Source organism: Populus alba, chromosome 1 (genome assembly GCF_005239225.2).
Source record: "Populus alba chromosome 1, ASM523922v2, whole genome shotgun sequence".
In the NCBI taxonomy this organism is placed as follows: domain Eukaryota; kingdom Viridiplantae; phylum Streptophyta; class Magnoliopsida; order Malpighiales; family Salicaceae; genus Populus; species Populus alba.
This window is the reverse complement of record NC_133284.1, coordinates 45,522,161-45,594,249: the sequence shown is the minus strand read 5'-3', so window position 1 is coordinate 45,594,249 and position 72,089 is coordinate 45,522,161. Positions and strand designations below refer to the sequence as shown.

General features: G+C 33.9%; 5 protein-coding genes and 1 non-coding gene across 7 annotated transcripts; 3 read left to right on the top strand and 3 right to left on the bottom strand.

Annotated features, from left to right (window-relative positions):
• The first annotated feature begins 8,742 nt into the window (after positions 1-8,742).
• LOC140955262 (uncharacterized) lies at positions 8,743-24,579 on the top strand. The gene is made up of 11 exons (XM_073407455.1): positions 8,743-8,820; positions 9,267-9,479; positions 9,582-9,601; positions 9,962-10,001; positions 10,114-10,170; positions 10,450-10,600; positions 10,642-12,071; positions 14,973-15,366; positions 21,890-23,446; positions 23,534-24,159; positions 24,262-24,579. The coding sequence occupies exons 1-11, from the start codon at positions 8,743-8,745 to the stop codon at positions 24,577-24,579; spliced, it is 4,884 nt and encodes a 1,627-aa protein (XP_073263556.1).
• Positions 24,580-31,146: 6,567 nt separating this feature from the next.
• On the bottom strand, positions 31,147-32,746 carry LOC118038211 (expansin-A12). Its single transcript, XM_035044532.2, has 3 exons — positions 32,596-32,746; positions 31,772-32,081; positions 31,147-31,672 (listed from the first exon to the last, which is right to left on the bottom strand). Exons 1-3 carry the CDS (start codon positions 32,735-32,737, stop codon positions 31,360-31,362), a joined length of 765 nt encoding a protein of 254 aa, XP_034900423.1. The 5' UTR covers positions 32,738-32,746; the 3' UTR covers positions 31,147-31,359.
• A 3,560-nt stretch (positions 32,747-36,306) lies between these two features.
• LOC118038168 (E3 ubiquitin-protein ligase RMA3) lies at positions 36,307-40,070 on the bottom strand. Of its 2 annotated transcripts, none has more exons than XM_035044482.2 (2): positions 40,046-40,070; positions 36,307-37,229 (listed from the first exon to the last, which is right to left on the bottom strand). In XM_035044482.2, exon 2 carries the CDS (start codon positions 37,225-37,227, stop codon positions 36,454-36,456), a length of 774 nt encoding a protein of 257 aa, XP_034900373.1. In that variant the 5' UTR covers positions 37,228-37,229; positions 40,046-40,070; the 3' UTR covers positions 36,307-36,453. The 2 variants fall into 2 exon arrangements, with proteins under 2 accessions (XP_034900373.1, XP_034900372.1); XM_035044481.2 differs by lacking the exon at positions 40,046-40,070 and adding an exon at positions 38,460-38,625.
• Positions 40,071-43,268: 3,198 nt separating this feature from the next.
• Positions 43,269-44,341, bottom strand: LOC118038169 (uncharacterized). The gene is made up of 2 exons (XM_035044483.2): positions 43,978-44,341; positions 43,269-43,777 (listed from the first exon to the last, which is right to left on the bottom strand). Exons 1-2 carry the CDS (start codon positions 44,234-44,236, stop codon positions 43,464-43,466), a joined length of 573 nt encoding a protein of 190 aa, XP_034900374.1. The 5' UTR covers positions 44,237-44,341; the 3' UTR covers positions 43,269-43,463.
• A 5,854-nt stretch (positions 44,342-50,195) lies between these two features.
• LOC118038176 (uncharacterized) lies at positions 50,196-51,095 on the top strand. The gene is made up of 2 exons (XR_012169365.1): positions 50,196-50,582; positions 50,775-51,095. It is a non-coding gene; the product is annotated as an uncharacterized protein (transcript).
• A 10,143-nt stretch (positions 51,096-61,238) lies between these two features.
• LOC118038180 (laccase-17) lies at positions 61,239-63,933 on the top strand. The gene is made up of 6 exons (XM_035044497.2): positions 61,239-61,498; positions 61,612-61,763; positions 61,867-62,111; positions 62,242-62,370; positions 62,459-63,430; positions 63,560-63,933. Exons 1-6 carry the CDS (start codon positions 61,382-61,384, stop codon positions 63,688-63,690), a joined length of 1,746 nt encoding a protein of 581 aa, XP_034900388.1. The 5' UTR covers positions 61,239-61,381; the 3' UTR covers positions 63,691-63,933.
• The last annotated feature ends 8,156 nt before the right edge of the window (positions 63,934-72,089 follow it).

The window sequence follows — 72,089 nt, the reverse complement described above, 5'->3', positions numbered from 1 at the left end:
CTGTGCTCTTCATCGTTTGCTTTTGATGCTGATCGTCCCTTCATCGTTGAAACTTGATTATAACATTCTGGGCTGCAGGTACAATCCATTGCGTATTTGACCATACCCAACGGAATGAAATGCGGCGGAGGCATACCAATTCTGCTAATCGTGCCACCACTTGCTGGAATAGTGGGCCACCTTGCCTCTTCCAATCCCATAACTAGGAGAAATCGAGTACCCGCAGCTCCCCGCTGCCTTGTCCTGCTCCAATCCCTCCACTATTTTCAAAACCAGAGGCAATCCTATGCTACCCCCAAAATCAAAACCAGGCCATCTTATGCTACCCATTAATGTTAGCCAACACCAAAACCAGGCATCCTGGCATGAAGCCCGTCCTCCGCCAGTTCCAGACGCAGACCCATCTGAACCTACTCCAATACCCCAGCGGATCCACAGTCCCGGGGTCTTTCATATCCATTCCGACCAGCTCCATACCCTAACCAACACCTACCCCACTTGATCCGCCACCACTGCCAAACCCCCCAAAAATCTTTTCCGATCCCAGTCCCGGTCCCAGGATCATCAGTACTACCATGGCGTTCGCCTTCATGCATTTGGTCATCAAATTGTCCAAAAGAATCTGTGAGCGAAACTGAAGCTTGAGCATAGCAAGACCAAGAGACCCACGTAGGCACATTTTAGTGCTGCCATTTTTGTTTTGTATCGATCTGCAAGACAGCAAATCAAGACATGGCTTTATATACTGTAAGCTTAAGAGGAGAATTAAATTGGTATTTATGGTGTAATAATAAAAGCGCAAAATGTCTGTATTGGTTTGTTCTTGCAACCCGCAGCCACGATGCTTGTGTGAGAATTTACGTGTTGTAGCTGGAACACCAAACCTGTAACCCAACAGGCATAACTGGAGATTACGGCTAAATTTTGAATTCAATGTCATCGAATCCTGCGGCTTAAAAAACGGCTTCTCGCAGTAACAGTGCAGTGGTTATTATGAACTCAAATTGGGACATAAACAGCAACTCGGATTCGATGTGCCCACCAATTTATCAGTTGTAAAGAACCACTGATCATATATTAAAAAACTGCAAGTTCAACTCATGCATAAGTAAAATTGAAATTTAATTAAAAAAAATTGAAAGAGACAAGAAAATCCAGAGGATTCGTTGGTTATTATCCAATTATTTAGGGATAATTGGTCTTTTGACCTTTCAATAGCATTATATATTACCCGTTAAAATTTGTCCGAGGGTTTTAACAGGATATATATATATATATTAAAAAACATTGTTAAGACTTCAAGGAGGATTATTTTTGTAAGGCATAATAATTAAATTTTATAATTTTATTTAATTTACTTTCAACTTTTCACTTTACCTCCCTTTTAAGGCATTAAAATCAATAACTCCATCATGTCATAGATTTAATAAGCTAATTAGAATAAATTTAGTTTTTTTATTTTATCTGATAATATTTTTTAATATTCTTTAACCATTTTTTTATTTATATTATTTAAATAAACCAAACTTATTAAATACAATCAATTTAATAATCCAACTTTTAGATTATTTTTTTAACGCTTGATTTAAAAAAAAAAATTTTAAATCGAGCACGGCCTTGAGGCAACCCCTGACTATTTGCTACTATATGATCTGATCTTTTCCATCCTCCGGCCAGCATTTTGATTAGACATCAAAGTCTTAGTCCTTCAGAAAAGAACCCTTTCCTTACCAAAACGTCAGAAAGGGTGGTGGTAATCATTTTCTTGAGCTGGAAACCTTTTTCCCGGAAGATCTAGTAAGATGCTTCAAGCAACACTGCCGGGACAATATTCGACTCTTTGGCTGTATATGCAAAACAGAAAACATATCGCCTAAAAATGGGTCATCCATCAACGGCAAAGCATTTCCATATTGATTGACACAACCAAAAAGATTTTAACCAGAGCATTAGCAAAATTAAAAGGCTACTCCTTTATATTCCTTGGTGTGAACTGTTAAATCCTGATCTATGAAACACTAACATCCATCTGAAGTAAATGAATTATTACCAGAGACGAACCCTCAAGCTCCAAATGCAAAACAAAACAAGAGGAAATCTTCAACCTTTTACATTAACAGGGGGCTCAACTTAGCACAGTGAAAAAGCTCTTCAAAAGAAAATACAGCAGAGTTTATTGGCATTTAGTCACATGTTTAAACATTGTCACCGGCGCCTGATTCCGCATCAATATTCTTTAAACCTTCAGCCATCATTCGTTCCCTGTTTTGTAATTGTCTCTCAACAACCATATACAGGCCTAGATAAGAGATAACCAGAAACTATCAAAAGGAGGGTAACCTAGAGGAAAAACAAAGCTCGTGATGCAACAATTCCAATAAAACAAACGGTTGCCAGTCTTACAATATTTTTGGCAATAAATCAGGAGTTGAGTAAAGAAAACATACTGACTAACACTTCCAATAGCACACGCCCAAAGAACCCTCGAGGACCATTTATCACCAATAAACTCCTCGGCCTCCCATCTTTCGCTGCAAAAAGCCACTAAAGTACTGCTGAGTACATTCCATTATACACTACAAATTAATGCCAAAGTTGATTTCTTGGATGGCTACTTTTCTTTTCATTATTTCTCTCATAAGCACCATAATAAATGCAGTAATGGGGAACTGAGAAGGAAGATCTCGTAAGAAAAGTAACAGATAGAAAATAATGAGCAGAGAAACCTATGAGCAGCTAATCAACTAACAGGAAAAAGGGGAGTGCAAGAGAGCTTTAAAATGGCCAACGAAAGAAAACCATTTGCTCGCAGAAAGAAATCCCGAAGTGGATATCTAATATTCATAAGAAAAAAGATTTCCAGAAAAAATGTACTTCCACCTTGAAAGCAATTTGCTAACATTACCATGATCAACAAATAGCACCCTAAAAAAGATCAAAGAATTAATCAACTAAAACAAAAATCCCGTTTTCCCTAACTTCCCAAATTCAACCTCCTATAACAAAAGAAGCATGATTCTGGAGAAATGTGTGGGCATTTTAAACATTGAAGATGTAAACGAGCTCGAAATTCCCATTCGCTCATGATACAACCAGTGGATTATATTCAGCAAAAGCAAATAAATGTTGCTAGTCCTTGGTCATTTACCTACTCTACACTTTCCCTCAACAAAAATAAATAAATAAATTTACAGTAAAGAACAAGAAGCCTATATGAGACTTGGGGCATGCAAGCCAACACTTTCTAATCTACAGTTAAAGGGTTTAGAATCATACAATTTCTTGATCTAAATGGAAGAATACACCACGATGAGATAAACACACTAATTCATCATTCTAAACCCGTATAGCTCGTGAAAAAAAATAAAATCAATAGCATCTTGGCTAGATTTTATTTGATCCAGATTCCTAAAGTAAATTTAAGGAATTGAAATAGAACTGATCAAGAATTAAGTAACTAAACTCGGGCTAAACAACAAATAGATATCATTATGATACACACCCAAAAGGAAAGGATTAAGAGAAGATGCGATCAAAACACAAGCAAATTGCAAAAGACCCATCTGGATATTTCACCATTTCTTGATTTAGAATTAAGAATAACATAAAGTATAGAGAGTACAGTACCTTGGTTTGTGAGTTGAAGCAGATTCTTCAAAGCAGAAGACTGTAAACGGGAGTGTGGTTTTAGCTAGATCCAGGGATTTTAATTTTTATTGTGAGGTTGGGGATTGGTATTCGCAGAGCTTCATTATCTATCCGCACACCAATTTCGAGTCAATGGACTTATCTGTCCTTATGGCAATCTAACAATTACAACCCCACAACAATTGAGACTCTTTGTAGGATAGGGAAAGCCAAAGGAACTACTGGCAGTGCCACTACCGTAGTGTTGAAGAGAGACTGTAAGTAATTAATAATTAAATTGAAAAATGTTAATTTGTGCTCCACCAAAGCACAGACTGGAAGTTAATCTAGTGTTAAAGGGACAAATTTGTCCATCAGCATATAATAGCTGTGCGAATAGACATCGCGGTGTGCGAATAGCTCTTTCCAGCAAGGTCTCCGCGTTTCGTTAAGTGTGGAGACCTGTTCATGGTCCGGGCCGAGCCTAGGTCAGACCCGGTTGATTTTAATACAGCTCAGGCCTGTCCTTGAAAATATAATAAAAAAATAAAAAAAATCACCCTGACCATTGTATAATTAGGTTATTTTTTTTTTAATTTGCCTTGAAAATTATAATTTATATTTTAAAGTTTATAATATTTTTACATCTCACTTAAGAAAAATCAATAAAAAAATCAAATTATTTAGGGAATCATATTAAATATTACAATTTTATCTACTTTGTTATAATTAAAAAAAAAACTTTCATAATTGAAATTTTAGCAAAACATTGTGTGCATATAATATTAAATCCAAAATTCAGGAAATAACAATTGTTATTATGTAATTAAAAGGCGGTAATAATTCATGTGGACATGAGATTGGTCTGAAAGAATTTTGAAAAATAAAATGTTATTAATAGCTGATATCACTTAATTATATAAGATGAATGATATGAAAGATAAAAACATAACTTAACAAAAACTCGAATAACTATATTATAGTTTTATCAAGTTCTCAGGATTTTTTAAACTCGAAAATTATAAGCGATAGAATAATAGACGATAATTAAGTAGACTTGTAATTTTCTTTGTAATAATAGACTTACAATTTCAATTCTATAAACCAAAAATATCAAAAAGATATTTTATTATCCAGGAGTTTCAATTCGTGGATGTAATCAAAGTATGAATTATTCAATGAATATAATTATTCTTTTCTTAAATTATTGAGTTTACTTTATATTCAAGTTATTTTAAGTACTTAGTTATTTTTTCAATTAAACTACTATTTGTATAAAATGAATTTAATTATATTGATATTCATGTAACTCTTTAATACAAATTTAAAATTACATGAATAAATCTAAAATTATAACACAAGTTAAATGAAGAGAGAAAATCATTGTGGATCAATAGATCTTTTATTGTGGATTGTAATAGTAATTTCACTTTCAATTTCTTATCTTTTTACAAGCGGAAAAACATTTCTTTGGCTTTCCTTTTCTTCTCATTCATTGCTTATTCTCACTCCTTTTCTTTTAATTTTTTACAACTCAAATCATGAATAGAATGAAAGTGAATTGGACAAGAGGAAACTGTAGAGAGAGGATGAAGATGGTACTTCTTGTGTTTAGTCCTTCTCCTTCTTCTTAACCAAATTGGTAGAAGAAATGGAAGGGAAGAGGGCAACAAATTGACAAAGAAGAGGACAAAGTCACGACGAAGAGAAAAAAACAACAAAGAGAGTGAGGAATTTTATGGTATGATTAATGGTGAGAAAATTATATGGTTTGATTTTTTCTGTTCTTGAGAGTTTGATTTGATTAATTATTCTTCCATTAACAAAATGGATGTATTTAAAGGGAACATTCTTGATCTTACCATCAAACCCATAAAATTTTAAGGATAAGTAGTGGACTTTATGGGTTCTAACATCAAAGGTGGGATCTTTTTCAAACATCTAACATGTTTTTGTTGTTTTTCAATAATGTTAGGAGGACTAGAGATGAGTAACAGAAAGTTTAGACAATAAATTAATTGGCAGAATAGGGGATCTTTGCATATGTTGAATCAACATTTTATTGGAGGACAATAAGTATATCCTTGCATTTAATCAAAGTTTTTTAAAGTTGTAAGAGTGCGGACATGTATCTAACAATTGATATCAACATAACAAAGTTTAGCTTAAATTTTGGATTTATTTATTAAAATTCATTAGTGTTTGGCAGAGATATTTGTTGCCCTTTTCTTTCTTAACAATACATCATAAGTTCATAAGGAATTATTAATTAGATATCCTGAGACAATTCAACACATTTGTATGAGTATTTTGGCCCTCAACAAATAAGCTACTTGGGTTTAGCAACTACGCCATCCCAAGCGTCTTGGGTCTGGCAACAACGTCATGCCTAAGCGCCACGAGTCTGACACTAAGCTAGACCCAAGTGCCATGGGTTCAACATCTTGGATCTGGCAAGCATGCAAAACCCATGTTATGTGAACTTAACAAGATTTACAATGGACAAGCTTTGATTTTTATTTCGATTCCATTTTCGCTGTCTTGGTTGTGTATTAACTCCTTTACATCTTAAAACCTTTCTATCTATGTTACTGCTTATGGTTTGTGTTAATTTCTCTTTACATTATTAGCTATTAAAGTTTATGTTATCTTATATATTTAATACAAACATTAACCAAGTTTAGAGCAATGATAGAAAAAAATGTTGCGGCGGAGCACGGGCAATAATAATAGTGATAGTACTAATAACAACAATAACAATAACAATAATAATTATGGTTTATATTATTATTATTAGTTATAGTGGTTGTGATAATAATTATAACAATAATATAAACAACAACAATAATAGCAACGATAATAATGATAGTGATAGTGATAGTGATAGTGATCATGATAATAATATTAATTTCAATTATGATATTACTTATTGATGATAGTAGTAATGGTGGTAGCTGTAATAATAGTGACAATATTAATAATGATAATAATAATGATAAGAATAGCAATTGTTATAATAATAATGGTGATAATTCATCATTCGATGTTACAATCATCCTTAGATATTGGATTTGGGAATTCAATTTTATAATTATTTTTATTTTGCCTTTTATGAGGTTATCGTGATCTAAAAAACATTTCGGTATTGGGTTAGTGTTTGATTTTGTAATCATCTATTTATGTTATCATGTACTTAAAGAAAAAATAGATTAAAAAAAAATATAATCCTAGTTGAGTCCATAACCCAATTCACAGGTTTAACATACTAGCCTGGCTTTCCCGATTCATGCAGGGCAACTAGCTCAAAATGGATTGACCCTCACTTTTAGAAAGGAATTTTTAGTTCATTATTTGCCTCAACACTACTTTGTTTTTATCATTATCTAGAAACTTATTTGCTGGCATTCATTAGCTCATTATGGATAAATCATTACCTTACTTTTGTGATATTTTGCAAGACTAATGTTGAATTTTCAAAGAATAATTGGTATCAATATAGTAGAGTTTAACTTAAATTTTGCATTTATTGCTTTGTTTTTACCATGATCTAGAAACTTATTTGCTGGTGTTCATTAGCTCATTATGGATAAATCATTACCTTACTTTTGTGATATTTTGCAAGACTAATGTTGAATTTTCAAAGAATAATTGGCATCAACATAGTAGAGTTTAACTTAAATTCTGCATCTATTTATTGCAATTTTATTGTGTTTGACAGAGGTATTTATTGTTTTTTTCTTCACAATACATTAGAAGTTCACAATAAATTATTAGTTAATTGTCCTGAGATCATTCAACACATTTGCATAAGTATTTTGATCCTTAACAAAACCATTACCTTTGACCGGCTCACGAAAATTATGCAAATCTCAAGCGCGAGACCCAAGCTACTTGGATCTGACAACCACACTAGACCCAAACTCTTCTATTTAGTTAAATTCAGAGTTTAATTAGTTGTCTCAACAGAGACATGCACACAAAAGAAGTCACATTAAATAGCTATCATAAGCAGTGTTAGATATAAGCAAGTGAATCTCTTCAAGATAAACATCTTTTTTAAGTCACGGAGAAGGTGTCTCGATCATATAGAAGGGATTGCCCTGGATTAACGCATTAGCTTTAAATAGCATGATTATATATGTTTGTAGGAAGAGTAAGTAAATGGGTGGTTAAAAAACTTGTGAGGATGCAACTAGAAAAGAACCATAATTAAATAAAATGAGGATGCAACTTTCTTGTATTTTTTTTTTAAACTCGTTAAATATTTTTTTAGGCCAAGTTGATATGAGTAATCTTGATCAATCCACTCAATTTGTGACTCAGGATTTTCCCGAGATCGATCCTTGAGTCAGGTTTAAAAACCAAGATTGAAAAAATAAAGATCAAATTTGACATTAAAATAAAATAAAATAAAATAATGATGGATGAATTTGAAGAAAAAAAATTTAATTAAGAAAATAAATGAAACCAAAATAAATTATAATGAAAAGAATAAGGATCAAATTAAAAAAAAAAAAAAATCAAGTATGAAATTGAAAAGAAAATCAATTAGAAGAAGGGTGAAAAGCAAAATAAATATCAATTAAAAGAAAAAGGACCAAATATAATATAAAAATAAAATAAAATGATAAATGATAAAATTAAAAAACAAATCATAAAAAGAATTTAAAGCAAATATAGAACAATAAAACTATGAGACCACAATTGCAATAATACAAAAGGTTAGGACATTTTTGAACTTTGGGTGGGTGGAGGAGAGAGAAAAGAGGGTGGAGAAGAAAAAATTAGGTCAACATGAGTTGGTCAGGACAAAGCAATGCCTCACGACACTTTGCTTGAGACGATGGTTGTGTATTTTTTGATACCGAAGGAGGTATCATACACCGTCCAAATGGCATAAACAACCTCTCCACACTAGTGCGTTCTTATCAAGCATGTGTGTTTGGTGTGGTTGTAATTACTTTTTATTTAAAAAAGTATGCCAATAATATATTTTTTATTTTTAAAAAAATTATTTTTGAGATCAACACATCAAAATGATTTGAAAACATCAAACACATATTAATTTAAAGAAAAAAACAAATTTAATTTTTTCAAAAATATTTTTCAAACGCAATGACAAACGTTCGAATGTATATATTGCACAAGACATTCTCACTGCCAGAGGCAACTGTTGGTCATGGTCATCCACCTGTTTTAACCAAATATTTTGATGATTAAGCAGAATCGGTGGTTAGGTTTTTCATAATGATCTCTGATGTTAGGATTCTAGTTTTGTCTGATTTTCCTATATATGGAAGGTATGATTCCCATCCCCATTTACTTTTATGCTTATATTTTCAATGGTTATATTCCTAATTGTGATTTGGATGATCACTTACTCGCATATTCCCTCCTCAGACTTTAAAAGATGCACATGAACTGCACTTGTCTTGTCTTGCAAAATTTCCTACCTTTTGGTATCTAACTCGTTTGGAGGTTGAAGCTAGTGTAGTTAAGTGGTTGATTTTGCTTCTTATACTCAGATAATGTGCTAGCTTGGAGGTTTTAATCCTTAATAAGGTTAGTTCCAATTATATAAATACTCTTAATTAACCCATGCATGCATTTGTGTGTTTCTAACTTTAATATTCATTCAGGATAATCAGGATACCCCTCAATATTGGCGAGGTCCTCATGGAAATGCGGTCCTGTCCCATTGCTTGTCGTCATGCCTTGAGGTGATTGAGTTTAAAAATCTTGAAGGGCAGTTAGCAGAGATAAAAATTGTGGAATATTGCTTAAGGAATGCTCGGGTCTTGAAGAAGATGACTATCAGATACGAGATGGAGACTGATAATTCAAAAGAAGATGTAATCCAGAGACTGTTAAATTGTCCAAAGGGCTCTACATATTCTTAACAAATTGAGTTTTTGCTTTGAATTGTTCGTTCCCAGCACCCATTTCTGAAACAGATGTGCTCTACAACTGCAAGGTAGAGAGAATGCAAACCTTTCGTATTGACATATTGTTCATGGCAGAGTTCTTCTACTGGTTTTGAAGTTGTATTCTGTAAGTATCCACTTCAACTTAATTCCTTCTGATCTCTTCCAAGCATCACCAGCTAATTGCATTGATTTGTAAGCTTTTTGCTGATATTATGGTTGTTTTTCTCTTCAATTTGTTGAATGCGATGCGACACTAATAATGCCCCATGCAATTTCCCTTTTTATTTCTATCTTCAATTCTTTGGATGCCCTACTAATTCTTCTGATCATGCGTGTATCTTGGCTGTCCATGTTGATGATGTTAAAGGCCTGGTTCAATCTCATCATTTTTATTTGTTCTTATACAGATTGTTAGCTGTGCAAATGTTCAGGCCTGGGAAGAATCACGTATTTCTCGTCCATAGGCTCTTTGAATTCTTGTAACTTTGCAGTTGTGGAGGCAGTGATAATTAGTTTCAACATTGTTACGTGCTTCACTCAATGCATGCAACACATGCAGGGCAGAGGTGCAGTGAACGTGGGCATTGGACGTGGGCAGAAATTAATTGCATTTTCAGTTACTTTCATTCAATAATACTGAGGAATTGTTTCAGTTATGAAACGGTTCTTATTCTACAGCAGCAGATTCATTCTGCAGCAATTAATTGTGCAGTTTCATTCTGCAGCAATTAATTGTATTAAGTTGCTTTATTTCCGTTAGTTGTAATGGCTATTTATATAGCCGGTTGAATTCAATAAAGGATTATCAATTGTCCAGTATTCTACTCCTTGTCTTCCTCTTCTCTCTGTTTCGTGACAGATTCTAAATTAAACATACCATTTGGTATCAGAGCAGGTTCAATCCATGGACACCCGTGGAAAAACTAATGTTGAATTCCGCAATGAGGTCAATGAGACTTTGGGAAGGCACGAGGCCAGCTTTGATCAACTCAATGCAGCTTTACAAACTATTCTCACTGAATTACAGGCCATTCGTACCACCCAACGTACGCAAGCCATTCCTCCTGACATCAACCCATTTGCACAGGAATCTTCTTCCCATCGACCACCGGCCCCCATTCTGTTGCTAGTTTTGATCACCCACATCCATCACAACTCAAGCTGAATTTTCCAAAGTTCAACGGAGAAGATCCAATTGGTTGGCTTTATAGAGCTGAACAATACTTTGAGTTTCAGAACATTAGAGCTGCACAACGCGTACAGTTAGCTGCATTCCACCTGGAAGGCATTGCGCTACAATGGTTTCGTTGGCTAACAAAGTTTCGTGGGCCACTCACTTGGGATGAACTTACACAGGCCATTTCAATGAGATTCGGTCCAACCGAATATGAAGATCCCTCTGAAGCTTTGACCCGATTGAAACAAACCTCAACTGTTGCTGTTTACCAGGAAGCCTTTGAAAGGCTCTCCCATAGAGTTGATGGCATGCCCGAAACATTCCTAGTTGGTTGTTTTATTGCAGGATTAAGGGATGAAATTCGATTAGATGTCAAGATTAAACAACCCAAAACCTTGGCAGACACAATTGGAGTGGCACGACTGGTGAAAGAGCGCAACCAACTGCAACGCAAGCCTTTTTCAAATAATCATTTATCGCCAGTCACGACAATTCAGAGGGGGCACTACAATCCTTCTCCTGGGATTCTAGGCTCATCTCCTAATCAACGAGCAAATATTGAATCCTCACCTTCAACAACTCCATTCCGAAGAATTACAAATCAGGAAGCTAGGGAACGACGAGGGAAGGGACTTTGCTATTACTGTGATGAGAAATACTCTATCGGCCATCGTTGTGAACGGCCACAGTTGTTCATGATAGAAGACTCTCCTTGCGATGAGACCTCTGAGGAAGACCAACTGGAGGCAGAACTTACAGAGGTGACACCAGAAATTTCCTTCCATGCTATTGCTGGTGCTGAGCATCCCCAAACGATTCGGGTCTCGGGAAAACTACAGAACAAAAGCTTGATAGTGTTGATAGATGGGGGCAGCACTCATAATTTCATTGACCAAGCCATTGCAACTCGGTTTGGCCTGCCGATCGTCAAAGATAGGAAACTTCAGGTGGTGGTTGCTAATCGGGAACGTGTGGAATGCGCAGGCCGTTGCCAAGGAGTCAGGTTATCCATCCAGGGAATAATCATCACGGCTGATTATTATGTTCTACCTGTGGCAGCCTGTCAGGTGGTTTTAGGGGTGCAATGGTTGGAGACCCTTGGACCAGTGGAGACCGACTACAAACAGCTCACCATGACCTTCATAATCGGCGGAGTCAGGCATACTTTGCAGGGTCTTAGACGGAAGACTGAAGCATCTAGCATTGGGATTCTGCACAGTAAGGAGTGTTCTGGTCTACAGAGGATGGGGTTCTTCTTCCAAATTCAACCCCTTAAGAACACTCTTTCATCAAATACGTATCCTTCAGCGATCCAGTGTCTCTTGGAGGAGTTTGCAGAGGTCTTCGCCCCTGTCGCACCCGACATCGCGGCGGCCCTAAAAAATTATTCTCTTGAATTAATTATATATGGAAAAAGAACAGATTTCTGGCATCCGGTTCTTTTAGGAAAAAAATGTCTTGTTTGAGGAGTCGCCACCTAGTATTATGGTCACTAGGAACCCTAACTGGTCAACATAGATTCTATGACTCGGGATTGGTTACGTAAAAGGGAAGATATTATCACCCCTTAAACGTTCTGCCTAAGGCAGACTGTATTGTTGGTTTTGTCTTAAATTGCTAAATATTTATTAATTTATGTTGTGATGATTTGTTTATAATATTCCTGACTCTGGCGCCAGTGAAAATTTGAGCTCGAATAATTCCAACTCTGGCGTTGGTAAAAATTCGTAGCTACGACAAAAATTAGATCAATATAATTTTTTATTCCCTACCCTAGCGCCAATGAATAAATAAATAAAAATAAATTTATTTTTTACACATGCACACATTTTTTATTTTTTAGCTAAACAAAATAAAAATACAACGAATAAAAATAGTATAAATTTAAACTGATATTTTTATTCCTGACTCTGGCGTCAGTAAATAAACCAATAAATTTACATTATTTTTATTTATGCATACACATTTTTTATTATTTTTTATTTTTTCTACTTTTACTTTTTTTTACTTTTTCTGTTTTTTTTTTATTTTTTTATTTCCGGGCTGGGCCCAGCTCAGCCCACATGGGCTGGGCTAGACCCAGCCCAGCCCGGCCTGCCACTGGCCCAAGCCAGTGGCCTGGCCGAGCAAAAGCAACACGTGTGCGACAAGCCACGCGTGTTGCTGCGCTGTGCAAGTGAATTAAAATTCACTTGCACAGTAAGCTGCTGATAAATTGAAACCAAACGAAAGGCAGAGGAAACGGCTTACCTGGTTGGCCGGAGGCGACGAAGACGATGACAGAGCTCCTTTTGTGTGATTGAACCACGCTTGGCAGGGCACCCTTTCCACCTTGCCTTGCGCTCTTCTCTCTGGGTTTTGCGTTTCCTTTGCTTCTGGTTATCTAGCCTGTTATCCCGGTTCTTTGAGATGAAGGAATGAAGACGATGGCGATGCTAGGGGTTCTTCTTTTTTTATTTGCAGGAGGCGATCAAGAAGACGGTGATTTTAATGTTGGTATTCTGAGTTTGTTGCTTGCTTTTATCTCTGTATACGATTTTCTTTGTCTCTGTTTTCTACCGATCGTGGTCTTTTCCTTTTGTTTTTCCTCCTTTTCGGTTCTGTGATTCACTCCCCCTTTTCTGGGTTTATTCTCCGTTCAATCCCCCTCCCCCTCACGAGGTCTCCTTCGCTCAATTTTTATAGAGCCAGCAGCAGCCTTGGTGGTGGAAACGGCTGCCCTCCTAAATGCTCCGTAACCGGCGCCTTCAATGAAGAAACGTCAGCGCCAACGGACGAAACGCCTCTGCCTTTAATTGCAGAGCCGTTGCAGAGACGGTGAACAGTTGCAGAGTAAAAGAGAAAACGATGTCGTTTTGCTGGTTGTGAATTTGGTCCTTGCGATTCTTCTAATTTTGCAATCAAACCCCTGATTAAAATGTAATTGGATCCTTACATTTCTGCGCCATTTTCAAGTTGGTCCTTGGATTTTAATTTTCTCAATTTGGACCCCAATTAAACCTCAAACTTTGATATTTCTTCAATTAAGTCCCTGATTGGATTAATTAAATTAAATCCAAAGTCCAATTAAGTCTCAAAACTTATCAATTCTCCAATTAAACCCTTAATTGGATGAATTAAATCAATTCCAAGCTTAATTAAGTCTCCAAACTTATCAATTCTCCAATTAAACCCTTAATTGGATTAAATAAATTAATTTCAAGCTTAATTAAATTAATTTCAAAGTTTAATTTAAACCCCAAAACTTCCATTCATATTGCCCTTAACCCAAAATTTAATTCATTCTTCATTTATTTCATTTTACTTGTTTTTTCATCATCATTATTATTTTTTCATCAAAATTTTTTTATCCATTTCAATAAAATAAAAATAATAATAATAATAAAAATAAAATGGTCAAAAAATTGGGTTATGACAGTTGCCCCCTCTTTATAATATTTACTATGCAAAGATATTAGAAAATTTCATTTTCTTTTATCTTTGTGTAGTAAATTTATAAAGAAAAGTAGATAGAGAAAGAACCATTTTATTTTTTCTTTTCTTTTTTTTTTCTTGAAAACTTAAAAAACAGTAGATTGACACACGACCTTTAGAGAGAGATGTAGAAAACAGGAAACAAGTCATTTGGAAGACGACCCACTTTTTTTTTTGTATTTTGTTTTTTTTGTTTTTTTTTGGTTTTTTTTAGAAGTGGCCTCATTATGATGGGTGACCTACCCAAGTAAAAAAACAAAAAGGAAAATCAGGGCTCGAAGGCGCACTCAAAAGAATGTGAGGGCTCAAAGGCACTCGAAAAGAAAAACGAATGCTCAAAGGCACTCAAAGAGGAAAGGGAGGGCTGAAAGGCGCTCCCAGAAGAAAGAGAGTGCTCAAAGGCGCTCCAAAAGGAAAGCGAGTGCTCAAAGGCACTTCGAGAAGAAAATGAGTGCTCAAAGGCACTAGTGCTCAGAGGCACTTGAAGGCGAAAGCGAGTGCTCAGAGGCACTAGTGCTCAGAGGCACTTGAAGGGAAAAACGAGTGCTCAGAGGCACTTGAAGGGAAAAGCGAGTGCTCAAAGGCACTGGTGCTCAGAGGCACTTGAAGGCGAAAGCGAGTGCTCAGAGGCACTAGTGCTCAAAGGCACTTGAAGGGAAAAGCGAGTGCTCAGAGGCACTGGTGCTCAGAGGCACTTGAAGGCGAAAGCGAGTGCTCAGAGGCACTAGTGCTCAAAGGCACTTGAAGGAAAAAACGAGTGCTTAAAGGCACTTGAAGGGAAAAGCGAGTGCTCAGAGGCACTTGAAGAGGAAGGCGAGTGCTCAGTGGCACTCGAAGAGGAAAGCGAAGGCTCGGAGGCCTTCGAGGAGGAAGGCGAGTGCTCAAAGGCACTCGAAGAGAAGAGAAAAGCGCTCAAAGGCGCTCTAAGAGGAGGGCGAGGGCTCAGAGGCGCTCGAAGAGGAAAGCTAGTGCTCAAAGGCACTCAAAGAGGAAAGCGAGGGCTCAGAGGCGCTCGAGAAGGAAGACGAGTGCTTAAAGGCACTCGAAAGGAAGGCAAGTGCTCAAAGGCACTCGAGGAGGATGGTGAGTGCTCAAAGGCATTCGAAGGGGGAAGTGAGGGCTCAAAGGCGCTCAAGAGAGGTGGAAAGCGAGTGCTCAGAGGCACTTAAAGGGAAAAGCGAGTGCTCAGAGGCACTGGTGCTCAAAGGCACTTGAAGGGCAAAGCGAGTGCTCAGAGGCACTGGTGCTCAAAGGCACTTGAAAGGGTAAGCGAGTGCTCAGAGGCACTGGTGCTCAAAGGCACTTGAAGGGAAAAGCGAGTGCTCAGAGGCACTGGTGCTCAAAGGCACTTGAGGAAGCGAGTGCTCAGAGGCACTGGTGCTCAAAGGCACTTAAAGGGGAAAAGCGAGTGCTCAAAAGCACTGGTGCTCAAAGGCACTTAAAGGGGAAGCGAGTGCTCAAAGGCGCTCGAAGAGGCAAACGAGTGCTCAAAGGCACTCCAAGAAGAAAACGAGTGCTCAAAGGCACTCTAAAAGGCAAGGGAGTGCTCAAAGGCGCTCGAAGAGGAAAGCGAGTGCTCAAAGGCACTTGAAGAGGCAGAAAAGCAAGTGATTTTTCAGATGACCTATTTCTCATGGGCGGCCTTCCCATGTTGAAAAATTCTCAAAAATGAAATATTTCCAACAGCAATTTCGATCTTTGGCCATTTCAAGTTGGCCTTCCACTTGATGGATTCCGTTGGAATTTTCTCATATGAAATTTGTAAAAACTCTTTGTCCAATGTCTTAAATTTTAGATGATATGCATGCATCTTTACCTGTTTTGAAATATAGGCCCCCATTTCTTCTTAGTCTTCTCGTTGCTTGACTGATGAGGACTTGTTAACTCTGATTTGGATCCTCTTTGTTGCTTAGCTTCTAGCCTACTCGAGTTGGCCCATGTAAGTCTATTTCCAGATTTGTTCACACAACTCAACCTTTGTGGTGCTCATCACGACCCATTTATTTGCTGAAGATTTCTGACTCGTCAAATAATTTGAGAGGACTTATTCATTGCCCCTCGTTTCATTGATAAAAACAATTGGTGTCACTTGTTGAAAGGATCAAATTGTCTTTCGTAAACCAAAATGCCCCCTTGTCTTATTGTAGGAAATATTCCTCTCTTTTTCTAGAAGAGAAAATACAATGCTGCCCCCTTGTACTGGTCATTGCCCCCAAGTATGCTTTGTCAGCGACTTAGACAAATAATGGTTTTAAAAGACCATTCTCTCATTTCTCTTTTTTGTTCATTTTGGTGAAGGAATGTGGGTCTAGAATGAATCTTGAAATCTTGATCTTGCATTTTGAAAACAAAAATTATTTCGATGTGAATCTAAAACAATTTGCTTTTGAAATCTTACAACTCCTTGGTTATTTTCTTTCTTGGAAAAGAGGTTATTTGCTCTTGTGTTTGGCAATGAGATCTTCAGTGAAAATACGTCATGAGATGATCTTTTGTTTCAAAGTGAAGGGCTCGAGAAAAAGCTCGAGGTTTATGAGAAAAATTTGTCTCTTTTTGAATCATTAATTTTTATCAGCATGAATAATAATGAGTAGTTTATTCTTGATGTCATGAATCTTATGAAAAAGTATTCTTTTCATTTGGAGAGCATTGTTTATTGTTCTCGGTTGCTTGCTTGCTTGCTTGATTAGAAAGGACTTTTACAGGGACGTAACGTAAGCTGTGGTTTTTGGCTATGAAAGAAAAGGATTCATAAGGCTCAAAGAGTGTTTCAGGGTTTCAAAGACTAAGGATCACTATCAACAGTTTGACTCTTGACGTCATTTCTATTTTCTTTTGCCGCACTTCTTTGATTTGCTGCTTCTTCTCTTTTTCTTTGCTTTGCTAGGACATACTCACTTTATCTTGGATGTCACTTTTTCTAGTGATTTGGGCATGCCCCCTAGCATTTGAGTTTCTTGAGCTTTTATGCCTTTTTTTGGCTTTCTCACAGCTTTTCCTCTTTTCTCATTAAAATTTCATCTTGCCCCCCAGTGTGGGGTGTGATCCTAGTCGGGATTTTTTTTCATGAAAGAAAAAATTATTCAGGCTCAAAAAGGGATCGCAAGGGATATACTTATTTCAGAACGTGAAAGGAATAACAAAGATGGCCTTTCCTCATTTCAAGCGCAAGCAGTTAAGATCAATAAACTTTGACCTCATCCAGTATGATGGTTTGGTCTTTGCAAAGATGCATTTCATGAGTCATGAGCAACGAGTTCACTACATACCATTATTCATACATTTAAAAACACATGATTCAAGAGTCATGGGGTAAGGGTGTTTATTCATTTTTTTTTTTTTGGTTTATAATTTAATCACCTCATTGATAGAGTTGCTTGATTCAATTGTCATTCTACAAGTAGAATGTTAAAAATATCATTTTTGAATGAACATCAAATTATTTTTGAAATCAAAATGCCAGATCAATTTTTCAAAACTCCAATAGGGAAATGGATTTTGGTACGAGAGATGAATTGCGTCTATGAGATCACGCGAGGCTTCAAAGGTGTATTCGTGAGTTCATATAACAAAACTCTCTTAAGAAGATAAAAAATGATTGGTCGCAAACACGATTGAATGAGAAACTCATTATTTCATTGAAGCTTAGGAAAAGAAGTTCAACAACAAAGATCTTATGCCAACATGAATACTGGCATGATAACACATAAAGGGGCTAAACATTTAGTGATCATTGATTGGAATTTCTGGAATCTTTCAATCATTCATTCTCTTCGACAAGGGCATCTTTTCAACACTTAGTTGCAGTCGCATGTAGACCATTCTCGACCTATTATCACCATAGCTTTATCTTCAAAATAGTTGATTTCTGGGAGTCGGTGTGAAGCAATCAGCTATAGGAACAATAAGTGCCTTGGCAAGCACCTTCAGTGAAATCGTTTTTCTTAGTCGGGTTAGCAATCTTACCTAACCCAATGGCTTGTTCAATCCTCTCAGCTATAACAACTAGGTCAGTGAAATGTTGTGCAGAGCTTCTAACCAAGTATTCAAAGTACGGAGCTTTAAATGTATTGGAAAATAAACTGATCATCTCTTTTTCCAACATGGGAGGATTAACTTGTGCAGCTACCTCGCTCCATCTCCGGGCATATTCTCTTATGGATTCCTTGTTGTTCTTCTCCATAGCTTGCAAGCTTAACCGATCAGGACCCACGTCTATATTGAACTTATATTGCCTCATGAAGGCATCAACTAAGTCCTTCCATTTTTAACCTTGGTATTGTCCAATCGCATATACCAAGTAAGGGCAGCGTCACTCAAGCTGTCTTGAAAAAAATGAATCAGCAGTTTCTCATCATCAACCACCTCAGCCATTTTGTTGCAGTATGCTTTGAGATGAGTCATAGGGCATTGAGTTCCCGTATATTTGACAAATTCTGGCACTCTAAACTTTTTGGGAATGACAACGTTGGGCATCAAACACATATTGATAGCTTTCACCAGGTCGCACAAATGGTTTCCCTCAACTGCCCTTATCCTCTTCTCTAGGGTAGTCCATTTTTCCCAATCCTCTTCTTTCACCATCTTGCCCTTTTGAGATTCTTTCTCGGTGGAATCAGTGGTAGATGAAATTCTTGAAGGGTATGCTGGCTGGAAATGCATAGCTTGTTGAAATTCAGATGACATCCTACTTGCCCCCAGATTATGTGGATCAAAATGAGTTACATGCATATCTTCAGGCTGAGCTATAAGTGTTCCTTTTCTGGATTTATCTCTCAAGGCTTGCTCGAGTAGACTAGTAAGCCTTGCGACTTCTTCTTTAAGATTATCCACCTCTTTTTGATGTTGGGCTTCCAACTGGGCTCTTTCTTCGTTTTCCATTTGTCTTTTTTCTCGAACGAGTGTTATAAATGAGTTTCAATGGGGGACCTATATTTCAACCTGCTAAATGTAAAATCATGCAATTATGCAAAAATGCTAAAGCAAAAATAAAAATAAAAATAAAATGCGTATGAAATGCAAACTTTCCCTTCACGGGGTGACAACCTAATAGAAAGATCCTAAGTATTGAGTGCATCAAAGGGTTGGTCATTATCTAGTTTTAAAGGGTCTCTCGCATGCTTAGTGATCGTCCATGAAAGGTCGATATGAGGCTTACAAGTAGTGTGAAGATAGAGGCCCTGAGGAATATCAGTTTGGCATATCAACCACTTCCAAGTAAACAATCAAGCGAGAGTTGGATGGTTTCACGAGTCTTACCCAGGCTAAAACCATTGGGGTACCGTTACTTTCCCACTTATCCTAGGTTGTAAAGTGTGTGCTTCCAAAGTGGTGCATGGCAACATAAACAAGGATGCAAGCTAAAGCAATAAATGCAGGAAAAATAAACAAATAAACACAACAAAAAAAAATAAATTAAAAAAAATAGCAATAATAAGACAAAAGACAAAGCTTAATCCTAGTCCCCAGTGGAGTCGCCATTCTGTCGCACCCGACATCGCGGCGGCCCTAAAAAATTATTCTCTTGAATTAATTATATATGGAAAAAGAACAGATTTCTGGCATCCGGTTCTTTTAGGAAAAAAATGTCTTGTTTGAGGAGTCGCCACCTAGTATTATGGTCACTAGGAACCCTAACTGGTCAACAGAGATTCTATGACTCGGGATTGGTTACGTAAAAGGGAAGATATTATCACCCCTTAAACGTTCTGCCTAAGGCAGACTGCATTGTTGGTTTTGTCTTAAATTGCTAAATATTTATTAATTTATGTTGTGATGATTTGTTTATAATATTCCTGACTCTGGCGCCAGTGAAAATTTGAGCTCGAATAATTCCAACTCTGGCGTTGGTAAAAATTCGTAGCTACGACAAAAATTAGATCAATATAATTTTTTATTCCCTACCCTAGCGCCAATGAATAAATAAATAAAAATAAATTTATTTTTTACACATGCACACATTTTTATTTTTTTAGCTAAACAAAATAAAAATACAACGAATAAAAATAGTATAAATTTAAACTGATATTTTTATTCCTGACTCTGGCGTCAGTGAATAAACCAATAAATTTACATTATTTTTATTTATGCATACACATTTTTTATTATTTTTTATTTTTTCTACTTTTACTTTTTTTTACTTTTTCTGTTTTTTTTTTTATTTTTTTATTTCCGGGCTGGGCCCAGCTCAGCCCACATGGGCTGGGCTAGACCCAGCCCAGCCCGGCCCGCAACTGGCCCAAGCCAGTGGCCTGGCCGAGCAAAAGCAACACGCGTGCGACAAGCCACGCGTGTTGCTGCGCTGTGCAAGTGAATTAAAATTCACTTGCACAGTAAGCTGCTGATAAATTGAAACCAAACGAAAGGCAGAGGAAACGGCTTACCTGGTTGGCCGGAGGCGACGAAGACGATGACAGAGCTCCTTTTGTGTGATTGAACCACGCTTGGCAGGGCACCCTTTCCACCTTGCCTTGCGCTCTTCTCTCTAGGTTTTGCGTTTCCTTTGCTTCTGGTTATCTAGCCTGTTATCCCGGTTCTTTGAGATGAAGGAATGAAGACGATGGCGATGCTAGGGGTTCTTCTTTTTTTATTTGCAGGAGGCGATCAAGAAGACGGTGATTTTAATGTTGGTATTCTGAGTTTGTTGCTTGCTTTTATCTCTGTATACGATTTTCTTTGTCTCTGTTTTCTACCGATCGTGGTCTTTTCCTTTTGTTTTTCCTCCTTTTCGGTTCTGTGATTCACTCCCCCTTTTCTGGGTTTATTCTCCATTCAATCCCCCTCCCCCTCACGAGGTCTCCTTCGCTCAGTTTTTATAGAGCCAGCGGCAGCCTTGGTGGTGGAAACGGCTGCCCTCCTAAATGCTCCGTAACCGGCGCCTTCAATGAAGAAACATCAGCGCCAACGGACGAAACGCCTCTGCCTTTAATTGCAGAGCCGTTGCAGAGACGGTGAACAGTTGCAGAGTAAAAGAGAAAACGATGCCGTTTTGCTGGTTGTGAATTTGGTCCTTGCGATTCTTCTAATTTTGCAATCAAACCCCTGATTAAAATGTAATTGGATCCTTACATTTCTGCGCCATTTTCAAGTTGGTCCTTGGATTTTAATTTTCTCAATTTGGACCCCAATTAAACCTCAAACTTTGATATTTCTTCAATTAAGTCCCTGATTGGATTAATTAAATTAAATCCAAAGTCCAATTAAGTCTCAAAACTTATCAATTCTCCAATTAAACCCTTAATTGGATTAATTAAATCAATTCCAAGCTTAATTAAGTCTCAAAACTTATTAATTCTCCAATTAAATCCTTGATTGGATGAATTAAATCAATTCCAAGCTTAATTAAGTCTCCAAACTTATCAATTCTCCAATTAAACCCTTAATTGGATTAAATAAATTAATTTCAAGCTTAATTAAATTAATTTCAAAGTTTAATTTAAACCCCAAAACTTCCATTCATATTGCCCTTAACCCAAAATTTAATTCATTCTTCATTTATTTCATTTTACTTGTTTTTTCATCATCATTATTATTTTTTCATCAAAAAATTTTATCCATTTCAATAAATAAAATAATAATAATAATAAAAATAAAATGGTCAAAAATTGGGTTATGACAGCCCCTAACCCCAGTCTTCCTCCTCAACGCCAACATGACCATATGATTCCCCTCCAGCCTAACACAGGTCCAGTAAGTGTGCACCCTTACAGATATCCATACTATCAGAAGACAGAGATTGAACGCATGGTGAAGAAGCTTTTAGAATCGGGACTCATACGACCAAGCAATAGCCCTTTTTCCTCACCAGTTTTGTTGGTAAAAAAACCTGATGGCACTTGGCGATTTTGCATTGACTACCGGGCTCTTAACAAGATCACCATAAAAGATAAGTATCCTATACCAGTTATTGATGAATTACTAGATGAGCTCCATGGAGCTAAGTTCTTTTCGAAATTGGATTTACGGTCGGGCTATCACCAAATTCGTGTGAAGGAGGATGATATTCCGAAGACAGCATTTCGAACTCACGAGGGACACTATGAGTTCATTGTCATGCCTTTCGGGCTAACTAATGCCCCAGCAACTTTCCAAAGCCTCATGAACGACCTTTTTCGACCCTACCTTCGGCAATTTATCTTGGTATTCTTCGATGACATCCTAGTTTATTCCAAGTCATGGGAAGATCACCTAACTCACTTGCAACTTGTCCTTAAGATTTTAGCTACTAATCAGTTGTTTGCCAAAGAATCCAAATGTCATTTTGGAGTTCAACAGGTTAAGTATTTGGGGCATTCTATCAACAAAGATGGCGTATCTGTGGACCCCGATAAAATACAAGCAGTGGTGGCTTGGCCCACACCCACTACAGCCAAGGAAGTTCGAGGATTCCTAGGCTTAGCCGGATATTACAGGAAATTCATTCGTCACTTTGGCAGCATGGCCGCTCCTATGACCAAACTCTTGACTAAAGAAAAGTTCCAGTGGACTAACGAAACGGAGGCAGCATTCAATCAACTCAAGCAGGCCCTCACGACTCCACCCACCTTATGCCTTCCAGATTTTTCTCAGCCCTTTGTAGTTGAATGTGATGCCAGTGGGTTGGGAATAGGTGCCATCCTTACTCAAAACAGCCACCCCGTGGCTTATTTTAGTGCAGCCCTTAAAGGAACATCCCTTACTCTTTCCACATATGAAAAGGAGATGTTAGCCGTTGTCAAAGCAATCCGGAAGTGGCGACATTACCTACTTGGGCAATCATTTATTGTGCGTACGGACCATAAAAGCCTCAAGTACTTGTTGGAGCAGCGCATTACCACTCCTGCCCAGACACGGTGGCTTCCTAAGCTTTTGGGATACGATTACACTATTGAGTATAAGAAGGGGGTTGAGAATCAGGCTGCAGATTCCTTATCACGTATAGGAGAGGTGCACTTCCTCTCTATTTCAGTTCCCCACGCAAATTGGTGGCCCCAACTACAAATAGAGGTGAAACAGGATCCCTTTTATGCTTCGTATACAAGAAAGAATACCTCTCAACCGATGACTCTACGTGATGGGGTTTGGTTCCACAATGATAGAGTTTTTCTAAGTCCCACCTCCTCCCTGATTCCGTTGATTCTAGCTGACAGTCACTCATCTCCTGTGGGGGGACATTTCGGGTTCCATAAAACCCTTTCTCGGATCAACCACAGCTTCTTCTGGCCAAGACTACGACAGACAGTGAAGGAATACCTGCAAAAGTGTGCGGTCTGCCAACAATGAAAATCAGATTGCATGAAACCTGCAGGGTTGCTTCAGCCCTTGCCTATTCCCACGCAAATCTGGACAGATATTTCAATGGATTTCATTGAAGGCCTTCCCAATTCAAACGGTCATTCTGTCATTATGGTAGTGGTAGACCGTCTCTCCAAGTATGCTCACTTTACTCCCCTGAAACATCCCTTTACAGCGGCTTTAGTTGCTAAGACATTTGTGGCAAATGTGGTTCGTTTACATGGTATTCCCACCTCTATTGTGAGTGACAGGGATAAGGTCTTCGTTAGTTCCTTCTGGCAGACCCTCTTTCAGCTACAAGGGACACAATTATGTATGAGTTCCAGCTATCATCCCCAGACCGATGGACAGACCAAGGTCGTTAATCGCGTCCTGGAGCAATACCTTCGCTGCTTTGTTGGCCTACAACCAAAGTCCTGGATGGACTGGATACCTTGGGCAGAGTTTAGCTACAATACATCTACTCATTCGTCAACCAAGATCACTCCCTTTGAGGCTGTTTATGGAATACCACCGCCACAACCACTCACCTATGTTCCAGGGACTGCCAAGGTTCAAGTTGTTGAGGAATACCTCCAAGACCGAGACTCCCTCTTACGTGATCTTCGTAGAAATCTTCGTATTGCTCAAGAGAGAATGACGATCCATGCTAATCAGCGGAGGCGAGAGGTCTCATTTGAGGTCGGTGATTATGTATACTTGAAGTTACAACCTTATCGTTAGACTACAGTTGCATTCAGAAGTTCCTTAAAGCTCTCCCCTCGGTTCTATGGACCATTCCAGATACTAAGCAAGGTCGGTCTCTTGGCATACCGGTTGGACCTCCCCAAAGGCTGCCAAATTCATAATGTTTTCCATGTCAGTTTGTTACTGAAACATTTGGGATCAATCACGCCTCTATCATCCCAACTTCCTTCGCTTGCAGACGATTCTTCAATTCTTCCCCAACCTGATTCCATATTGGCCAGACGTGAAATTCAGAAAGGAAAATATCGTCCTAAGGCTGAAGTGTTAGTAAAATGGATGGGTGCATCAGATGAGGATGCTACTTGGGAAAATGAGTGGCGGTTTTTTAAGTCTTACCCCCAATTTCGTCCTTGAGGACAAGGACAGTTTGAGTGGGCAGGATTGTTACGTGCTTCACTCAATGCATGCAACACATGCAGGGCAGAGGTGCAGTGAACGTGGGCATTGGACGTGGGCAGAAATTAATTGCATTTTCAGTTACTTTCATTCAATAATACTGAGGAATTGTTTCAGTTATGAAACGGTTCTTATTCTACAGCAGCAGATTCATTCTGCAGCAATTAATTGTGCAGTTTCATTCTGCAGCAATTAATTGTATTAAGTTGCTTTATTTCCGTTAGTTGTAATGGCTATTTATATAGCCGGTTGAATTCAATAAAGGATTATCAATTGTCCAGTATTCTACTCCTTGTCTTCCTCTTCTCTCTGTTTCGTGACAGATTCTAAATTAAACATACCACATGTGTTCCAAATTATGCATCCTTAGTGAGTATAAGTGACTCCAAATTGTTTTTGCTGAGAGTCAATTACCTCCACCATCCTCCGTTTTAAACACTGTTATATTTTGCAATTTTTTTTTTTTTTAGAAATTATGGTTTCCATCCTCAAATTAGCAGAGTTAACCTCTTTATTTAAAATTCTAAAAAATCCAAAAACACTCCTATTTTAAAGAAGGATAGAAAGTATTATACTCTCATTTCATCTATTAACTCCCCTCTTTTGAAAGAAAACCTTATATTTCGAAAGTCGCACAACAAACTTCCAATATTTTTCCAAAGAAAAGCTTATTTGTTTTTGAGAATTCATGTCATTTATCAACTATAAAACAAAAATAAAATTAAAAAAAAAAAAAGAGTTAAAGGATATCCTTACTTGCAAATAAAAGCAGCACATTTTGCTTAAACAAGATTATAAGTACAATACTAACTTGTTTAGATATGCTTTTAAATAAGATTCATACACGAGAAAATAAACATAAATATATCTTAATAAAACTAAACCTAAACTCTAAATTGAAAGGAAAATTAAAGTTTAAAAACAAAAGAGAAGCTGGAAATATTAGGTGAGGAAGTGTATGAAAATTATGAAATAATTGTGCATAAAACTTTTTCTAGAACCCCTTTTTAACAAAATTTTAGAATTAAAACTGATAAACCAGAATTAAACCTATTGGTTTTTGTTTAGAAAGCTTAAAAAAAGCTATCTAGTCATCAAGAGTCAATTTTGAAAAAAAAAAAAACGAACAAACTTAATTCATGTGCTATACAAGATATTGAATTGAAAAAAAAATAAATCTTGTTGGACCAAATCTAAGTCCAAAATTAAGCTTGCAAAAAAAAGAAAAATTTATAGCTCAAAAAAATTGAAGAAACCTTGTATAAGATTTAATTCATAGGTTGGACAAGATAATTCTTGTTTGACAAGGCCCCAACTTAAATTTAAGTTAGTAATGAATAATTTTTAGTAGGTCAAAAAATATTTTATAGTAAATCCAAGCTCATGCCTGAGCACGAGTCGAGCTCCACACGAATGAGTTTAAGCTAAGAGTCTATTTTACTTGGATCTCTCTCTCTTTTGGAGAATGTCTGGATGCAGAACATTATTCAATATAAACGGTGCATATTCCTCCCCGTGATTAAATCAACGTGTGATCATTTCTACTGTACCCCGCATGACGGGGAGAAGGAAGAGCAATTTGCTGAGCATACAGAATAATTTATAGTCCTTGTAAACAGAAGTTGACATGGAATTATACCTGCTCTGGTTGTCTACAATGCAGATTGCATTCTTCAGCCTTCACCACAAGGCCTGTAAAGAAGCTGCAACTATCTGTTTAAAGTCTTTTTCCTGAACGATCTATTCTTTATTTAGACTGATTAGTGTAATTCTCGAGGCAACGCCCTTCTTCTAATTGGTTTCTTGTAAAACATTATTAGACATTACACTAATCGGCACCGTGGTTGATGGTGGTCGTCGACATAATGATATTTCAGTTTCTGATATATCGTTAAGCTGATTTGCAGTAAAACTGTACCGCTGGAAGACTTGAACTCAAAGACCTCGCTTCTCTTACTTTGCAAGAATACAAATATTGTCAAAGACATTGAAATACAACAACAAAACAATTGCGCAACACTAGCTTGTAATGAAAATGCTTCTTTTGCAAACGTTAATCCGTGCTTAACTTTAGGATCTTTCGTTCTAATCCCAACAGGAAGCAGCTTGATTAACAATTTACGTAACAAACACATTGGTAACTCCCCCCCTTCAAATTGGCCAGACAAACACCATTCCCGTTCTTCTGCTGAAGACAGCGTTGCCTGCAAGATGAAAGATTGCATCCGTCAGGGTCCATCACTGCGGCGCACCTTCCATTGTTATCTCTCATCACTTCCATCATCTCCGCTGTTTTTACCAAGAAAATCGAGAAGCAAGAGAACTCTATAATATCCATGTAAGCCATAAAAACTGGTATTTCATGCAAACAAACTATTATTCTATTGCGTGCATGGTTGCTAACTCAATTGGTAAAACACATTATTCTAATACACACACACACACACACACACACCATGGGAGAGAAACAAGATAAAGTCATAAAACTGAATGTCATGTGCTTTTTCCAATATCTTCGAAGACGATCAAAAGGCACCTCTAGATATCCTTAAATACATTGGAAAACGCACAAGGAGTTGTATGGGAAACTTTAAATTAACAAGAGAGCATTATTAATACGTACCTGAGGAGGTCAAGAGAAGCAAAGCTAAGATAAAGCAACCCAAGTAAAAAGGCTTCATGGCTCAGTCCTCAGAGCTTATTATCAGCACCACAGCTCACAACTTACTAGCAGCTCGTGTTATATATGCGTTGAGAAAGTGAGAAAGACGAACACCCAATTGCTCCATGGTGCATATAGCAAGTGGGATCGATTTTGTAGTCACATGATCTTCTAAATAAAGAAAATTAATTAATTATCTGGGTTTAATTTTTGTCCACCGTCTCTTCCTTCCCAGACTGGGAACAAGTGCGCATGGTTTTATGAACGCTTGAAGCCCATAGAATCAAATATAGCAACTTGAATTTTTTAAAACATAAAAGGATGTTTTAGTGGGAGCATGCACAAGATGTAAAGTTGAGCCTCAATTAGTTGAAGTCCCACTATATACGGGTGCACTCCATCTAGCTCTCGAGAGTGATCAAGCCTGCACAAAGGACAACGGAGCTACAACGCCTCCCCTCTCAGCCACGTTTTACAGCAGTATGCGAAGTTGTATAATAATATCAATGGACGAAATACTCGTCGGTGCTTTTAGAACGATATTTCTTCTTAATTTCAGAAGAAATTCTACCAATCAAACACTAATGAAAAAAAGAAAAACAAAGTATGGTGTTAAAAAGAGAGAGCGAAGGGACACTAATTTCCATCTCTATGCTTTTGCTATTCCTTTTTTATTTCTTTCTTAAAAAAAATAATCATAAAGTTAGTAAAAGACAGAAAAGAAAGAAGCAAACGTTTATTTATTTTGGGAATTATATAAAAAAGAGTGGGTCAAGCCTGAGTGGAAGCTGGGCTGGACACACAACATGGCTGACCTAAGGCTAGTTCCTCTATGCGTAGAGGGCCACTTTTTCCTTATCAGTCCAAGGAAATTCTTTACCCAAGTTGAACAAAATCCCACTCGAGCCTACCTAATTACAAATCTTTTTTTAATTGTCATTGTTGGAGCATAAACAACCTATTAATAAAAAAGTTGTGGTTGATAACGTGATAATGTTTATTTTTTAAAATAATTTTTACTTGAAAATATATTAAAATTATTTTTATTTTTATTTTTTTAATTTATTTTTGATTTCAAAACAATTTAAAAATAAAAAATATATATATAATTTAAAGTAAAGAAAATCAATTTAAAAACAAAATATAATGGGGCCACATAAACAAATAGGATCTAAAGCACAAAGCAAGAACATTATGGAAAACACTTGGACATACTTTGTTTTTACTACATTGCTGATATGACTATAGGTTGAGGGTATTCTAATCTTCTAATTCATCTTATTTATAATTAATGATTTGTGAGGGTATTTATGCGAATTTTGAAGTTTGTTGAAACTATAAAATAATCTCTTTACCTTTTAGAGTCTTAGACTAATTTATTTTTTTAACTATTTGATGAGTATTTAGGTCTTTTAAGTTTTTTAAACACATAGAAAAGGCATATTTGCCCCTTGCCCCATGGAATTAAAACATAGGTGGAGGTAGGGGTGTTCAAAATAACCGATTAACCGAGAAAACCGATAAAACTGAAGAAAAATTAACTGAAAAAACCGAACCGAAATGAAAAACCGATTAAACCGATTGTCAAAACCATAAATTTTAACAAGTCCGGTTCGGTTTTGGTTTTAAACCAAAAACCGGAACAAACCAAACCGGACCCATTAAAAACCAAAAGTTACACAAATCTCTGAGGTATAAATTGTAACCTAACCCTAACAGTTAATATAACATTCCTGTCTCTCACAAAAAAGCCGCCGCCCCCCTCTCAATTAATTTCTAATTTTCCTTTCCCGGTTTCTCAATCTTCCTCTCAATTAATTTCTAATCTTCCTTTCCCATTTCCCATTTCCCAATCTTCCTTTCCAGTGGGTTTGTACTTTGTTGAATGAGCTTTCAATGCAAAGGTCACATTTTTCAACTTTACATACAACAATTGATGGCAAAGGGCAATGGAAACCATAATCTTCCTCTTTTTCTTGTTTTTATCTTTCCTCTCTTTTCATTCTTAGCTGTTTTTCTTGTGGTCAGTATTGGTGGTAATGGTTGAGATCGATGAGACTAATGGCAGTGAAAACCATGGAGGAGCTGTGTTTTCTCCTTCTTCTTTCTGTGCCTATGAGAAACCATGGAGGAACTGTTATAATCCTCTGAGAAACCATGGAGGAACTGTCATAATCTAAAATCCATCTTCTTTCTGTGTGCCTTTGTTTTTTCCTTGCCATATAAAAAATCTGGATGATGGGATTAGGTTTCTCGGTTTTTTGCCAAAAAAACTGAATTTAACCGAACCGGACTGGTTCGGTTTGAACCGGACTGGTTCGGTTTGAACCGGTTTTCGGTCCGGTTCGGTTAATATTTCACAAAATTAATGTGATTCGGTTCGGTTGGTTTTTTTAGTCTAAACCGAACCGAACCGAACTGTGAACACCCCTAGGTGGAGGGGCACTTTGATATTTTCAATATTTTTTGTTTTGTTAATTTCATTGTCATCAAGGGTAGTTTGGTCTTTCTTTCTTTATTAATTAAGTTTTTATTCAAAACAGCTAGTATGGTGTTCTTGAGCCAGCATATGAGTGATGCCTCCTTTTAGTTTATGGTGTTTTTTTTCTTTTTTCTTTTCATTTTTTTTCTTTTATTAAAGTTATTTTTTCAATTTAGCCCTTTAATCTAAATTTTTTTATTGCCCTTTGATTTAATTTTTATTTTGATAATCACACTCATTCATTTAATTACATTTTTTTTATATAATTTTGTCTCATTATTTTTTTTAATTTTATCTTTCAACGTTTAATTTGCTAGAGATTGGACTTTGTTGTTTTTGTTGAGTCATGAGTTTGAAGAGTTAGCACAGGTTGACATATTTTTTTTTTTTAATTTATCCTTTAACATTAAATTTTTTTTTAAAAAAATAGCTTTCTATGGGGTTAGTTCTGGCCTCATGACCGAGTCATGAGTTTCAAAGGTTGAGATGGTTTGATTTTAATTTTTTTTTCTCTAGGTTCTTCTATAGAATTGATTTATTTTTAATTTCATTATTGAACATTTGATTTTTTTTAAAAAAAGTTAGTATTTGTGCTTTATTTTTTTTAACTTTCTTTTCTATTAAGTTATCTCAATCCTCCTTTATATAAGGTTTCTTTTTGTGTAATTAGCGGGTTAGCCTAGGTTAACTAGGATTTTTTTTTTCATTTTCATCACTTAATATTTATTTATTGATAACTTTGCTTCATTGTGTTTTTGAGTTTATCTTCTATATGGTCTGTTCAGGTTTCTTGACCACGATCACGAGTTTCGATACTTTACTCAGGTTAACTTTATTTTTTTATGAGTTTTTAAATTTTTTAAAAAAATTTTATCATTAGATATTTATTTATTTATTTAAAATTGATTTTCAAGCTTCTTTTTCTGCTTTCCTTCACATTTCATCCTTTGAAATTTTCATCACTCAAGTGTTTAATCTTAGCTAGCTTTTTATCAAATATTGATTTACTTAATTAGATAAAGTGTGTACAAGTATTTCAATTTATAATTGAATATTTTTTTTATAGTCAATATACAATGAAAAAGCCTCTTTATTCATTTTTTTTATTTAAAAATAAAAAAATAAACCAAGGGAAGCACGGTTTATGGGCTAAACGTGGAATTGTTTGGATGTGACTGTTAGGAATTGAATTTGAGAAGCACACACCTGGTTATTTGACATGAGTGGAACAAATCCTTGATGAAAAATGTGAATCACATAGGCTTGAAGGATGCAAAAATTCGGTATCAGTCATGCTATATATATATATATATTGTAATTTTCCTTGAATTGCTATATCAATAATCTTCAATCCAGGTTACAAAATAGCATTGCTCTTGATTATTGAGCTTCGCAAAAGTAAATATCACCAAGTAACGAAAACTTGTTAAACATAAATCTTAATCCACGAAATATAATATATATGCCGTTTAGAAGTGGCATTCCCTCCAGAAGAAGTCTTACTTGAAAAGGAAAAAATTGCATCTTCATGTTCTTGAACCATAGAAAAAGGCCAGTTCAAGACATGTAAAAAGAGGAAAAAATCTCCTTAGTTTTAAGAGAACTGACTTCGAGAAGAAAATGTCTGTCCAAACATCCAAGTTGAAGGAACAACATTAAAAAATTCCAGTGTTTTTCCATCAACTAAAGTGAGCTTAAAAGACAGTTTCTGGTTTCGAAGATCGAAACTGCTTTGCCAATTCGCACCCCAATTCCTGTGCAATGGCACCCATGATCTTGCCCTTGAGCCTCTAACCCATGCAGCCTTGATATCACCGCTACCACCAACGTTAGAGATCATGACCAGGTTGAAGTTTGATTGTCCCCTCAGAGTGAAACGAACTCCTCCTCTCCTTGTGCACGATACCCTTCAGTTCATGCATTTTCAAAATCATATTTTAAACATACTATAAAGAAAATATGGAATTTATATGGGAATTTGTGTGCGTGTTATATGATTTTATTACCTCCTATAGAGCACAGGAACTATGCCTTCATTGCCTTGCCGTGCAATGCGAAAGAAAGCAGGCATGGACATGTCAAAATGCTGGCGAGGAGGATCGCACCACCCTCCATTATTATTTGGAGGGCAGAAATTGGTGGCAGTTACCGTAATAACTGCTCGTCGGAGGCACCACTTGGGATCTGCCCTATAGTTGCACATTAATTGGTAGCAAGCACCACATGCCTCTCCACCTCTAAACAGTGCACCACTCACGGCCGCCGTGTTCACTCCAAATCCGGCATGGAAGGTGTTGTCATATCCACAAGCTCCTCCTGACGTATAGAATACACACCAAAGTAATTAATTACTATGCATTTAAATTCTCTGTACATAAAGTAGTTTAATTAATTTACATGGAACTTTTATAAGAGAAAAAAATTATGAATTGTTGGACATTTTGATTGATTTTTTTTTTATATAATAATTTAATTTTATTGATGATTACATAACTCACATTAAATATATGAGATTTCACCTGAAAAACATTGAAGGAAGACACATACAAGAAAGAAAAAGATATACATCATATGAAAGATAATCAATTCTGCTAAATTCTTAGACATTTTTGATTGATTAATTACTTGCTAGTAGTATCATAGGTACCTGCAAACCAGAATAATTAATAAGAGATAAGCAAACTAAATTTACATTTTTTTATTGTAATTGACGAGTATTCATTATTAAAAAAAAAAAAAAATTGTATATATATATATATATATATATATATATATCTCACATTACAATAATATTCTTGGGTTCTTTGTTTTCTAAGAAACTAAGACTTACCAAGTGTGGCGGGGCTCTGATTGGCGCCATAGAAGGTTGCATGAGCATTGAGCCAACCACCATCAATCCCCTTCAAACTAAGCAAACAAACAAAGAAAAGAAATTGGCAAACCAAAACAGAAAGAGTGACAAAAGATCCCATTTTCCTTTGTAAATAATCTCAAAAAACTTAGCACACAAAATTCTTGAGGAAAGTGTCTCCATTTTATAGGAAAACATATGCTCATATACGCGGTTGTCGGTGTTTATTTTAGAATATGAATCGATGCATTAATTTCTTTCTGGGAATATGTCGATATTATTTTTGATTGAGGATATTATTAACAGATAATTAACGATGGAAATTAATGAAAACGCGTTTTTTCACGTCCTTTAAAGTACGGAATATCTGTACAAGATGAAGAAAGCAAGCAAGCAAGCAAATGCATGTGATGCTTAGTGTGCCATCTTCTTGAAAGTCACCTGTCGGTGTTTTCTATCTCCAGCTAAATATTTTATCATAATAGTATGCTATCCATGTACCTATAAGGCTTATCACAGACATCTTTTTCTTAAAAAATAATTTATTGGGATTCCTTTTCCTTTCAGATGAATGGATGAGTTCAATGACTATACTTTTTGTAGAATTAATTAATTATGAACACTTTATGAGTGTCCTTTTGTACTTCTACTAATTAAGTCTACGACTGTTGGCCGGGAAACAAATATTGGTTGAATAATAATTAATAACTTTTGAATCAAAGTGAGATTATTATCATTATTATTATTATTATCTTAAGAAAATTGAGGAATATATAGCCGATGAGATGTTGTAATTTGTTTTACAATTTAAAGATGACAGCCTAACTAGCTATATCGCTCTAAAAATGAAAAGGGTGCTGACCATTGAGGTTATATAATGTTTCTATATATGCGGGTTTTAGTCTTATTTAGAAAGACAGAGAGGAAGAAAAAGCTTCACTTCCAACCTATAAATATATTAAGTATTTCCATGCACATGATATCAAAAATAACATGTAAAGCCGAAAACATACACTTTTTTTTTCTTTTTATATTTCAGTTTCTCTTGGAGGAAGCAGTGATAAATTAAAATGGGTTCGATGCTGCAAGTTAGTAAGTACTCTTGCTTATTTTTAATAAGATTGAGTTAGACATGCATTTTTTGGCTAGGCTTGAAGCTTCTTAATCAAATTATATATATAATACATGTCCTCGCTCCGTGTGGCATTTTTTTCTATCATTATGTTGGTTGCCAAACCCAAATCATTTGGGTTTGACTTGGTTTCAAACTCATGATGTCTAGATCTGACAACCAAACCAAACCCAAACGACTTGAATCTGGCAAGGTTTTCAAACCCAAATCACTTAGATTAGATATGGTTTCCAAACCCAAATATCTTGGGCTTTTTTTTATTTTTTTTGTTTTATAATGGTGCGAAAGACATGTCATCCATCTCAATTGAATTTAAAAAAAAAAAAAAAAAGATGCGTCAAACGACGCGTCGCTCATCATACCCAGATTCCGGCCACCACAGTTGCTGGAAAATCAGGGTAGCTAGTTTTTTTCTTCTAGAAACCCATTGTCAACCCAAGACACCTAGAAATTACCTTAGTAACCTTTTGAGCCAATCTTTAACCTTCAAAAGCGCAAAAAACCAATAAAAAATCCAAAATCAACTTGGAAACCAATTTCTTCCTGATCTCATATCTGATCTTTTTAGGCATTTTTAAGATTAAAAAAAAAACACTTAAATCAAACTTCTCTCATCATATGAAATCATTTGGAACAAAAATCTAATGTTTTGGTGACCGAAATCGAAGAAATGACATTTTTCTCTCTCTAGATTGGATTTCGTTCATCCTCTCTTTTTCCTCTCACCCACAAGTTATTGGGTTCGGCAACCTTGCCGAACCAACTCACTAGGGCCTAGCATGGTGCCAAACTCAAATCACTTAGACCTAGCGTGGTTGAAGATTGTGTGAGGATGAAACTAAAACATCAAGTAGAGGTAAAATATCAAAACTATGAAAATCAAGCAAAAATCTAAAAGGCATTAGCTTTTTTGCCCTTGATCAGCAGTACCCACACACAAAAAAAATATTGTGGATATATTATGCAAATTCTAATTATTTATTTTGGCTATCGAAGTTTTATCATGGGTGATCTAATCCTATTTAAAGGACTTATGATTTTGATTTCTCTATCAAATAAATTTATACAAATCTTATAATTTTTACATGGATTTATGGTTAACCCATTTGGAAGTAAACTCGAAAAGTAATACGTGAAAGATGAATCCACCCTACTCCTTTTTTTTTGGGTTTGGTTTCTCCCCTTTTTTTTTTTTAGCCATAACTCATATAAACTAAAGCCTTTTAGAGGTTGTTAGGTATAAAATGTCAATTTTAGTTTATTTTCAAGTTAGAGACCGACATGTGCGAGAAAAAAAAAAGAGAGGAGAGGATAGTTTGAACGTCTTTGTTCAAACTTTGATATGTAACCAATTCACAATTTGATCTTGCTGATTTTTTGACATGGAGTTTCTAAGATGATTTATCGTTCACATAAGGGCGATTTCAATTTTCTGAGATTTTTCTTGAATTTTTTGTCAATATTAACATATTTTAAGAATATATTATTCTTAATAATTTAAGTTATAATCTTTAGTTTTAATTAGAAAAGAACACTTGCGTACTCATTATTAGTATTGATAATGGGAATTTATAGGTGAACTATGATCATGAAGTTTTTTTACATATCAGAATTTTTCACTTAAATCTTGAGGTTGATTTATTATAATTATTTGCTTAGTTTATTGATTGGTTAACGTTATTTTTAATTGCAAAAAAAAAAAAAAAATTGGAATTTATGAATTATAAATTTGGTTATTTTAGTGTTTTTTTTTTTAATTAATAACCTTTAAGGATTAAAGAGGATTTAGAAATGTGTTTGGAAGTGTTTTTTAAAAGTATGTTTGACTAAAAACAAATATCAAATTAATATTTTTTTTCAATATTTTCTTATAACTATGATGTGCTATCGTTTTAAAATAAAAAATTAAAAAAAAAATCATTTCAAAATCTAATACAACCAAGTGACATTCTAATACGACCCAGTGACATTCTTATCTTACATATGATCCTGACTAGGTGACATTCGAAGTTTGTCTATTTTCCCCTTTGAAACTTTCAAATTCCAGAAATGCATCTCTGCATACTGTATTTGTCCCATCTTCCCGTTGTGTTGTGCATGCTACTGAATCTATTTCAATATCTACATGGAAACCTATCTTCGAAATTACAAAATCTATGGAAGATGAGAGAATGTACATCATTTAAGAGCGAAAATCATTAAAAACAGAAAGGAAAATGGAAAATGGCTTCGAAACTATGATCATACAGGGAGGCAAAGAATAAGGGCTACCATGGAACCAGGGTGCTTCAAGGTCGTGTGCGTACTTGATGACTTGGAGCATCTTCCTCTTGACATTCCAACATGAAGACTCCAATATAAACTTGCAGGGGGGGAATTTTCAAGAAAAAGAGGGGAAAAAAAACAAAGAAAGAAACTCGCCCCTAACATTATATGGATACTACAAAATTCAAACTAGAAATGGCAATTTCCTTACAGAAAATACAAAATGAGCCGCGTATACATTTTGTAATCAAGAATCTAATACAACAATGAAATCCAACAGTTACAATAGCGAATGCAAGTAAAGAATGACAAAGATAAAATGCAAAACTGTCGAGGAAAATCTCTTAAAAAGAGAGTTTCCAGCAGAAAAAAATTACAGCAGATTGTCCCTGCAATGTGCATGTCATCATCTATTTACAAAAGCTGAAAGATTAACCTAATCAAAATAAGAGGAGGCACAAAATGATGCAGCAAAGAAAAAAGATGGACACTCTATTTAGAGACTTATCAAGCTGCATTTCCTGCCTCCTCATCCTAGGACTGTTACTTCCCATGAGAGGATTTGTGTAAGGGCGAGCAAACATATTGGTGATCGACGTCCCAAAATTCCTTGTGAACACCATCTCATTGAACATCCCCAGCATTGGATTTAAAAAACCTGTCATAACAGTACCCCCAAGGTTTGAAGAGGTCAAGGCTGCATAACCTCCATGAGGATCATGGAAGTATTGTTGGTGTTGAAATGACTGAGGCTGTGGATTGAAAAAATTTGAATGAAGTTGCTGATTTTGTGGCGAAGTATTAGCATTCACTGTATTCAACTCAGAAGGGAGTGGCCTACGGGGTATGACTACATCCACTGGGTCTTTCTTGGATTTTGATTCAGATGTAGATGGGCCCCGGCCATATAGAGGGACCAATGAATTTGGAGAAATGTCAGCCTTGCAGACAGGGCAGCTCGGCTGCTGCTGACTAGCATCAGGGGAGGAGGTTTTAACATGGAGCCATTTGTAAATGCATGGCCAGCAATATAGATGACCACATAGGGTGACAACAGGGTCATGTGCAGAGTCTAAGCATATGTTGCATTCAAAATAGCCACTATCGTTGTCTGAGACTGCTGTTGGGACTGGGATCAATTTATGTTTCTGCTTAAGTCCAACATCTTCCTCAGATTCAAAATGTGCCTCATGATCAAAGAAGTGCTGTTCCATATCTGCAAGTTCCGCATTAAAAGCGAGGTTTCTTAGCATATCAGTGATAATATTCAAAGAGAAACCATTGTGTGCATAAATTATGTGTGCGCGTGTGACAATGCACGAGAGACACAGAAACATAGAGAAAAAACCATCTATCGGCAATAACAAAAGAAAAACGAAATTTTCCAGGGAAAAAAAATAGCTGCTATATGCAATAGAGTTCAATTGCCAATAAATCTCCTTCCCAGAGACCAGATATTTAAAGTTTCAAACACGATAAGTTAAGCATCCAAGTAAGCACAAACAAACAAGACCGGAGGTGCTGAAGTTCTAAACAGCAAAAGGTTAAAATCTTGAGGTTGACTACAAGAAAATGACAAAGAACTGGCTTGAAATTAGTAAAATGAAGAACAAAACGATATATGAGAAGAACAAAACGATGGGTTACTTCTATCAGTCTCCCAAACAAATAATGAGATCTAGAGGTTGATGACAAGAACGGCTGCAGAATAACTTATGCTAGAGTTCACCAATCTAACAAATCTAGCACCTTAATACTAGTAGGCCAGTTAGAGCTATCATAACCTAACGTGCTCCCAAATTACAAATTTCTAGTCTGAAAAAAAGAAAAGTAAAAAACACAATTGTTGGGTCATTTTACAACAAACTGATTTCTAAAGAATTGAGATTCTTTCACATTGAGAAGTGCCAAAAGGGCACTAACTAAATTGGTTTCAAAGAACTAGTTTTTCCCCGTCTTAACATATAAAATCAAGAAAATAACACAGATTTTCACATCCCAAAAGAACCCATCATCCTTTAAGACATGAGATTAAGAAAAACATAGAAATTCATTAACCTTCTGTATCAGAAGAAAGCAAAATGCTTTAATGACTTTTGAGTCACGAGAAATCAAACAAAACTTTGAAGGAAACATACAAGTAATTCCAAGACAAAAACAATTAAACATCAACAGCTTGACAAATTGAATACAAATAGCAACACATATCAAACCCGATAAATTTAATACTTCTCTCACCATCCCAAAACACCCATGAAAAAGAAAACAACCTACAATTCAATCACGATTGAAAAAAAAAAAAACAGAACCCCTACATTAAAATATACTCAGAATCCAATCAAGATCTAAATAGAAGAAAAGAAACAACCCCGCAATGTTTGTTTGTATAAAAACTCGAAACAAGAAAACAAAACCCACGAAGAGAACAGAGAGAAGGAGATGATACCTCTTACGAAAAGGCTGGATCAGAAGAAACAGAAAATTGGCTTAAAAACTTTAACGCAGAAAGATCCAATATTTTTATTTTCTTAAGATAGAGATGTGGAATTGTGGAGAGAGAGGAGGGAAAGATTTGATGAAGGATCTTAAGGATAAATATAATTAATTAAAAAGAAAAGAGGTAAAAAATACAGTGTGCCTTTCGTTTTGACAGGACCGTCTGTCTGTGGGTTGGTAGTCCATAGATTTGCTACGTAGACCCGTCCTTTTTTAGACCGCTTACATTTCACCACGTGTGGATGCCTTATTTATCATATCATTGCATGAAAATATGATGAAAGCACTATAAATTGTCAATGAGAAAGCAATAGAAGTTTTTTTTGTTTTTTGTTTTGATTTTTATTTAAAAAAAATTAATTAAAAAAATTAAAATTCACTAGTTTTAATTTAGTTTGAGAAACTGGTTTCAAAATAATTTAATTCAAGTTTTTCGATTTCAGTTTGGTTTTTTTAATTTTATATTTAAAAAAACTAAAAATCAAACTAATTGATTTTTTTTAAATTTTAATTTTTTTTATGATTTGATTTTTTTAATTTTTTTTAATTTTCTTAATTTAATTAGTTTTTTTATTTTTTTTAATCACTTCTAAATAATATCATGACTAGGGTTTGTTTTCCAAACGAAAGACCAAGCAAGTGTGAGAGAGTATGATTGAATTGCTTTTTTATTCATGAGAAGTTAATTGGAAGGGATTTTACTAAGATTACAGTATTAACATAAACTCTTTTCCTAGTTTGATTCCATGCAATATGCTGCCGGATGATTTTATTTTTTCCAGGAGTTGTTAAAAAAAACATTTCATAAATTTTTTTAACTATAAACTAAAAAATATTTATGTTCATTTAATAAAATAAATTAAAAATTATATATACTAATAATAAACTTGTTAATTTTAATCAAAAATTGATTCAAAAAACTAAGATAAAAATTATATTTTTTTAAAAAAAATAAATTAGATATTTATCTTAGTTTAAAATTGGATTCTTAAAGTTTAAATAATTTGAATCAATAAAATTAAATTTTATTTTTTTAATTTAAATATTAACTCAACGTAAAAACTTATTTTTTATATCACGATAACTTTGTATAAAATCAATCAAAATAAAATATCAAATTCAATTTTTAATCTAACTTAATATAAAAAAAATTGTGTCTTTCTTTATATTTCATTTTTATGGATATTTTTATATATTTTCTCCATCTTGCATTGTTTCATGTGATTATAATTTCAAACATCATTTATGGTCATAAGAAGTAAATTATCCAATAAAAAAAGGACATGAATGAGATAAATTGGAGGACCCAGTAAAAGAAAAAATGTTAATTAAAAAAAAACCTTGAGATGGTTTACCATTTATATAAACATTGTTTCAACCCCTATATTTTTTTAATGTAAAGTATAATTAGTTGCGAAAGATATAGCATTAAGGAACCTTTTTTTTAATAATAAAGAGATATCTTGAGGGAAAAGTTGTTAATAAGTCTTAACTTGGATTAAAAAAATCAGCAGAATTAAAGATAAGTTTACTGACCATCTAGATTATTCTGTCACATAAGTTCATCTAGATAAGCTGACTATATTCATGGTCGAACTGTATTTGACCTCTTCTACCATCTCGGCATGCGATGCACCCACCTACCTGCAGGCACCAGAAAGCAGGCGAGGGAAAGAGCAAAAAATAATAACATTTTATTTTTTATTTTAAACAGTAGAAAGGTTTATTGTTATTATTATTATAAAAAAAAACCTCCTCACATGCATGTCTACATGTATGACCCTTTCATAAAAAAATAATAACAAGGTAAATTATCTTTGGTGCCCTGTAAGGTCAGATGCACGACATTGATAAATTACGTAATGTATTGCCATCAAGAAGAGAGAAAATCTTATCCTCAAACTGCCGACATGTCTTTGGGTAATTATAGATCGATTTATTATTATTATTAATCCAACGATGGCCCAAATCATGAACGAGCTGTAACGTTTTTTACAGAAATCATTCATGGAACCAAAATTTATTTCAATATGGTATGTTTCCCATATTGTCCTTAAAGCCTGTTTGTAGAGTTATCTGGTTATTTTTTAAAATATTTTTTGTGCTGAAATATATTAAAATAATATATTTTTTTTATTTTTAAAAAGTTATTTTTAAAATCAACACATCAAAATAATTTAAAATATATAAAAAAAATTAAAAAAATTAAATATTTTTAAAAATAAAATTTGCATCACGTTCCTAAACATTCTTAAAACTGTTCCTATACAATTTGCTACGTTTGACTGAAACAAACTTTTATGTGATGAATTTTTATATGTAAAATAAATAAAAAATAAATTTTTATAAATAACAAGCAGTTCTTCAAAATCAAGATTTACAGAGCCCAATAAAAATTATTTGTCTAATCAAACAATTTTTTCTCTATTTAGATAAAAAAACAAAAAACAAAAACTAAATCCCAAACGGTTTCTTTGCAACATAATCGTGTTTGGTTAGGTTGGTGTCACAAAATAGAAATAGAAATATATTTGGTAGAAAAGAAAACGCTCTTGTTCTTGAACAGCCATTAGCTTCTACCTGATTCTTGATGAACAAGACTTCAAGATGAAAAAGATTTGCCCATGCCACGGTCTTGCATGAAACCAATAAATAAGCTCCTGGCATGGTCTCACAGGAAACCAACAAATGCTCTAGGACTAAAAAAATATCAGATTCTAACGTGTGGCCCTTAGGTCTCACAGGAAACCAACAAATGCGCCAAGAAAAACACCAAATTCAAAGTGTGGCCTCAAGAAAAAAGATAATTCTGAAGTTCGAGGCCAACATCCATGCTTCAGGTAACCACCAACAAGCACTTCCAATCCTTCGTTCTCTCCAACCACAACCTGAAAAACGTTTGTCTTCTCTGGGATTGGATATGCTTCAGAAATTCCCAGTGATGCTTTCCTCATGATTTAACCCCTCCACCGCCTCCACTAAAATGACCTCTATATTCCTGAATTCGAATATAATCTTGAGCATGAACACTTCTGACAATCCAGCAAGAGGCTATTGGACACCCATACGTTGTTGTCTCTACTAAGAGCTTCTGTCCAGAAAATAAAGGTCCTATCCCAGGTGGGAGACCCAAAAAACTATCCACCCAGAACATAGAAAAGCAGAAACTATAACCTTCTTAAATGTGTACTCTTAATCCTATCAGACCCTCATTTAAATGACCAAATTTCTAGACAAGGGAGAAAAAAGGTCTAGTATTGTCCTGGTAGAGTTTATGCATGAACCCATGTTAGAAAATGTCATGTGGCTACATTTTCAGGCCCAAGAGAGTATGACAGCACTTCCAAAAGAGTAGCTACAGTGATACACAATCCAAATCATGTGAAAAACAAATTGTCCATCCATTCTCATTTCACCTCACTACAGCACAGCTTAAAACAATTTCACATGGTGGTCGTAAAGAAAGGCCCAAGGTAATCTGAAGATAGAGCACCTTGGAGACATGATTCTGCTATAAGCCATTTGTGCGTGCAGTAACCAGAATTCCTCAAAAGTTTAATTCATTTCATTCCAGATGGACAACAAATGGGGAAAAAAAAAATGGCTTCTAAATGAACCAACACTTCAGCACTCACCATCCAGGAATTGTATAAAAGGAACAAGGTCTTAATCCAAAAGCTAATGAAAGCCTTCCGAGTCTAAGCTATGAGTTAAACAAATTATAATGACACAATTGATAATTCACAGACCAGCATCAATTTCAGATACTAAAACTTGAAGTTTTGGCGTGGTTATACTAAAAAAAGCCACTCCCAGTATGCACATTATCCACCTTTGAGAAAGATACAGAACTAAAGCCTCCAAACAAAGCCAACAAGTGGGAGCAACTAGGTAAGAGTGCAGCTACTAGGACACATTCCAAACTAAGATCTAAGCCCCACCCCCCTCTTTATTACCAAAACACAGAACATTAGACTGACAAGCAGTCACCCCTTCTAATAAATTAAAGAACAGAGATATCAATGGCTTATCATATGACACGAGCATGTAATTTACAGGTAATCACACCTGCTTTATGATCCTCATCATGGATTACCAGTTGCCTAGTGTATCATTAACACATGCTTTTTAATACAAACAATTGGACGCATCTGATATTTCATGAACAGTGTGTTAAATTGAAACACACATGTTCTAAACTTGATGCACCCACAGATCAACTTAAGCCGACAAGCAGAGACCTAGGGAATAGGATGAGATAATTGATGTTCCATATCACAAGGCCAACTGAGAAACTCTGCTTAATTTCTCATATATTTTCTTCGACGCATCCAAGACCAAATATTCCCACCAATCAATATTAGCATTATATAAAACTATAGACCGATTGGCCACACCACCACCAGCTCACCAAGATCTTTCAGCAAGCATTTCATTTTTATGTTCAGTATATAGTATCATAGGTTAGCTTTGAAATTTTCAGTTTCCTTGACAGTAGAAGGCACAAGGACTCACAAATCTCATACCATATATTTTTCTGTACGTGGATCATGTGAAATAATTAAAAAAAAAAAAAAAATCAATTTGGTCATCTTGATTTCCTTAGCTTAAGAAAAACAAACCAAATCAAAACTGAAATTTTAAAATTTTTAAAATTAACTGAAGTGGTCAAGTAATCGAACCACATGAACCCAAATGCATCGTCAGTTTTCAGTTCCCAGTGCATTTCGCACACAACAACCAAACTTCAGGAGGGATGTAAAGAGGGATAAGCCAATACTTCTCATATTAATCTACACTGAGCAAGAACAAGCTACCAAACATGCATTCAGCTACGTAAGAGAAGACACATATAGTTACTAATATTTTCTGTAGGTAACATAAAAATACAGCAGCATCTGGAGATGGAGCAGTGGCAGCTAAATAGTTTATTGGCAGCAAGTGCTTGTTTCACTTACAAGAATTTCTCAATCGCGGTGGTTAAGGTAGTTTTGGGAACAGCACCGATAATCGCCTCTTTCTTCTCACCATTTTTAAAGATGATAACAGTGGGGATGCTTCGAATCCCATATTGCGTTGCAATGGAAGGGCAATCATCAGTGTTAACTTTGTAACATTTGAGCTTACCAGTATATTGCCTGGCCAGTTCATCGATTATAGGGTGAATCATCCGGCACGGACCACACCATGGGGCCCAGAATTCAACCAGCACAGGGGATTCCGATTCGAGCACCACTGACTTCCATGTTGCATCCGTTACAGAAGCCACTGCAGTTCCATTTTCAATTCAATTATTTCAGTAAGAAACCCTTGAATTATGACTTTTTCAATTTCTATATCTACAATTTTATTTATCCAAAAGAAAACATTTTTTTAAAATTACAATTCCTTTTCTTTTCCCAGCTTAGGTTTTAACAAAATAAGCCCAAAACATAGTCGGAAAAAAAAAAATCTACGATCCAGATGACCTTCGACAGCAGTCTCCTGCGCCTCACAAACAATCCTTCCACCACGAGAGAGTCTGGAACTGGTGAGAGTCACGAACGATCCAGGAGAGCGGTTTATAGTCGACGAATTAAAGGAGAGCTTGAGGCCTTTGACGTGTGGTAAACGAAGGGATCTCCGGTGAATAGGTGAAGCAAAAGCGGAGAGAGGTGTAGTAGTAGTAGGTTTAGGTTTAGGGAAGGTGAGAGGAGGAACGGTGAGGGATTCGAGAAGAGCAGCCATGAGGAGAATCGGATTATTGGCTTTGGATTGGGTTTGCGGAGACAGAGAGAGATGGGGAATTGATGATATTTGGAGTTTACCTGAGAAGTGGAAATTACGCTTTTCTTTAATATTTGTTTTTAACCAGGACAGGACATGTCAGGAATGAAGGAAGGACTGTTCATTTCCGTAACTAGATTTGGGAATTAACGAGTGGGCTCACTACCAGCTCACTTATCTTGATAAGCACATGTGCTACAGGAAAGTTCACTGCGTACATACCATTTTAATTCATTTCAACTGTTAAAATCCTTCTTTTTAAAAACAAAATCCAAATTTACAAATGAATTTGAGGTTCATTTTATGCTCAATAGGAAGCTTTAAAAAAAAATTAGGTTTTTTTTAAATTAATTTTTTTTCAAATTGTTTTAATTCGTTGATATCAAAAATAATTTTTTAAAAATAAAAAAAATAGTATTTTAATATATTTTTAAATAAAAAAACTTTAAAAAAATAATAATTATTATATTTTTTAAACACTTCAAAATTAATTTTATTTGCTGCACCATATATTGTTTTTAGCAAAGATGGTGCCAAAAACCATTCATTGCATCCCATTTGTTTCCTTCCATTTCTTTCTGGAGTCCTTTTCTTTTTTTGGGGTCAAATATATTCACTATCTCCATAAGATTCTTTTGGACTGTGGCCACAAGTAGGAGAGAGGGAAAAAATTTTACATGCTCCATTTTGTTCATCATCAAGCTAGACGCATTATTAATTCGTAAAGAAATCTTCTGAGATGTTTGACCATCCCATATCAGGATAACTTTATTTAAAAAAAAAAAAATCAACACTGATCAAAGGTCAGTAATTTAATAATAAAAAATAAAATAAAATAAAATCAATTAAAACAAATTGTGTAAATCCATGTTGACTTAACTAACTCGTAACCCAAGATATGAGATGGGATAACCTCAAAAAAAAAAAAAGTTAAACAAATCACAAAGCTCATAGTCTAAATCAATGTGAAATGAAAAAAATAATAATAAGAAAAAGGATTTAAAAACAAATACCGAACTCAAACCAAGTGTATTATTGAAGGTGATGGATCAGGTCATGAGAACAGAACAACTCTATAAAAAACAAAAATAATTACAAAGCAAAATTTTCAATTATAAAAAATAACAAAATAACAAAAATAAACAACAAGGACTAAATCTTGCACCAAAAATAATTGAAAGAAACCAATCAGGAATTAAATTAAAAACAAAATAAATGAACAAAAGTATAGAAAAAGAGTAATGACAAAAATGAGGACCAAAATTTGAAAAAAAAAATGAATTAAAATTCTAAAGGAAAAAATAAAAAAAATAAATACAAAGGATAAAAAAATAGCAATAAAAAGAATGGAGACCAGATTGGATACAAAAAATAAATTAAATCAAATGTGGAGAGGGATGAAATTGAAAAAAATAAAGTTCAAGAAGCACTAAAATCAAAGCAAGAAAAAAATTTTAAAAAGTAAGAACAAACCCAAAAAAATACAAAATCAAGGGAAAAACTAATTTTTTAAAGGCCTGTCATGAATACAAAGGCTCATAGGAGAGAAATGAAGGGCAAGAGGAAAAAAAAAAAACTCATCATAACAAAACCACTGCCCGCCTTGGCAAACATGCCACCCCAACAACTACGTCACATTATTATGTATCAGATGAGATGATAATCAGTTTTTTTTTACCATTATAATTGTCCTCATGCGCCTCCAGAATAGCGCGGAGGACTCAAATGCTTATGTGGCACGCGTCAATATATTTACTAATTTATTAATATTTTAATAAGATAAATTACAAAAAAATACCCAAGGGCATACCATTATTACAAAAACAACCATGGCATAAAGATAAAAATGCTCTCCGAAGTTGTTCTTTAAATCTGAAAAGAGAAAGATTAACTATGTAATTTTATTATACAAAAAAAAAAAGACAAATAAAAGCCTCTCTGCAAGGTCATTTTTCTGAGCAACCAAGGGTATAAATGTTATTTTATTATACAAAAAATAAAAAAAACCTTTAACGAAAAACCTTTTTTTTTTTCAAATTTCAAAGGCAAGAAAGTATTTTAATTATGCATTTTTAAATTTGAATGATAAAATTGTTCCTGATCAATCCACAAATAACATTTGAATCTCTTTAAAAAGATGATTTTACCCTCAATGTAATGTCAAGGCAATTGTTAGCAATGAAGGCAAAATAATCATTACACTGCTTGAATCCATAATGATTCTCCTCACAAACTACAGGAAAAGACTGAGCCCTTTTAATTGTTTTTTAACTAGTTATTTTATCCACACTCATGTATTTTAAAAATAAAAAATTATAAATGAAATTCAAAAAATTTAACTTGGGAATTAATTCATGAAACAACAAAAATTATCAAGTCTAATCCCTACCTAGTCAAACTTAATCAATCAAAGTTATAAATCGAGTTATAGATTCAATCAAGTTCAATAATGTTTTTTATATAAAATAAACAGCTATAAAATCAATAACCAACAAAATATCAAAGTGATTGGAAAAAAAAAATCAAGTAAAAAAAATTTACATTGCTCAATTAATAATCAACCAAATATTGAATAATAAAATTGAAAAAAAACCAAGAAAAAAAATACAATTGTAATGGATAAAAAAACAAAAAATAAAAAAAGCTCAATTTCTTAGGCTAAAAGGGCCTAAAATTCCTAGGCCTTCAGATAATGGTCCAAGGGTTTGGGCTTTATTTTTTTTTTAATTTTCTTCTGTGGTGGATGATAGGTCCGTCCCTTAATGCTTTGAAAGAAAATATCAAGCGACATGTTGCCTGCATTGTCCAGATTCTAGCAACCTCCGATTGTGGAAATAGGGCTGGTTTGTATCAGACCTAGAGAAGCTCATTTTCAACCATGTTTTAACCGAAAAAAACTCACAAAATAATACTTTAAACACTTTCTAAAACATATCCATATATTTAAACAACCCATAAATTAGCTTTAAAACCCACAATCAATTCGAAATATAAAAAAAAGTGTTCAAATCTACAATTTCAAACAAGTTTAAGGGAAAAAAAAAAAACACATTGTATAAATATTTCTCATTAGACAGAACCCATTGACACCAAACCACCAGTTTTCATGGCTAGAAATGGTTCAACCAAGACTTTCTCTCTTTACTGTCAAGACCTAGCAATATAGTTATTTAAAAGAGTGATTGTTCTCTCTGAGTAAATGTTTTCTAAAAATTTTAGCAGTCTCCTTTATATTTTTAATACCAAGTTATCTACTAAAAAATCAAAACCTGTAAACAATAACCATAAGTTGATTCCAACATCATAAACTTTACAACTCTATTAAAACATTAATTTCCATGTCCTTTTTTTTTTTAGAGTTAGCATTATATGATTTCATATACAAAATTTAAAACTAATTAATTCACAATAAGCATTAATTTCTTAGGACATAAACATATTCAAATGTACATTCAACAAAACTATACTACTAGCTAAAGTAAGGAGGTTGTCCTTAATTACATACCCGGTAAAAGAATAATTTAAACATTTAAAATTCCTTAACATATAAGTGGTATAATAACAAAATATTAATACTTCCAATACAAAAAAAATATTCAAAAAAAGATTTTCATCTATGCATCTACTTTCTAGCTCAATGGTGTGAGGTACCTAGCAACATATTTATTTATCATTCATCAATTTTCCAGCTCGACGTGATCTATTAAAATTTCGAAGGAGACTTTTCATTTTTTGGAATGTAAACTTTAGTTCTCATTTTTTTTAATGGTTATTTTTACAACAATTATACTTTAATTTTGCAAAATTGATGAATGATAAATAATGAAACAATGTCCAAAAACTATAAACACGATAGGAAATAGAAAATGAAAGAAATTTTTGAAACGAAAATGTTGAAAAATGTAAAATAGAATGATGAAATTGAAAAATAGGGTTCGACTTGGCACGATCTGAAACTTGAATGAAGGATTGTCCAAGGCATATGAGTGACTTAATAGTTGACGTAGTAAGAACTAGTAGTTGGGGCTGCCAGGTGGGCATGCAAAACTTGGGCTAGTGGGAGTTATGGACTTCCTAGATCATGAGGTTTTCATGGGGGTTGATCAGAGGATTGCTCTACAAGCTACTAGATCATGGGATCATGGGCAGTAACTGTCCACTACTTGCTGGAAAATAGGCCACTAAGATTATGAAGGAGAAAGTGCCTCACTATGTCCTGAAAAATAGGGATCATGGGTGTGCCTTGCAACTCACATATTTTGCTATAAATAGTTGTTGCAGCTCTTGTTTGTAGGTAGGAAATAACGTGTGTAAGCTTGGCTGTGTAGCATGCGATTTCTGTGCATAGCACACATACTCATTGTGTAATACTTTGTTGACGAGATAAATAAAGATTGAGAGTTCTTCTTGTATTCTTGGTGTGCTTTGCTTTGTAGCGTGCAATCTACTTGTGTATTTCGCTTGTCATTTAACTTGGAAAAGTGGGGAAACCTTTCGGGTGAGGGAAACACTTAGTTATTAGGCAAACACGAGTGAGATTGGAAAGGGAGGGCCAAGTCTAGTGAGGCACTAGGCTGCTGCATGAGTTTATTTGCGGAGCGAAAAATTACCTTGTGACAAGAGACAAAAAAAACAATTGAGAAAATAACAAAATATCATATCAAAGCGAGAAAACAAAGATAAAGGATTGAGGTTGAGGTTGACATAATTCAACAAAAGAAAGTGGAACAAAAAATAAAGTCAAGGATCTAATAACTAAATGTCAAATAATAATTTTTTTAAAAAATATATTTTTAATAAACAACCCCTAAAAAAGGCCAAACTTAATCGGGCTCGAGTCATGAGACAGGGATTACCTCATAGAAAGACAATTATGAAAAAATAACAAAGTAAAATTTATAACTGTAAAATAGCTTAAAACTCAAACAATATGGTATAAAAATAAAATGAAATAAAATAATTAGGAGTTAAATTGAAAAAAAAATAAAAAGGATAAAAAACATAATTGAAAGAATGAGGACAACAATCAGATAAAAAAACAAAATCAAATAAAATGTTTGATGGATAAAATAAATAAAGAAAAATATAAATAAAGAAAAAGGGTAAGAAAATAGCAATTAGAAAAACGAGGATCAAAATTGGATTAAAAAACAAATGCAATAAAATAATAAAGGATAAAATTGAAAACATAATAATTACAAAAAATTATATAAAACAAAAAAAAGAGAGATATAAAAAAGAAGAATAGAAAATAAAATATAAAAATAAAATAAAATAAAATACTTATGGATGAAATTGAAAAAATAAATTAAACTTCAAAAATCATTTAGAGAAAAATAAATAATAATTAAAAGAATAAGAGCTAAAATTGATAAAATTATAAATTAGATAACATCATTTATTTTTCATGATATAATCAAATACTAAAATATATTATTCAATTTATTTTTTATGATACCACCAAACAAAAAATAAATAATTTCATTATTTCAAATAAATATCAGCATAGAAAGATTCGTGATTAATATGATTGATTTTGTTCAACGGTGGTCAACAAAGAACTTCAAACCTTTCACCGTACCCTTTCCATGCTTTCCCCGTGTCGGCATGCATTCCCTGACTAGTACAGTGACCTTGACTACAACCACGCGCCTGTGACTCACATGAAAGAACTGTCCAATCACACAACTCTAACTTACCTAAACTTCAACACTTGTACACCTACTATTGGCCAATGCTTAACTAAACTCTGCTCATGACATACACAATCAATCAAGATATGTCTGGATCTGACTTTTTATTAAATTTTAATTTTCTTATTTTAAATTATAATATCAAAAATAAAATTTTCAAAATAAAAAATATTATTTTAATATATTTTTAAAGAAAAAAAAAAAACTTTAAAACACCAGCACTGCAAGCAAGCTAGCACAGCTTATTCTCTCTGCAGAGCTCCAGTCTTTGTCTTCACATATATTCTCTTTGTTTATGATTCATGGATATCATTAAATCCCAAAGACAGAAAGAGGAGGGAGCTGCTGTCTTGAAACAACATTTTTTCACTGCTCAAAGCAGACAAGAAGAAGCGACATTAATAATGACCCAAGATAGGTCTCCGACAGAGGAAGTCATGAAGCTAGCTGCCATTGCATTAAGCTTAAATGTAAGGCTAAGATCTTCCGACATGCCAGTCGACATGCAAGAACGTGCCCTTCGCTATGCAAGATCGTTTCTCGACGACCCATCAATATCATCAGCTCCCAAACACCGCCCCAATCCTACCCTCCTTGCTCGAGCCCTCAAGAAGGTCTATCTCATCCTCTCCATCTCCTAATAACACGTATTTATGTTTAGTTCAGTAGCTCTTTGATACTCTTACAGCATCAGAAGATTAATTAGTGATTAATTAGATTATCAATTGCTAATCGCTAACAAGTACTGATAGCTGTTTAGCGAATGTGTTTTGAGTCTCAAGAACTGAGATGGGTTAATTTGACAGGAGTTTGACTCGGTATATGGGGTGGCCTGGCACTGTGTTGCGGGGAAGAGTTTTGGGTCTTTTGTGACTCACTCACCAGGTGGGTTCATGTACTTCTCTATCGACTCGCTGTTTATTGTTCTCTTCAAAACAGAGGTGAAGATGGTCACGGAATTGGAACCTTCTTCCCAGATCAGCTGACTCGATTTGAAGGCTTCGAAAATGCTGTGTAGTTGCTGACTTTGACTGCCACAGGCCATCTCTTGAGAAACGATACCTGTCTTGAATTTTTGTTTGTTTTAGCCACCTAATTAAGAAAGAAACAAGAACACAATTTTCTTCTCTTGTGTGTTTTCCCTCTTCTCTTCAATGGAAAAAATGGATTCTTTAATGCAATTCGATGCTATTAATCCTCTTGATTAAGCTAGACCCCCACTTAAAACTGAGAGATGTAAGAAAACACACAAAATGGTATTAATAGGTATTTTAATTAGAAATGATAATGAGTATTCTCGGGTAGGAGTTGAATTTTTTGATATTCATATTCTATTTATTATTATACAAATAAAAAACTTAGATATATTATCTCATAGTTTTGGATGTCAAATGGGTATCCACTTTTTAAATAATAAAATGATAAATATTATTTATGTGTGTGTTTTATATCAATATTAAAATATATATATTTATATTAAAAATATAGATATTCCACAAGTATATTTATATGATATAAATATATATTTTAATTAAGTTTCGAATAAGTTTTGATAATATTTATATCTTATTTATTATCTATCAAGTATAAAAAATAATCACTCATTCACAACAAATTAAATCGGTATTCATCAACTTCAGAATTAAAAATCTCTAATTTTAATTAAGTGGTTATTTGTCATCCGTTAGATACCACATAAAAAAAACTTCAAATTTATAGTTTATTAATAAAAAAAAATATGCGGTGGAAAACATAACTTCAATATCATGTCTTAAATAATCTTTTCAAACTTCTGTATGTCAATTTCATCTATCCATTTCGATATAGTAGCCGAAATAGATTTCAACTTCGAGTCCAGCTTTTGCACATGAACAACAAAGCCATTTCAATTTTTTAGAGCCGGTAAATGGAATTGCTCTAATTAAAAAACAAAAACATTGGAAAACTTAACATATATATATATATATATATATATATATATATATATTTTTTTTTCAATTCAGCCCCTCCCTTTTATTTTCAATCCCCATGCATCATTTTCTTCTCAATTTCATTATCAAACCTTCTTTGATAAGCTTTGGAGTTGTTTTTGGACATACTAAATCAATTATATAACATTAAAACAATTTTATGTGTTTTAATTTTAAATATGAGTTAGGCAATGATTTAGGTTGAGAAATGTTTTCTGTCAATTTCATTATTCTTTTCTCAATTTTATTTTTTTTTTTTTAATCAGTCACATGGGTATTTTTTGGATTAGTTAAGTCAACTAGATCACATCAAGAAAACTCTTCACGATTTGATTTTAAACCCGAGTTAGGCATAAAGTTGGGTTGGGTGGTTTTTTTTTTTTTTGTTAATTTTATCTTTACAATTCCTAGTTAGGTTTGAGTATTTTTAGAGCAAGTTCGTGTGATTAGTTGAGGTACACGTAAGTTAGCTCGAACATCCATATTAATTTATAATATATATATATATATATATATATATATATATATATATATATATATATATATATATATATATATATGCTGGGAATCCATTGAAAAGCCTCACCGAACAAGTTTTCCTTGGCAGCCACTTCTTATTTGTTCCATCCATGAAGACACGTAAACATAAATGGACATCACGGCATTGATGAACACAGATGGTTTTGTCTATTGGGTAGCATTTCAGACCTGTCCTATATGTTCTTCCAGATCTTGATATCTCGGCTTCTTTGTTGATATCTTCAATGTGGGGCAGGTGAGTTTCACTGAGCAGGTTTTAGCCTTTCTTCTTCTTCTTCTTATCTTTTTCCATTTTGTTAATTTCTCTTCAAAGCTGGCAATGTGACTGTGGGCAATGGAGGATATGCAGTGAAGCTCTTGTCCCTACATGATTGATACAGATTTAAATGGCTATCACCATCAATTCCAGTAGCACTCTGGTTTTGCAGGTGAACTGAGCTCCTAACTTCGCTGTGTTCGTGATTTTTTTTCAAGCTACTTGTATGCTGAATTGATACTGTCTCAGGGATGAAAATGACGTTTTTTTGCGCCAAGGTTTTTTGAAATTGTCTTAAAAAATCTCCTATTTATTTAGTTAAATGTTTTTTTTTCAATGGTTTTTAAACCCCGGTTTGGACCAAAAAATGAACTTGTGGCTCTATACTTAACTTAGATTCTGTTTATTTACTTGAAAATAATTTTATTTTGAAAAATTGTTTTTTTTATAAAATAAATTCCTAAAAAGTAAACTATTTTTCAAGGTTTGATAGTGTTATGAAAAATAAATTAGAAAATACTTTCTAATATTTGGTTATGTTATGAAAAATGAGATAGAAAATAACTTATTAATGTTTTATTTTTTTTCAAGTTTATTACAATAATAAAGAACAAATTTTACAAATTAAAAAGTTAAATGAGAATGAAATTGAAAAAAAAAATCTAATTTCATAAATTATCTCAAATAAAAAAAATAACAATCAAAATAATGGAAATCAAATCTAATAGATAAAAAAGTTGAAAAATAATGAAATTAAAAAAAAATTACAATTTCATAAATTATTTCAAATAAAATAAATAACATTAAAAAGAATGAGGACCAAATCTGATAGATAAAAATTTTTAATTAAAAAATGATAAGAGAAAAACAAATAAAAATTATAAAAATGAAGATTAAAACTGATATAAAAATCAAATTAAATCAAATTCTAAGGGATGAAATTGAAGAAAAAAATTCAAAATAAAATATATAATAATCAAAAGTTTGAAGATCAAATTTGATATAATCAGCAAATAACATGATATTTTTAATTTTTTCACAACTTCTGGAAAATGTTTTTTGCCCAAAATAAAAGGAAAATGTTTTTCTAGAAAGCAAGTCAAATTTTTCTTTGACTAGAAAGTGTTTTATGTTAATTAACTTTTCTAATGACAAATAAATATAAAAAAATCTGGAAAATGATTTTCAGGAAACCACTTTCTATGGAAACAAACGAGGCATTAAACAAGATTTTATTTTGAGCTATTTTTTATATTGAACTAGCTAAACTTGAAGGAGTCATAACTCGATTGACATGATAGAACTCGGCTACAAAATCAATATTAAAAAAAAAAACAATATAATTTTAAACAAAAATAATAAACTTTAGTTGGCTAAAGATTTTATTTTGAGCTATTTTTTATATTGAACTGGCTAAACTTGAAAGAGTCATAACTCGGTTAACATGATACAACTTGGCTACAAAATCAATAATTGAAAAAAAAAAATTAAAAAAAATAATAAACTTTAGTTGACTCCCCATTTGTTTGTTGAAAAGTAATTTCTTTCTAGAAAATGGTTTCCTTAAAAAATAAATTCCTAGAAAGTGAATATTTAATGTTTTTCAATTTATTTTCCATGACACTACCTGGAATTATTAATGTTTTATTTTTTAAAGTTTATTAAAATAATAAGGAACAAATCTTATAAATTATTGAATGATAATGAAATTGAAAAAAGAAACTAATTTCATAAATTATTTCAAATAAAATAAAACAATAAAAACAATGGAGATCAAATCTAATAGATAAAAAAGTTGAAAAATGATGAAATTTTTTAAAAAAATAATAAATTTTAATTTCATCAATTATTTTAAATAACATAAATAATATTCAAAAGAATGAGGACTAAATCTAATAAATAAAAAATTTCAATTAAAAAATAATAAGAGAAAAGCAAATAATAATCATAAAAATAAGGACCAAAATTGATATAAAAATCAAATTAATCAAATTTTAAGGGATGTAATTGAAAGACAAAAAAGATTCAAAACAAAATATATAGCAATCAAAAATTTGAAGATGAAATTTGATATAATCAGCAAATAACATGATATTTCTAAATTTTTCACAACTTTTGAAAAGTGTTTTCCACCCAAAATAAAAGGAAAATTCTTTCCTAAAAATTAAGTTAATTTTTTTCTTTGACTAGAAAATATTTTTCATTGACCAACTTTTTTATTGATAAACAAACTTAGAAAAGTCTCGAAAGTAGCTTTTAGAAAATCACTTTTTATGGAAACAAACAAGGGATAAGTAACCCTTGTTAATCTAACAACCCAACATCCTAAGCAGGTTATGAACATAAACTCTACTAGGCTTGCTGTATGAATTACTTTGTTGACTAAAAAGCATAGAGGGTACTAATTTTTATTGCATTAGTCCAGTACTTAAAAAACCCTCAAATTCAATTTAAATAATCCATAAAAAGCCCGATCCAATCACAAGGAGAGAGCTTAAGAAAAATCTCTTAGTGCAGAAAACTTGTTAAAGTCAGCCCAAAAACAGATAGCCCATTAGATGAGCCTAACAAATTATAAAAGAAATAAATATTTTCTTTTGGATGCAAAACCTTTTGAAACCATTGGTGGTGCAATATTAGTGCATTTAAGTATTGTTTAATATTAAGGTTAGATCTTGTTTTAAAATGTTTTTTTATTTGTTTTAGCTTTAAATTAATTATTTTTTGTGTTTTAGAATTGTTTTAATATGCTGGTGTCAAAAATAATATTTTTAAAAATAAAAAGACAGTATTTTGATACATTTTCAAATAAAAAAATACTTTTAAAAGTAATTTCTATCACACTTTCAAACACATAACTAAATCATTATGGTTAAATTGTACAATCAACTTGAACTCATCACATCACATTTATCTCATTTTATTATGGTTTAATTGAATCATTCATACAATAATTAGAGCATGATAACATATTATTTTAAAAAAATGATCATTTATCTACTATATTAAGAATTTAATACAAACATTATCAAAATAAAATCTATATAAGATAGTCATGGATTTAATTAATATTCAAGTCCAACATATCATAAGATCATATAATAGTAATTACAATAATTAATTAACATTCATATTGTCATCCCAAAAATTACACATAATATGCAACATCATTAATATTTTTATCATAACAAGAAAAAAAAAAACTATACACTATATGCAACTTTATTAATATTCTTGTAAATACAAAATGCAAGGGTTACATTATCAATTAGACCCGATGAAGCTGGAAGGATCTTGAATTTATTTTATATCATTAATAATTAATATAACATAATGTTTTCAATGTCATATAATAAATTTATTGAATAACTTAAAGTAGACACATTCATTGAAAATCAAGTAAGTTCTATTTATCTTTTCCTCATATTAATTAAAACAATCCCTTGACCTGGACCCGAGTGGTAGACCCTCATTCAAGGTAACCTCCATACTGTCTACAAACAAGGCATTAATCTTATTCAAGATATCTAGATTCATAGCACAAAATAAGACGCTAGTTCTTAAATCAGGAACTAGCCATCCCGCCTGTAACATGACACTAGTTCTTAAATCAAGAATTAATCATTCAATCCAAAACATGACACTAATTCTTAAACCAAAAACTAGCTATCTAGTCCATAACAGGGCAACAATATCATATTAAAGAATAATACAATTGAATAATCAAGAATCTAAGTATGATGTTTTAACAATTCTAAATAGAATATGCTTAATAAGGTGCCAAACACCTACAAGACATTTAAGCTTTATATGTAGGATCCTGTTTCGGTACCCTTACAACAATCTCCTGTAATTTTAATAGCTCAATGTCAAACGTCTCTTACCCTTACATTAACTTTATTTCATGTAAACAAGTTAATACAATTTATTTATCTTTTAGCTGAAAATACCAAAAGGAAAAGATATGTTTTCTTTCAATTTTTTTCTCATTAATCCTTCACCCCCATTCATCAAATGGTCATCCTAACACATTCTAAACAAAATCCCATGTTAACAATTCCCCCCCTTCATTTTATAAAAATGAAGGATAATTATTCTTAGATTGAAACCTCAACCAATTCTTATTCATCAAATTAACCACCAATTCCTCATCAATTCAACATGCAGCTCATCACAATAACACCACAAACATTAATACAACTAAAACTCACTTTAATTTCGTTAATTTCTCATCTAAACTATTACCCATGTGTTTAGTTATCACAATTTCAACATAATTTACAAGAGTAACACAAATTTATCAAACCTCTTTTTTTGTCTCTCAATGGTTAGCCTTTAGGCTTCATTACCCATTCAAATTTCTTTGTTAATTCAACATGATTCCACTCCCACGACAACCTATAAGGATCTTAAAAACCTAATTTCTAAGAATTTTACTTTTCCCAAAAATTTCATCTCACAACCCTAACTCAATTTTGATCATTTTTTCTTTTTGTTCAAATCACTAAACTATTGTTCAAATTGATATAAATGGGTTTCAAACACCTTACCCAATTTCCAAACATATTTTGAAAGTTAATTCATCCAAATTTCCCAAAGCTTTTCTCTTTTCATTTTTTTCTTCACTTTCTCTCTCTATTTCAATATTTTCTCTCTTTGATCTTTCTAAATTTCTAGTGTAGATGTGTTCTTTAATATCAAAATACTCTTTTTTTACTCCTAACCATCACTATCTAGTTATTCAAAGTGAAATAAAAGAAGAACCCTTTCCACTCTTGTTGCAAACCATCAAGTTATAATAGAGATAGTAGTCAAAATGGTCTAATTATTTTAAAAAAACGGTCTGACTGGATTACATAAATCGGTGTAACCGTTCCTTAAAATGACTAGACCGTTTTCGCTACTAGAAAAATAGGTATTTTCAGCTATAAACTGTTTTTTTTTTTAAAAATATTTTATCTCCTTGACACCATTTTCCTTTCATTTTGTTTTCTTATTTCATTGCATTGCACCTTAATTTTTATTATTATATTATTTTTAATTTATCCTAGGATTTACAGGTTGACATGGGTTATTTTTTTAAAATTATTTTTTTTTTCAACTTCATCCTTCACCATTGGTTTTGTTGGAGATTAAGTTTTCTAATTTTTTTTTTTAATTTTTTTATGGGATTAGTCTGGTCTCATGACCTAGATCATGGTTTGACAAGTTTGACCGGGGTTTCGCTCAAGGTTTTTTTTTTTTTATTCTTTTTAAATCTATGTTTTTTATTTTGTCCTTTAAATTTAGCTTGGTTGGAAATCTGGCTTTTTATTTTTTATTTGTTTTTTATGGGGATATCTTATTCTCATAACTTGAATTGTGGGTTGACAAGTTTACCCATATTGATTTTAGTTATTTTTTTGTCCTTTTGAATATTTGTTTTTATCATTTTTGTGCTTTGACATTTGAGTTGATTGGATATTTAACATGATAATTTGTTTGAAATTTGTTTTTTAAACATAACAGCAAGAAATATTTTTAATACTATAAAATTAAAAAAAAAAATTAAAAGCTCCTGGCTTGACGTGATCAGATGTTTTAATATATATTTTTATCTCAGTTTATTGATTTAATCTTTAATTTTCTTTAAAAAGTTATTTATTTTCCTGTCATGTATGGTGCAGGCACATAACTAGTCCTCATTCTATATATCAATGTATCCCTTATATAAATAATTTGCTCAATCGAGCCCCATGTTTTCCAATTACAGTCAATCGAGTACAATATGTAATTTCCTTCGAATTACTATGTGAAATGAGCTGGAGTTGGAATTTATCTGTTCAAACAGAGCAAACATAAAAATAGAAATACAAAAAGTAAAATTGAAGAAGAAAGTTTCGTGTTGATAGATAAAACTTTGAAAAAGAAAAGAAAATTTTAATTCCATACCAAGGTCCCATACAAATAGACAAATATGCCCCACAGTCCACTTAACGGACCAATAGGATTATGTTGAGTATTTGACTCAATTGACTGCAATTTTAAAATGTGGGATTCAATTGAACAATTTATTTATAGAAGAGCTGAATTGACTAATTGATCAGACATTTAGAACTTGTTTAATAGTATGAGATGTGATTGCTTTTTAAAATATTTTTTTGATAACTTTATTGCACTTGAAAAAACTATGTTATGGACCTCTTTTTTTTCAGTGGATTATCTCAGAGAAAGGATTCTAATTTTTTTTTTTAGTATTTTAGTCATATTGTCACAATTCTGTTTGTAGAAACAAAGAAAAGTAGATTTATTTCATACCAAATAAGTACCAATACACAATGGGAGTGTGACTCCATTTTAGATGAGCGAATGCATATGAATTTGTTCGTTATTCAAAGAGCCTATTCGTAAGAATTTTACTTTATTTATTTTTTTAAATGTTATGAACTTATCGAATTTGTGCAAATAACAAATAAAATAAAAAAAAGAAAAAATAGAAAATAATAATAAAATAAACCAATATCCAATATAATATTATTACGACAATAAATTCATTATTACGCTTTTACATCAAAGTGAAATAGAGCACTTTATTTTTTTTAATTTCATTTAATGTTTATTGGTGGTCCGAAAGTCTTTTTTTAAATTCTGGAGAGGATAGTCCAAATTGAATATAAATATATTAAAATAATATATTATTATTATTTTTAAAAATTTTATTTTTGATATCAGCACATCAAAACAATCTAAAAAAAATAAAAAATTAACTTGAAAAAAAATATTTAAAAATATAATTTAACAACGTTCCGAAACACACCATCAATAGTTTAGTGTTTTTTTTTTTTTTTATTTATGTGGTTGTCCGAGCCAGCTTGCGCGCACCACGACTAATCTCACGACTCACTGAACATCGTGCAAACCCAGTGAACATGTAAGGCACCGCGGGGGTGACAGGCGTGCACAGTGAGGTTTGAATCCAGTATGCAGAGGAAGGAAACAAGTCCCTTCAACCGCTGGGCCAAGACTTCAAGTGCAATAGTTTAGTGTTTTATTTACACGGGTCAGTGATGCTTGGAGGCAGAACCAACCACGGAACAGTGTCGGGTTTTTTTACACTTTTGTAGAAAACCGGAAACGCGAGGCTGTTTATTAATTTATTTTTTTCGAATTAAAATGCATCCCTTTAAAGAGAGAGAACATTTGTCAGGGTATTGATGCTTTTCAACAACCACAGCTCCAACAGAAGTTGATTTTTATTGGATATTAATTTCATAATTGCTTTTAATGTTGGGATGTATCCATCAAAAAACAACTCATTCAAGATACTTTATGTTAGATATCGATATTCTTACAAAAATATATTTTAAATTTGAAGATTTAGTTTTTTTTTTTTTAGTTATGTCTTAAGATGGTTTTGACTTTCTTATATAAAAAATAACATAAATATCAATTTATTCATTTATCCAGTCCAAATAGCTGCAATATACGTTTCCATGGCTGTGTAGGCCAACGAATACTTTAAAAATCACGATCCAGAGAAATCAAGGGTAGTTTGACATAATTGTGAAGATGAAATTCTCAGCTATAGGCTCGATTTGTGCCCATCAAAATCAAACATCATTTTCCACCTCAAAATGTAGAAATTCTCTGAGAATTATATTTATATATTCCCACGGTAGTTAGTATGTTACTATATGTTTGCTTGAGATAAAATTGCTTCAGGTGCGATCTCCCTCCTGTTCATCTGTAGCCTGCACTTCATTACACACATCTAACACTGAAATGGACTTTCTTTGATAGAAACAACAATCTTGGTTAGCTTTGTCAGCAAGCACTGCGCTGTTATCTTACATATGTGGTTAAACTTTGTTTTTCTTTTATTTTATTTTGTTTTTTTTTTAATTGTGGATATTTGGATTAGTTTAAACGCACCTCGATTGATCCCCGAGGCTCTGAAGTTAATGATCATGTAAGTCTCCAGTGACCTTGAAGCTTATAGCATTTAAACTGGTAATTTCTGGGAAGCATACTCAGATCCTGATTAGTTGAGCTATTCCCCCCGTAATGTTATGGATAAACTTTCTTGACGTTGGCTAAGATTGTTCTTTCAAAACTGCTTGCAATTAGTATTTCGACCAACTGAAAATACCATCTTAAGTTTTGATGATGGTGGGGAGCTAGCTAATCAATGCATTGCTGTTATGGTACGTAGCAGCATTGATACGCAACAGAAAATGGAAACCTATCACTGTTACACCAGTATGACCATGGATGGGTGGAAGCGGTTTAAATGGAAACCCTACTTGTTGCTGAAAATGGAAGTCTTTTTCACCTAAGACAGAAATGCATGTAAGAAATCTGGAAAATGACATGCCAGTAAAATGGAGATAATATTATTTAAGTAGGGAAGACAGGTTTTTTACTTCAAAAGGAAGGACACAAAGGCAATTGGCTTTGACTGCACTCTAAAGCTGTTAATAAACTGAAAATTATGCATAGTTTCATGTAGCTTCTTCTGGTTTTCTTTTCAATTTTAAACTATACAATTTCTGTCACCTAATCGACGAAACACCCTGCCTTCAACTCTCTATATAAACTGGTTTCTAAGCTTTGATGTGCATCCAGTCCCAAAAGAGCAGCTCCTCTCGAAGAGAAGAAACAGATAAAAATGGGTGCTTCATTTCTTCCATCACCAGCATTTCTTGCAGTTTTTCTCATCTCATTTGTCACCTTGTCTATCCATCCAGAGCCTGCACTTGCCATTACCAGGCACTACAAATTTGATGTATGTGTGTGTTACATGCTTGTCATTGTCTATAAGTACCTAAAACTGTTCAAATTTTTTATCCTCTGTTCTTAACTTAATTCCTAACAGTCGAAGAAAATGAAATTTTGCAGGTTATGTTACAAAATGTGACCCGCCTTTGCCACACCAAGAGCATTGTAACAGTCAACGGCAAGTTCCCGGGGCCTCGCATTGTTGCTAGGGAGGGTGATCGTCTTCTTATTAAAGTGGTTAACCATGTCCCAAACAATATCTCTATTCACTGGTACATATATATGGACTGGCCTCCTTCAATTCCCTCCAAATATAGTGAGCCTTATATAGAAAAAGCTGAGTCTAAATCTCTGTCAACGATTTCATTGATACAGGCATGGAATCCGGCAGCTTCGAAGTGGGTGGGCTGATGGACCGGCATACATAACTCAGTGCCCTATACAAACTGGACAGAGCTATGTGTACAACTACACCATCGTAGGACAAAGAGGCACTCTCTGGTGGCATGCTCATATATCATGGCTAAGATCAACTCTCTACGGTCCACTTATCATTCTTCCCAAACTAGGCACTACCTATCCATTTGCTAAACCTCACAAGGAAGTTCCGATCATCTTTGGTATTAAGCTACTTTGAAACTAATTAAGCTACTTTGAATAAGAGCTCGCTAAAACCTGCATCAATTTGTTTTCCCTGTTGATGGAGTCCTATGTCTGCTAACACAAACGATAATGCAAAATAAATTGCAGGGGAGTGGTTCAATGCAGATCCAGAGGCAATCATTAACCAGGCAATGCAAACGGGTGGAGGCCCAAATGTCTCTGATGCCTACACTATCAATGGATTTCCAGGTCCATTGTATAACTGCTCTGCCAAAGGTATAATATGTTAGCGCAGTATGCCTTCTACAACCATGCAGAGCATTTGTTTTTCTCTCATTCACCTTGTGTGCATGGTGCTTGGCAGATACTTTCAAGATGAAGGTGAAACCAGGAAAGACTTACCTTCTTCGCATGATCAACGCCGCACTCAATGACGAGCTCTTCTTCACCATAGCAAACCATACACTCACAGTCGTTGATGTTGATGCTATTTATGTGAAACCATTTGATACCGAGACACTTCTCATTGCTCCTGGACAAACCACAAATGTTCTTCTAAAGACCAAGCCCCACCACCCAAACGCCAGTTTTTTCATGTCTGCTAGACCTTACGTGACTGGTCAAGGAACTTTTGATAATTCAACTGTTGCTGGAATCTTGGAATATGAAGAATCACACAAAACCATTAAATCAAGCCACTCCCCTAAGAAACTGCCGCTCTATAAACCAAATCTACCACCTCTAAATGACACTTCATTCGCTACAAATTTCACCAGCAAACTCCGCAGCCTGGCGAGTGCAGAATTCCCTGCCAATGTGCCGCAAAAGGTTGACAGGCAATTTTTCTTCACTGTAGGCCTCGGAACAAACCCATGCTCCAAAAACCAAACCTGCCAGGGACCAAACGGAACAAAGTTTTCAGCTTCAGTTAATAATGTATCATTTGTGATGCCAACCAAAGCTCTACTCCAAGCCCATCATTTTGGTCAATCAAAGGGCGTTTACAGCCCTAACTTTCCAATCAATCCACTAATCCCTTTTAATTATACCGGCACCCCACCAAACAATACTATGGTGAGCAATGGAACAAAGCTAGTTGTGCTTTCTTTTAACACCAGCGTGGAGCTCATTATGCAGGACACTAGCCTCCTCGGTGCTGAGAGCCACCCTCTTCATTTGCATGGTTTCAATTTCTTTGTTGTTGGTCAAGGGTTTGGGAACTTTGATCCTAAAAAGGATCCTGCAAATTTCAATCTTGTCGACCCCGTTGAAAGGAATACTGTGGGAGTGCCCTCTGGAGGCTGGGTTGCTATACGTTTTCTAGCCGACAACCCAGGTTGGTAATTCATTATAAGTATATAATGTGCTAAGTAATATCCTGGCTTAGATAATTAGATTTATGTATGTACGTACGTAGTACCATGTTTTGCTGAGTTGTATCATTTGTGGATGATGACATCATCAGGTGTATGGTTCATGCATTGCCATCTAGAAGTGCACACAAGCTGGGGCTTGAAGATGGCTTGGGTTGTCCTGGATGGAAAGCTTCCCAATCAGAAGCTGCTTCCTCCACCAGCCGATCTTCCCAAGTGTTGACATTCAAGGCTTCGAGCGGTTTCTTCACTACACTGAGACCAGAAACTGCCCTGATGATTTTTTTTCTTCGGATTTTCTTTGCAACCAGCCAATTTATTTCCTTTGAGCAATTTTTTTTATGAGCATTAGTCTTCCGAGATTATCTTTATCACCCATGTCGGAGTTGAGGAAGGAAACGAATGTACTCTGTTTTTTTCAACCTACTAATTATTTAATTTGCAAGGAAGATTTTGCTTTTATTCACATTTGTTTTCTCAAGATAGAGCTAACGCGTGCAAGAAGTTCAAATGTTTATAGCAGTATCACAATTGAGAGACTACATATTAGCAAAATGAATTTCTTATTGTATAATAAAGAACGAAATGAAGAGCTCCAACTTGTTTAGTTTCAGAACTTCCGGATTCAAATGGCTTCAATCTGGGGACAATTAGCTGGCTGCTTGAAGGTTTTTTTCATGTGACTGCCATTTCCATTTCCTTTTTTTCATGTGAACTGATCAAAACTAACAAAGCGCAAGACAAAATGATGACTGAGCCTGTCCAAAACCAGCGCAGAAGACTCATTTAACCACAACTTTTAACTTTGAAATTGTACAATTTGGCCAGAGATTCAAATCCCTCATCTCCAAAATCCACAGTAGCATTATCACCAAAATGCATTTTCGAACAAACTTAGCTACTTATTGAAAAAGATTGTGAGGAAACAAACACAAACTAATCAGTGTAGGCAATCAACAACAAGACATTATGAACTCTACTAATCCATTCAAGGAATTAGAAGAAAAACACCATCGAATCGCTTATGCTCAATTCAAACTTCTGCTTCAAGTCCACTGCTATCTGTCTCATCCCCCCCCCTTCTTTGTCCACCATTAGTTTTCTTACAGCTCTTTCTTCAATCTTCCCTCTCTCCATTTCTACTAGCTCTTTCTCCTGCATGAAAACTACAGTTCCCACGCTTACATAGATAACTGATTTAGGAGTTTGCTTGTCAAGCCATGCTTTGCTACTATTGTCCTCCTTGAGTACGCTGACAGAGGAGGTTGGAATTTTTCGTAAAAATTGCAATTGTTTAGTGTAAAGTGAAATATTCAGAACTAATAATTAGAAAATAAACGAAAAGAATAAAAAAAAATTGTAGAATCATTATAAGCATAAGACATCCAAACACAACTATTTTTAGATTTATTGACAGATTTTTTTGTCAATACTTCTACTCATAGTTAGTCAGCACAAAATTTTTTAACGGGCTCACAGATAAAAATAATTTGTTGAAAAATCTCTCACCAATAATTTGAGGTCTATCAATAATAATTTTACCAATAGATTTATTGATGGAAAAACAGTGCTAATTTTATTTTTTTTACTCGTTTCATTTCATCAGTATTGTCATCGATAAATGTAATATATCACCGATGAAAAAACCGTATGTCATTTCATTGGTGGTTCTGTTTTGGTCCGTTAGAATTTTTTTCGTTGAATTTGACATATAATTATTAAACAAATTGTTTGTTATTCCATTTGTGAGTAAACAATTGCAATGATATTTATAGTAATTTTTTTTAAATTCTTTGGAATATACCGATGAACTTCGATTGTCGGTAACCCCATCAAGAATAATTTAGATTTTTTTTATAAATAAAATCTACTAAACAAAAACAGAAAACAAATGGCATTTGCAATAATTCTTTTCCAACTCTCTGGAATATAACAATGGACGAAGTCATCTCCGTTGCAATCTTCTACATTGGCATCGCTATCATCATCTCCATCAACTTTTATATGTTCGTTGGTTCTCAAAACACCATTTAAATCCCCAATGTCAACATTAACCAAAGTATTCTTGGCAGCGTGAAAATTTGATTTTTCTTCTAAGTCATTAGATGGAGCAACTCGATATGGATCAATTAACTCATTAAGTTGAAAGACATCATCTCCCACAATTAATTCATAGTTACCATTCTGAACAACATGTACATGATTTTTTTATGTCTCTTTATAATTACAGTATTTTTAGTCTTTGAATGATTTAACTTATAATAAATCTCGTTTATCTTTTGATTTCTTATTGCAACATTACTTGTTAGATTGTAGCAAAGCATGTTTAACCCAATGAGATCAAGGATTTTAATTAACAGGACTTTCAAATAAAAACTAGATGTTAAAACATTATTGCAAAAATTAAAATTTTCTCAATCAAAATAATACTTGGACATTCATTGTACAGGAGCATAAGAAGTATTATTGGTTTTAACTCAAGGAGTAGGTTGCCATCTTTGCAGCAAGATTGGTGATTCTAGAAATAAATGTCATCAAGTATGAATTTAATAGCTTACGACAAGTGTGGATTTGCCATTCGACATCAGAATCTGATTCCTTAATAATATATGCTACTCTCTAAGATTCGATGAACATATAGCTAAAAACAGCATTTCAAGGATTACAAATTGGTGCATCATCTAGCCTTATTGGAAAGTAATAATAGACAAGAAAAAAGGCTGTCTATCTTTTTCCATCACCAGCATCTCTGGCGGTTTTTCTCTCCTCTTTTGTCACTTTGTTTGTCCATTCTCAGCCTGCAATTGCCATTACCAGGCACTACCAATTTGATGTATGTGTTACATACTTGGCTTTGTCGAAAGTACTTAAAATTGTTCAAATTTTCTCTCCTCTTCTTCTTTTTTAACCTCGTTTTTAACGGTCTATAGAAAATGAAATTTTACAGGTTATGTTACAAAAAGTGACACGCCTTTGCCACACCAAGAGCATGGTAACAGTCCACTAATCCCTTTTGATTATACCGACACCCTACAAAGCAATACTATGGTGAGCCATGAAACCAAGCTAGTTGTGCTTCCTTATAACACCAGCGTGGAGCTCATTATGCAGGACACCAGCATCCTTGGTGCTGAGAGCCACCCTCTTCATTTGCATGGTTTCAATTTCTTTGTTGTTGGTCAAGGTTTTGGGAACTTTAATCCAAAAAAGGATCCTGCAAATTTCAATCTTGTCGACCCCCTTGAAAGGAATATTGTGGGAGTGCCCTCTGTAGGCTGGGTTGCTGTACAGTTTTTTAGCAGACAATCCAGGTTGGTAATTAATTAAAAGTATATAATGTTAAGTAATATCCTAGCTTAGATAATTAAATTCATGTAGTAATACCATGGTTTCCTGACTTGTTCCATGTGGATGATGGCTGTCATCAGGTGTATGGTTCATGCATTGTTATGTAGAATTGCTCATGAGCTGGGGCTTGATGATGACTTGGGTTGTCTTGGATGGAAAGCTTCCCAATCATAAGCTGCTTCCTCCACCAGTTGATCTTTCTAAGTGTTGAAATTCAAGGCTTTTGGCTATTTCATAACTGCATTGAGACCAGAAAATCCTTGATAACTTTTTTTTCTTTTTTTTGTAACCAGCCAGTTTATTTCCTTGCCCATTTCTGAGCATTAAAGCCCTGAAATTATTTTGATTGCCTATGTTTGAGTTGAGGAAAGGAAACGATCGTATCTGTTTCCTTTTAATGCAAGTAAACATTTCGCTATTCTTTTCATTTTTAAAAAAACAAAGGATTGAGCTAACACTACAAGAACTCCAGATATCACAATTTTTATATCTGGGATCGTTCGCCTTTCTTCCAAAGACACCACTCCAAAGCTACATACATCAGATAAGTTTTTACCCTTTAGTGCCTCAATGACAGTTTTCTTTCTCAAGTCTTATGCTTCCCCATCATTTACAATCCTCCACCACTCCCTACTCTTTTTAGCCAACCTTAACCTATTCCTCTGGTCAATTCATCTCTGCCTCTTTGCTCCCATGTCTCCCTCTCAAATCTTATCATTCTGTGTTGATCACTTCCTTTGTGATGTCTAGCCTCTTGACTTATGGTATGATTTTTCTTCGTACAACGGTCTGGCTTATGCCTTCATTAATAAGAACCCCAACAGAAGTGGCCATGGATATGGATTTGTGAGATTTAATGAGAAACAAAATATTTGATCCCCCGCGAATCAACAATGACTTCTTTGACACAGAAAAAGAACAAAAAACAACAGAAAAACCATAGCACATCTAACACTGAAATGACTTGTTTGATAGCAACCTATGGTTACTTGTTAGCTTTATCACCAAGCATTAAGGGAAGTCTAACCTACCAAGCATCCATGCCGATACGGTTTGCTAAATTCAACGCTCCATTTCTCTTGCTGTAAATGGAAGTCTATTTAGCCAAAGACAAGAAATGCATGGAAGGATTTAGAATTGAGGATGTTAATAAACTGAAAATATGTACAAGGACACATGATTCTTGAAGCTTGTTTTAGTTTTTTCATTTTAAAATATGCAATGTCTGTCGCCTAATCAATCAATATTTTTCTTTCAACACTCTATATATACTGCTCATAACAGTACCTTTGAGTATAAAAACAACAATTCACAAATTGGTGCACCTAGCCAGAAAAAAAACAGATAAAAAAAATTATGGGTCTCTCTTCTTCCATCATCACCAGCATTTTGGCAGGTTCTTTTATAATCATTTGTCACTTTGTGCCTCCATCCTAAGCCTACACTTGCCATTATCAGGCACTACAAGCTTGATGATACGTTATATCCTTCAGCTTTGGCATCTAAAATTATCAAGCTAATATTGTCACACACATCAAATTTGAACTTCAAAGGAAAAAAAAAAGTTTTCTATATTTGTTTCTGACGCTATTGATAGCCTATCAAGATGCAGGTTATTTTTAACAGTCTAAGGAAAATAAAATTTTGCAGGTTATGTTTAAAATGTGACATGCCTTTGTCCCACCAGAGCATAGTAGCAGTCAATCTCCCAGGGCCTGACATTGTAGCTGGGGGGGTGATCGTCTTCTTCTTAAAGCGGTTAACCATGTTGAAAACAATATCTTTATCCACTGGTACAGATATACAAACTTTTTTACAATTTCACCAAAAAATCAACCTGTTTTTTGAGAAGGCAAATTCTAAGTTTCTATTTGTGTTTTCACTGATACATGGAATTCGGCAGCTTCGAAGCCTGTGGATTGTGGACAGACATACATGACTCTGTGCCTTGTACAAATTGGATAGAACTATATATATAACTACACCATTGCAGGACAAAGAGACACTCTTTGGTGGCATGGCCATATAACATGGCTAAGATCAACGGTCTATGGTCTCTTGATCATTCTTCCCAAACTCGGCTTTTTTTATTGACGCAAAGTATAGTAAAGGATAAAAAGATGGGGTTTTTCAAACCTTAAAAATTACAACAAAACTTTTAAATATTCAAGCTGGATAATCTCATAATAATCTGAAAATAAGTTATAAAACTATTTAATTAATGGCTAAATTTGTCACAACTTGATTCTCGGATCCATAACCGACACATAAATAAGAACTCTCTCAAAATTTCTTTACCAATACGAACCAAACAAACATACAAACTTTTTCACCAATATAAACAAAACAAATTTATATGCAACATTAATAATAAAACTATCTTCATAATATAAATTGATCGTCATAATACAAAAGTTAATACAAATTCTATAATTATGGAGCATTAACTAAACATAACTGAATATTGTTAATTACAAAAAAAAAAAATCAGGTTCTGAAGTTCAAAAAAAGTGACCTGTTAACAAGCTATATACTTGAAAATGATAAATAACGAGAGAGTGAGTTCAATAACTTAGTGAGTAAATAACGTTCAATATACACATATAAGGTAATACATTAATGAGGAATATATATATACAAGTTTGGCTTATGCTTTACAAAAGAGTTTCGCAGACAAGTCATAACAAAAAATGTCATAAGGTAAGACTATTCAAAATGCAATGAGTATGATGCTTCAGATTGTGAGATGATTAGTTGTCACAGGTTAGTGACTCCCTTAACAACTAGGTTTTAGATACAATGTGCAAAAAGACTAACTCTACCCTGTTAATATTAGTATTATGACTAGCATACCAAGGGTTTATATAATAATCAAACAAATAGAATTATATCTCAAAGTTCAACTCATGACATCAATCAAATAAAGAGCTATCAAATCAGACGTGCACATATACATATCTCATATCCAAAATTTAGATTCAACAAATAATCATGTTTTATTATAACAAAGACTAATAATCAATATATATTATCAAGAAGCATCATTAAATTTATATTAACTATTCAAATATTACCTTATAATCTAAATAGTGTGGGATGTTTTTCATGTTTTCTCTTATGTATGAGGGGGAAAGACTGTGCATGTCCATAGTATTTTTTTCCTTTTCTCGAGAAAAATATGATGTGGTGAGGGAAAAAATTGTTCAGGTCCACAGTATTTTCCAATTTTTTAATTTTTTCAATTATGATGCATGTGGCGAGAGTATACTATATGGGGAAAGAACTTTTTTGCATTGTTGACCTAGACCCTCTCCATTGTGGGCATGGTCGGTTTGGCTTTGCAAATATTGATGTGTAAGGCTTGGGGGTGGTTTGGTCTTAGCTACTTTCTCACGGTTTCGTTTCGTTCTCCCAAGCCTTATAGTGGCTGGATCCAGCTTGGTCCAGCTAGAATGAGGGGTGTTAGAAGTTCTTTCTCTTGCTTTTTGTTTTGGGGGTTAGTCAAGTGAGCTTTCTTTACCCTTTATTTTGTTTTTTTTTCTCTTATCTGTGTGCTTTTAATTTGGTTGTGGCAAGGTTTGATTTTGGTTAGTTTGTGTGTGTTGGCTCAGGCTTGCTGGGCATTGCCAGTTCTGTTAATTTGCAAGAGCTCTAGTTGTTGGGTTTGATTTCCAGGATGGCGTTTGATTGGTTATGAGTCTAGGCTCATAGAAATGTGGCTTGCGGTGATTAATTTACATTTAATGTAGTGGATGCTCGGCTGGGTAGTTGATCTTTAGATGAGCAAATTGAATCTGATTAAATGATTTCTTAAGGTGTTGACATTTAATATGGGGGTTTTGGATCCTCTGTCCAGGGGTTTTGGATCCTTTGTGTCCTCTCTTAGTGAATTGTAAAAGGCTTGTCCTTTCATTGCTGTTTGGTTTGGTTAACTTGTTTGACTTGCTCTTTTTTTTTTTTTTTATTGATGTGTGTTTGTTGTGTTGTCACTTTATGTACTATTTGATTGATTTTATTTTTCTATTTTCATACTCTTGTTCTGAGGGTTGCCATGTTTTTGCATCCTTTATTTTGTGTTGGTCATGGTTTTCATGCTTTCTTAGTTACATTGCATTTCGTCTTCGTTGTTTTTCCAAGTTTGTTTCTCTCTGAGTTCTGCTAGATTTGGTTTTTGTTAATTTAGCTTGTCGTGTGTTTTTTAAGATTGGTTGATGTATTTTTCCAACCTTCTATTATTTTGGCCATTGTTCATTCTTTTTTGTTGGTTTTTCAAGTTGTTATGGATCTTGTTATTTGATTTGTTATCTTTCACTTTGCTATAGTATAGTGAAAAGAACCGCTATCATTTGACAAAAGGATCATGCGTTTAGGTTAAAGAATGGTTTGAAAGACAAATGTTTTTTTTTTTTTCAGGAAAAAAAAAAAAGATAAGTAGCTTTTGTGTATACATTTCATAAAATAATTATTCCATAGGAGATAACACTCCAGCGGAACCGGTTTTTAAGAAACAATGACTCACTTCTTCTATACCTTCTAAGGTGATGCTCTTAATTTTCTTTCCACATTCTTATTTTGTTAAGTAATTATCTCATCCATTTTGTTGCTTTAACCCTACATGTATTTATTCAATCATATGATACTTACCCACTTCTTTTACCCTCCATTTTATTGTGGGAACAATGAGAGATCATAAAGATAACATCCTCCAGAATGATCATTTTGTTAAATGTTATGTTGGTTCCTATAACTTTTTGCCTACTCTTGGACTATAATTGTTGAAACAAACTTCATGTAACCTTTTTGTTGCACAATGTTCATTTTGTTAAATATTATGTCTTTTGTTTGATTGGCCTCCATGCAACAACGTTGTGTCTCAGTTAATTCTTGAATTAAAAAATGTTCTATAATATTGTTGTTGTTTGCCCTGTTTACATGCACTTGCAGTTGAAAAAAAGATTTAAAAATTTATTGTGTTTGAATGGTTTATATATTTGCTAAAATTAATTCTTCATGCCCGTTGCATAGCGCGGGCAACAAAGCAAAACACGTGGGATTTTCACTGTATATTTGTCACTATGCAAAATTTTGTTTTTTTTTTTTTCCAGTTTGGTCATCAAACTTTGTTTTTGGGCGATCAAGTCTTATTTAAGAAGTAATTGATTTTAAATTCTTATAAAAGGGTGGGATTGAAAGAGGAGGGATCGAAATGAAACACATGGCAAACATGGGTAACGTACCATAAATTTCAAAAACATTCACTTTGGTCTTCCAACC

What these genes read in the sequence shown, in the direction of transcription:
- LOC140955262 (XM_073407455.1), top strand. Translation starts at nt 8,743, where the DNA reads ATGACAAACGTTCGAATGTATATATTGCACAAGACATTCTCACTGCCA. An exon ending in ATGTGCTCTACAACTGCAAG is followed by an intron (nt 9,602 to 9,961) that starts GTAGAGAGAATG and finishes GTTCTTATACAG; the next exon opens with ATTGTTAGCTGTGCAAATGT. An exon ending in TCTTGGAGGAGTTTGCAGAG is followed by an intron (nt 12,072 to 14,972) that starts GTCTTCGCCCCT and finishes GAGTGCTTAAAG; the next exon opens with GCACTTGAAGGGAAAAGCGA.
- LOC118038211 (XM_035044532.2), bottom strand. Translation starts at nt 32,737, where the DNA reads ATGGGATCTTTTGTCACTCTTTCTGTTTTGGTTTGCCAATTTCTTTTC. An exon ending in TCAGAGCCCCGCCACACTTG is followed by an intron (nt 32,082 to 32,595) that starts GTAAGTCTTAGT and finishes TCTATACGTCAG; the next exon opens with GAGGAGCTTGTGGATATGAC. An exon ending in GTTCCTGTGCTCTATAGGAG is followed by an intron (nt 31,673 to 31,771) that starts GTAATAAAATCA and finishes CATGAACTGAAG; the next exon opens with GGTATCGTGCACAAGGAGAG.
- LOC118038168 (XM_035044482.2), bottom strand. Translation starts at nt 37,227, where the DNA reads ATGGAACAGCACTTCTTTGATCATGAGGCACATTTTGAATCTGAGGAA.
- LOC118038169 (XM_035044483.2), bottom strand. Translation starts at nt 44,236, where the DNA reads ATGGCTGCTCTTCTCGAATCCCTCACCGTTCCTCCTCTCACCTTCCCT. An exon ending in GCAGGAGACTGCTGTCGAAG is followed by an intron (nt 43,778 to 43,977) that starts GTCATCTGGATC and finishes ATGGAACTGCAG; the next exon opens with TGGCTTCTGTAACGGATGCA.
- LOC118038180 (XM_035044497.2), top strand. Translation starts at nt 61,382, where the DNA reads ATGGGTGCTTCATTTCTTCCATCACCAGCATTTCTTGCAGTTTTTCTC. An exon ending in CCAGGCACTACAAATTTGAT is followed by an intron (nt 61,499 to 61,611) that starts GTATGTGTGTGT and finishes GAAATTTTGCAG; the next exon opens with GTTATGTTACAAAATGTGAC. An exon ending in AACAATATCTCTATTCACTG is followed by an intron (nt 61,764 to 61,866) that starts GTACATATATAT and finishes TCATTGATACAG; the next exon opens with GCATGGAATCCGGCAGCTTC.